This window comes from Megalobrama amblycephala, linkage group LG5, assembly GCF_018812025.1.
Source record: "Megalobrama amblycephala isolate DHTTF-2021 linkage group LG5, ASM1881202v1, whole genome shotgun sequence".
Lineage (NCBI taxonomy): Eukaryota > Metazoa > Chordata > Actinopteri > Cypriniformes > Xenocyprididae > Megalobrama > Megalobrama amblycephala.
The window spans coordinates 6,358,498-6,430,586 of record NC_063048.1 but is presented as its reverse complement, the minus strand read 5'-3'; the positions used below and the strand labels follow the sequence as shown (position 1 = coordinate 6,430,586).

The following is a 72,089-nucleotide window of genomic DNA, read 5'->3' as shown; positions in this document are numbered from 1 at the left end:
AAGCAGTGTTTTGAGATCACCCATCACTTGATATTGTTGAATAAAGTTGTTATTTAGTTTTTTTGGTGCACAAAAAGTATTCTCGTCGCTTCATAACATTAAGGTTGAACCACTGTAGTCACATGAACTGTTTTAAATATGTCTTTAGTAGCTTTCTGGGCATTGAAAGTGTTAATTGTCTTGCTGTCAATGCAGGCCTCTCTGAGCAATCAGATTTTATGAAAAATATCTTAATCTGTGTTCCGAAGATGAACAAAGGTTTCACGGGTGTGGAACGATATGAGGGTGAGTAATTAATGACAGAAATGTAACTTTTGGGTGAACCAACCCTTTAATCGCATTATTACCTCTCTGACCAGTGTGCACGTGCTCGGACGTACACGGATGCCGTAATTCTCTAAAAAAATACAGACCATTACCTATGAAATTGCATTTATTTTTAACAGTATAGAGGGTCGATTTCGAACACAGCCTTTAAGTGTTGCACAGCAGGTCTCTGACCCCGCCTCTTTCTTTTCCTAGACCAGAAAATGTCACAACATTATATTCCTTTTTATCCATAACAAGTCCATTAAATAATACTTTAAATCAGGGTTTCCCAAACTGTGGTTTGAGAAGGAACTGCAGGGGGTCCGTGAGCTGATAAAAGTCTAATACTTAAATCAGTTATAAAAATGTAAAATTAATGAAAAACAGAACTTAAAATTAAAACAATAACTCTTAAACACTAAAAAGGATGAAATATTCTATTTGCTTACCTGCATGTCAATATGACCATTAAAGGATTAGTCCACTTTCAAATAAAAATTTCCTGATAATTTACTTATCCCCATGACATCCAAGTTGTTCATGTCTTTCTTTCTTCAGTCGAAAAGAAATGAAGGCTTTTGATGAAAACCTTCCAGGATTATTCTCCTTATAGTGGACTTCAATGGACTCCAAACGGTTGAAGGTCAAAATTAGTTTCAGTGCAGCTTCAAAGGGCTTTAAACAATACCAGACGAGGAATAAGGGTCTTATCTAGAGAAACTATCGGTCATTTTCTTTAAAAAAATACAAATGTATATGCTTTATAAACACAAATGATTGCCTTGCAAGTGCTTCACCATTCCACCTTCCATATTCTTCAAAAAGTTTCGCTGTATGTCCTACGCCTTCCCTATTCAACTTATGGAACGAACGTAGCACCACTTTTTTGATGACGTGGCTAACGTAGCATAATCCAAAAGAGCTTATATAGTCCTTCACGTCTATTGTGATTTTAAAATTCCCAGGAGTTGATCATACCTAGAATATAAAAATCTGAATATTTGCGACACTAGTGTACGGCTTGTATGGGCTTCAGACAATCGTCACAACAAAGAGTGTTCCCATAGTGTCTGTTAATGATGTAGCATTGAGTGAATCCATGAAAGGGAGCCAATTTTCAATATTTGAAAAACTTGTGAGACTGAGATAGACTGAGACGTTAGATTAAAAATATCTTCCACCTCATGATTTATTTTTACCTCAGTCTTTCTTCATAGCAGTAATTTTTCAGTAATTCATGCAGTAGAGTACACTGACTCCTTACAACAGAAGACTTTCTGTAATTCTGTAAGATCCCTGTGAGACTGAGTGGGCTCAGTCTTTGTTCCTTTAAGGTGTATTGTTTGATTAGGTTACATAAAGGCTTTCCCATGGAAATCTATACTCACAGATATTCACATGACACAAAAGAGAGCTGAGCCTTTGTGTTTTTGCTGTCTAGACATAAAATCACGGAAACCTCCACAACCTCCAGATCATATAAAAGGGAAAGAACAGAACAGAAGTGATGGAAATTTACATGATATACAATGCACAGCATAAATGAGTACACCCCCTCTGAACAAATACAAAAGATGTATTTTCTTTATGATCACTAATACAATTCATGGGAAGATGGCAAAACTAAAATGTATTAAACATATACATAATAAAAAAATAAAAATTTTGTTTAAATTAAGGATTGCAGAAATGAGTACACCCTAGATTTAATTCAACAAATGTATAATATTCTAGTACTTAGTATGCCCTCCATAATTTTAAATACTGCTCTGACCCTTCTTGGCACAGAGTGTACAAGTTCATGATAAATTGTCACATCTGTCCTGTTTAACTCCTGGATGATGAGCTGCTTAAGTTAAACACCCTCGTGGACGTCTGCCAGCCACACAAACATAATAAAACATAAAATAAAGTCCAGGCCTGGTCCTCTCTCGTCCTTCACTGTCGTCGCTCCTCCTTTTATGCTTCCGGAGCTCCTCCGTGAGAGACTCAAGGCCAGTGCGCCTTGCAGGTGAAGCTCATTATCTCTCGCGTCACCGGCCTCACGCTGTTCCCTCACGGCTTTCGCCTGCCCTGCTTGCCACATACCCCCATCGCCCCTCGCAGGCCGGGGGGTACTCCCAAGACTGCGCTCTACTCCCCCCTGGGGCCTGTCTCGGCGGCCGCAGCACCTAGGGATAAGGACAGACGAGACGAGAGAAAGGAGACGGAAGCACAGGGAGAGACAGAACGAGAGAGGGAAGAGAGGAAAAAGAGAGGGAAAAAAACAATTCTTGGACACTGCCACTCAGTCCTCAGCCAGCCGAGAGGCTCTTCCTTGCGGTGCCATGCGATGGTACTGGACGCTCGGTGGACGGCCCGATCATCCTCTGCCCCCTGGTGGCCGGCGATGGCTCCTCCTGCTGAGGGCAGCCGGCAGCGAGTCCGCCGTCCCCTGCTCCTCCCCTTCATGGCGGACGGTAGCAGGCTCTGGCCCACGGCGGACAGCGGCGACTCCTCCGCTCCCTCCTGGATGACAAGCCACCCCACCTCGTCCCAGGAGCATGGCATCGAGCTCTCCGTCCCACCTGTCACTAGGCTCCAACACCACCGCCTCGGGTAGCCTCAGGCAGCCTCTCACGGTCTTCACTCTTCACTCCCACGCTGCCCAACCTCCGCAGCACCGCATATCCCTCCTTCCTCCTGGGTTTCGGCACCAATGTAACACAGTTCGTAGATACGGGAAGAAGGAGGCGGGAACCGGCGAATGTTCAACACAACTTTAATTCAAAATAAACAAATACAAAATGAAAGTAATGCCAGCAGACCCTCGCGGACGTCTGCCGGCCACACAAACATAAAACATAAAATAATATCCAGGCCTGGTCCTCTCTCGTCCTTCACTGTCGTTGCTCCTCCTTTTATGCTTCCGGAGCTCCTCCATGAGAGACTCAAGGCCCCTTCCCCTCACGGCTCTCGCCCGCCCTGCTCGTCACAAAGCGTTTCAAGGCCTTTAAGCACATGCGTAAAAAGACGTAATGGTTTTAATTAGCAAGCCTGTAACCATCTTGATCATAGATGGAAAAGACTACTTACAGCAAATACAGGCAATTTACCATAGGAAATATGTTGTTTTTAAAGCTTTTTAACAGTTATCGAGGTTGAGCCAAAAACCTAGGACTAGTTGTTTTTTTAAATAATCTCCAATATTTAATGAACGATTTGATGGACAGCAGCGGTCCTAGAGGCAAAGTTGCTCAGAATGAGGAGTTCTACCATGTGGTATGAAAGTCATGGGCGTGCTCGAAAAACTGCGCGATACACGATCCTTTACGCACATGAAAAATGTGAAGGCGCCCCCCGTTGGCTGATTTTTTTTTAATTTCTCACAGGGCCAAGAGTCAAACAGGCCCAGCAAGTTTTGTTCCAATTGGCCTCAACCTTGTCTGATAGCCGCTCAAAATTCAGTGGCCAACGGCGGACATGTTTTTCGAGATGCACCAACGTCTTCATAGACAGTTGTTGCCATACGAACGAAGACACTGCACGCCAATTTTTAAGTTGAACGGACTAACTGCAAAGTAGTTATAGCCGTTTTCATGTTTTTTTTTCCTGTTACAGCGCCACCAAATGGCCAGTCGCCACATCCACAGAATGAGCTCTTACATAGGTGTGCTTAGTTTGGTGAAAATGTCTCATTCTGTGTCTCATTCCATTCAAGAGTTATAACTATTTAAGTAAAAGTGGCCCCACCCACTTCGAACATTTTGGCACCCCTTGTCAACTGTGAATAAAAAATTAAACTTTTTTTTATAAATCCAGAGAATCTTTCTGCACTGGTTTGGTTCTGCTTGAACCCCCTAATAAATGATTTTGTGGGTTCATTTTAACACATTGTTTTAATCCTCATGTGGTTTTAAAGTTGTATGACTTATGAAAAATTTGTCAATGTTCTTTTTTCTTTATTGGTTCTACTGTTTTCCAATGTTATTCATAATATCTTCTTTTGTGCTCCACAGAGGAAAAAAGTCATACTGTCCTACTGATTTTGAATGGGTGGACTATACCTTTAATCTATTATGATATATTAGTACTTGGAGACTAGTGATTTTGATGTTGCTTTGTTAAAACTTAAAAAAAATAAAATATAAAAAAGGGATGGCACAGAATGCTCACACCAGACTAGCTTATATACATTTTTATATGGGAACAGATACATTTGTAGAGGTTTATTTCAAGCATTGTTGTCAACACAATGCAGTGCTGTAGTTACCAAATGACAGGTAGGCTACAAATCAAGCTATTCAAATACAATTTAAGCCTCACAAATGAAATAAAAAAGCTAAACACATCAAAGAGTAAAACGACTGTATTAACCTAGACTAGCAAAGATTATTCGCTCATAGTTTGTTCTGCTGTGTCCTTAACTACTTATGTGAATGCCTGTAATCAATCAGACAAAACAGCTCAAATGTGTTGTCATATCACACAAACTATGCATTGTTTCAAAAATGTAATGTAATGCTAAACATAGAAACTTCATTTTCTTTTTTAAAATAATCCATTGACCAAGTTGCAATTTTAAGAGAGTGCACTAATATTTTCAGTTCCATTTATTTGTGAATAGAGGAAATATCACACATATTTATGTATACTCCACCCACTAGAACAGTTTCTCACAGGAACTAAATATTTCACAACACCACTCTCAATGTTTTGATGGTGCCTGGGAGGCTCAATGTTTACACTTTTGGGGGAGATAAACCCATGAATAGCATACTCAGTGAACAATAAACTTCGATAAGGGAATGTATTTTAACATTAAAAAATAAAAATCTACATTAAGTGAGTGGTTAAAGTTTAAAAATAAATCCCTGATTTCACTGCAAAATATTTTGAAAATCCCATGGACATTTCATCATAACAGATGTCAAAAGCAGTATATGTGTCTGTAATTTGTTTTACTCTCCTGGAGTGTGTCTGCCTAAAAATCAAAAGTCAATATACATGTAAAGTAAAACTTTATGGTATGGCAGACAATAACATCAAATAGAGAGTGTAGTGAATGACCCCTGGTAGCCCCATAGGTGTGCATTAAGGTCACTGACACATAGTGCAGGCCCTTCAATTGTGTGTTGTGACATTTTGATCTTGTTATCTTTACTGTCTTAAACCACATTGTGTCATGCAAAGGTCATTTCCACCATACAAATGGGAAGGTGTAACACTTCCACCAATCAGAGGGTCCCTTTCATTTGCAAAACAAGTTTTCTAAGAAAATAGGAGTGTTCTGGCAGTACCTCTGAAATCCCATTCTTTTGTTATTCCACAACAGGTCTCTAAGAGTCAGATTTTATAAATCCAAAGGCCTAAACTTATGCTCACATAGGTGCATCCTGAGCTTTGTACTAAATTTATAATGAGAAAATTTGGTGTTAAATAAAAATTCTGTCATTAATTATTCCCCCTCATGTTGTTCCACACCCGTTAGACCTTCGTTCATCTTCTGAACACAAATTAAGAGCGGGTGTTCAAAGCAGCCTCCGCGTCTGTTTTCAGGCCTTCCCGCTTAGCTCTCTCCAGAGCTGAAAAGCTTTTCTAATATTAACGCAGGTCCTAAAGCGCTTGCCCAGTCATAAACCTTCATTCCAGTGATATTCTTTTGAGCTCTTTTGTATTGTGTCTCATCATTTCTCTTTCTGTGTTTTTTTCTTTTTCTTTCAAATCTCCCTCTTGCTGGTTCTCTTTCCTCAACCGTCATACGCCCCCTAATGCTGACTGGTTAGACGTTTGTTGTTGGTATCAGCCTGACTAACTTCTAAACAGTGTAGCTGAAAAAATGGATACCCCACCTTTAATATATTTTCCCTGTTTTGCTGGGAAATTAATTTATTTTTTATTTTGTTTTAAAGAGTTAAAATGGTCCTTATCAACCTTGATTGTCATGGCAATCAAATTCTATCAGAATATTTTGGCAGTTAATGTTTTGGGTGGATTTTTCTTGGATTGGGCGGGTTTTGTTGAGCTTTTGGCCTGGAAATTGTCGACCCAATCTGGCAACACTATCGCTCGGTTTGGCAGATGCAGCACCACAATCTGAAGCCTGTCTACCACTATCTTACACAAACCAAAAATTAAACATTTTCAGTTGTGAATGAAAAATGTCATAATGTCCATGTGCTCCTGTTTGGGTGTGCACCTGCTCCTCGGAGAGCTAACAGAGGGGAATAGTGGATGAGGTGAGTATATAAAAACCAGTGTTGCTTAGCCGAGTGAGAGAGATCCCTCTGTCACAAAGACATATGTTTGCAAACTATAATTCTGCATAAGGCATGCTCATTTGCACATCTAGACTGTGTGATTTTATGCGGAATTCTTGTAGGCTATGAAACTATTTTCCAAGACATGAACTGTTAATGGCAGTTAAGAGTGAAAGAGAGAATATGGGGAAGAACAGCAAAAGGCTTGTAGGGGCATTCATTCAATTAGAACACACACACACACACACACACACTGCCCTGAGGACTTGTGACATAAATTACAGGCTTAACAGACTCTCTGTGTTCTCAGACTCACTTGTTCTTTTTCTACCAGATGTAATTAGAGAACTGGTGTGCTGTGGAATGCCTAAATGGTTTAATTATTAATTAGCGAACTATTATGGTGGCCATATGACTTCTCCTGCACTCAAAAAACTAATTCAGGGGACCTTTAGTCATTACTTAAATATATATATATTGTTGTGAAATAAAAAATCAAGTTCTGAAATGCTGTTAGACTTTTTACTTGTAATTGTTATTTTATTGAGCTTGGATGACACACAAATTATGCCTATTGATTCGATATACTATCGTGACTTGTCATAGTTTAACATTTTTAGTTAATCAAAAATGTATTTAATTTTAAGTTCTGTTAATGTAAAATACAATCTGATGACGTGTAAACGTGTTTCATTGTTTTGAGTTGTATGAACACTTCTTTTAATTTAGACGTGACACTGGGCTGGGATTTATATTTCCCATCATGCTTTGCCCATGGCACTTGAAAGGGAGAGCAAATGCTAAAATTAAGTGTTATATAATGTTTTTTTGCTCAAGATTAATGGTAAGGGAGATTTAGCAGTAATTAGTGTGTTGTTATGCTAATTTAGAAGAGTTTCTGTTAATGTGGGTTTTTGGAGATTTACCATCATGGTGACAAGTGCTTGGTAAGTTCATGTTACTTAGAAATGCATTTTATTGTGTCCAAAATGTTTCTTAAAACATTATGTTGGATTATCTTAAATAGTTGCATTCGTGTTGCTTAGAAATGTGTTTTTATTGTGGCAAAAAAAAAAAAAACATCTTCACCTTACTTAAAACATTATGTTGGATCAACTTAAATAGTTACATTCATGTTGACAATTATTAAGTTCATGTTACTTAGAAATGTGTTTTTATTGTGGCTAAAAAACGTCTTCACTTTACTTAAAACATTATGTTGGATCAACTCAAAATATTGCTTTGAATTAATGCAATTCTCCCAATTGGCTTAAGTTTAAAATTCTAGTGGAAAACGTTAACATATTTTTATTTGTTGAACCAATGTTTTATTTTTTAGAGTGTGGTGGAAACTGATGTGAAACATGTATGATTTTATAAAGTATTCTAGATGTACAATCATTATGCTGTGCCAACAAATACATCAGCTGATTGGGTGTAAAGAGACAAGTTATTCCACATAATAAACCATGGTTGAATTTACTAATGAGAATTGAATAAAATTCTGGTTTGTATCTAATTTAACATGAATCATGTTTTGTTTGTACTGTTGGTCATTAGAAAGGCTCACATAGCAGATGACTAGAGTTTCACTGTGAGAAGCATACCATATGTTTGACCAAAAATGTTGTGAAGCTTTTTCCAGACTCTCATTGAAGAGTTACCATGGTGTGTTTGTTTTTCAAGAGGTCAATAGCAGGCTATGCATGTTTATCTTTTATTTACACACATTGCTCATGTTCTCCAAGCACTCATGTCACCCTCACAAGGCCAAAAAGAGAGAGAGAATTTCCTGACATGGCAAAAAAATAAAAAAAGCTACAAATGGCTACAAATGACCAATTGTCATTGGTGGTTGTTCACAAGTAGTGCACAAAGACAAATAGATCAAGGGAACAGACTTTAATTCAATAACTCACGAAACAGGCAGGAAAAACTCATTAACACACCTCAACATTGATGTAGATAAAACGAAGAACAGAACAGAACAGAACAGAACAGAACAGAACAGAACAGGGAGTATAAATACACAGGAACTAATAAGATAATTAAAGAGATAACAGCTGAAAGGAATAATTCTCAAACAAGCTGAGAAACTGGGTCAAACTAGCAGATATTAGGGCTTTTTACTCTGCGCTTAACCCTGGTTAAGTCGAGGCAATACGAGGATACGCAATGTAAACAGGCCGCATGCTGCGTTTGCGATATTTTCTAAATATCGATAAAAACTTTGCGAAATGACGGCGTTTCCATTAACCAATGTTGTGCGACTAAAACTCATCCTCTCGTGATAATTCATTCCAAAAAACAATGGCGACAGATATTGGTAGGTTTACATTTATCGCAGCCGCCGCACTACCCATTATTTATAATCAAAGGAGATGTATGCGTGTTATATAAGCGTTAATGGCAAGGCAAGCCCCCTCTACTTTGGAGCAGCCACGTATGCGGTTTTTCTGGGAAGTTATAGTGTGCGATTTCACGGAGGACCTGTGGATTCAGAATTTCGGGATGAACAGATCAGCTTTTTTTGAGTTGTGCAATGCAATAGGGCCTCTTGTAGCACCTGCTTCATCATGCCCAAGGGAGCTAGTTTCTACAAATAAACGCAAATAAAGCAATAGCTGTTAATAAACTGGCTACCTGTGCAGAGTACAGGGTAGTGGCTGAGACATTTGGGGTTAGCAAAACCACTGTCCACAGGTGTGTGTATGGTGTATGCCAGGTTGGCAGGCTATATGCACAAAACTTATGAAACAGTACATTGCTTTGCCAAATGTGCAGGAGGCACAACAGATTGTACAACGCAATTATGAGGCACACAGAATACCTCAAGTCTACGGTGCAATTGATGGGACTCATATCCCCATATGAGTACTAAGTGATGGGTATAGGGATTATGTAAACAGAAAAGGTTGGACATCCATTGTTATGCAGGCTGTTGTAGATGACCAGCTAATGATCAGAGTTATCTGTGTTGGGTCACCTGGCAGCGCAGTGTTTGCCATATCCAATCTGTTCAGGTATTTGAGTATGTAAACTTAAAAATATTCTAGATTTATTAGACATAAAGTAAAATATTTCCAGACTTTTTTGTTTTCATTTTGATGATTACAGTTTGCTGCTCATCAAAATAAAATAAAAAAATCAGTATCTCAAATTATTAGAATATTTAATTTCATGTTCTATTAAATTACCATTCTCAGGGTATAAATACTGGGTTTAGGTCAGTAATCCCAACAGCAGTCATGGGGAAGTCTGCTGACTTGACAGTTGTCCAGAAGACAATCATCAAAACCCTCTACAATGAGGGTAAGCCACAGAGGGTCATTGCTGAAAGAGCTGGCTGTTCGTAGAGTGCTGTGCCAAAGCATATTCATGAAGCTGGAGTCAGTGCATCAAGAGCCACCACACACAGACGTCTTTAGGAAATGGGCTACAACTGTCACATTCCACGTACCAAGCCACTTCTGAACCAAAGACAACGTCAGAAGCGTCTTACCTGGGCTAAGGAGAAAAAGAACTGGACTGTTGCTCAGTGGTCCAAAGTCCTCTTTTCAGATGAAAGAAAATGTTGCATTTCATTTGAAAATCAAGGTCCCAGAGTCTGGAGGAAGAGTGGAGAGGCACAGAAACCATGTTGCTTGAAGTCCAGTGTGAAGTTTCCACAGTCAGTGATAATTTGGGCTGCCATGTCATCTGCTGGTGCTGGTCCACTGTGTTTTCTGAAGTCCACAGTCAACGCAGCCATCTACCGGGAAATTTTAGAGCACTTTATGCTTCCTTCTGCAGACAAGCTTTATGGAGATGCTGATTTCATTTTCCAGCAGGACTTGGCACCTGCCCACACTGTCAAAGGTACCACAAGCTGGTTCAATGACCATGGTGTTACTGTGCTTGATTGGCCAGCAAACTCGCCTGATCTGAACCCATAGAGAATCTATGGGGAATTGTCAAGAGGAAGATAAGAGAAACAAGACCCAACAATGCAGATGATCTGAAGGCCGCTATCAAAGCAACCTGGGCTTTCATTACATCTCAGCAGTGCCACAGGCTGATCACCTCCATGCCATGCTGTATTGATGCAGTAATTCATGCAAAAGGAGGCCCAACCAAGTATTGAGTGCATAGAAATGAACATACTTTTCAGAAGCCTGACAAGATAGTGAATTGGTGGGATTTTCTTAAATGTGAGCCAAAATCATCACAATTAAGTCCTAAGGCCTAAGGCCTAAGTATTAACACAACTCTGACTTCCTTACCTATTTATTTTTATTACCTCACACTCACGGAATTGTTTCATACTCCACAGATTTGTCTTCTTTAGTATTCACTAGGTTTATCACAAGAGCAGGCAACAGCAAAGGAAACTATGCCACAATGTGCATGTTTTCTACTACTATTTTCAAGTAGCTATATATTTAGAATAAATGACTGCACCAAGAAGAGGGACATCGTTTCACAATAATTTGTTTATTTTGCACAAATCAATAAATCTTTTGGTGTTATTGGAATACTTCTTTCATGTAGTTGCCAGTGTAGTTTTTGTTTCCTAGTCTTGTGCGTGCACACGGGAATGAATAGCGTGTCGCGGAGGGAGGGCATCTGAACTCGACAAAGCTGACCTGATATATAGTATTTTTTATTCAGTAAATATATTTGTTTGACAGGGAAGCTGTGCGCAAACAGGATTATATATTCATTTATTTAACAACAACAAAAAAAAACACCCCAGAAAAAGGGCACATTCTCGAGGAAGAAAAAGAGCAGGTGCTCAAGGTGCTCTTATATTTCTGTAATTTGTTTGTCTTTAATTAGTTTAAAAACTAGCGAGCGCAAAAACTGTTTTGCGATAAATGGAAGTTTTTACTAAATTTGATGTGTTTCCATTGAGCGTATTTTCAATTCGCGCAATTTAAAGGGTAATGGAAACGCAACTACTGACACCACAAATATGCAAATAAGAACGTTAACCCAGGGTTGAGGAATGTACAGTGTGAAACTTCATCTTATGATTACCCAGGATTAGTTGTTAACCCCGGGTAAATTATGAGCTGTGTGAAACGTGAAGACAGGACCAAAACACAAAGAAACATGGCCGAAACAAAATCTGATACCTATGTCTAAATGCTAAAATTACTCTAGCAAATTAGCAAAAAAAAAAAAAAAAAAAAAAAAAATCATTCAGTTCCATTTAATCTGCTATTCCTGTAGCGTCTACCCAGCATTTTGGACCAAGAAGGGAAACACCATGAACAGGTCATCACAGGGCGACTCTCACTCACACCCACACCTAAAAGCAGACTGCCAGCTTTTTGTCAGATTTTTTGCATATCCAGATTTTATCCAGATGGGTTTTTGAAAGTACAGACAGCAAAACAAACAAACAAACAAATAAAAACCACACATTACATTTTTTACCAAATCTGATTCAAACCACATTTGGAGGTGGTTTGATATGCGATTCCAATCAGATTTTTACAGCTGTGTCTTAGTCTGGACATTCTGGCTGCTCAAATCGGATTTCAAATGGTCTTTTGTGTCACTCTTAAGCCAAAACACAATGATAAAGTCAAAACCGGTGAAGGAAATGCCGGAAATATTCACATGGTATTTAAATGTGCAAAGATTTTAGCCGTGACTACAGCATGGAACATCACAATACTGTATATACCATTCTCCGACGGAGGAGTTCTGTACTTATTTCTTATTTGCATCTGTTTTGAAAGGCTCGTCACAAATGTAAGTACACCTACTGTATGTCATTACCAAAGCAACCCATGCAGATAGGTTGGTTATGTCTGGACCAGAGGTTGCGTTAACCGAAAATTATCCGTCATTGATGGAATTTTTTTATCAATGACGGAAAAATCTGAAAGCCGTCCGTCACGTTGACAGATTACACTGAGGGTGATCTAATGTAAATTGTAACTTTAATTCTGTTCAGTTGGTGGCGAGTGAGCTCCAATGTAGCAGCAGAGCACTGGATCCAGAACAAAAATTAAACTAACGCAGGTGAGTGCCCAGAAGCTAACGATCTACCACGCCACATTAAAGAGCGCCAAAACGGTATTTATTGCTTGAATTTCTTAATGAAAAGGACAGAATTTGGACTTTGTTCCATATCAAAAGCAACACAAATCTTTAAGCCTGTTGCGATTTATTGGATGCGAGGCGCACTATGTAGGCCTTCTGTTTATTCATCAACTGTAAACAGCATATAGCCAAAAGATCGACTGGGATCAGGGGCGCACTGGCCATCGGGAGCACCGGGACATTTCCCGGTGGCCTGATGGTCATTCTGGCCTGCCGGCTGTCGCTGTGCTGTCGATCAGACTGACGTGCAATAGGCTGTATGCAACTGCGAATTAATTGACGCACTTATGAATCTACGAATCAGGCGATCGCGGAGTGAAAATGACACCACCACATGACCCAACATCAGCGAAGCACTGCCTAATTGGCTATATAGAGGCAGGCTTTATCTTGAAAAATAGTGCAAAAAATGGAGCGTAAACGCAAAGGAGGAGCAGAGAGGGAACGCATAAAAAGGAGAAAAGCCCTGGCCACAGACGCAGCAAGTTGCTGCAAAATCCCAGCCATGTTCGCCGGTAAGGGAACAGGTCGGTCAGAATTACATTTACATAATATTTACCAGGGGTGGGGAAAAAAATCGATCCGTTCGGTTCTCCACACTCGGTTCGGCACGCGCTCGGACCGCTGTTCAACTTAAATCTGATGAAGCATCTGTAATATGGTTTAATATAAATAACACGTAAAACAATCAGGGTTCAACGAAGAAATCACTCACTGCTCTTGATTAAAAAGCTTTTGTAACTTTAATAAAGAATAATCTTTAATGTATAGTCCAAAATGCAATGCTGTTTTACATTGTTACTTTATTCAATTTCTGTACCTAAAAACTAATGCTAGACCTCCCTAAAAAAAAAAAAAAAACTGAAGTCAGTTTATTTTATTTGTATCTTTTATCTATTATATTTAATTGTGCTGTTTTTTTTAATTAGAATATTCTAAATAATATGAGAAAATATATATATTTTTGAAAGTATAGTTTTTCCATAAATATAGCATATACAACGCCGTTGTAACAACGGTACCGAAACCGTGACTCTAAAACTATGAAACAAACCGAACCGTAAAAAAGTTGAACTGTTCCACCCCTAATATTTACTTAATCATTTGGCAGATGGACGCTTTCATCATTATTGAGTAAACATTGTTATCTGTTACATACATTGTCCTAGCTTTTGTTAAGTTTATTTTTGTTTGTGTTTCTGATACGTTTGATATACTTGAGTTGAGCGTTGGAAATATATAAAATATAAATATTTTAACATGTGAATATGTATCTTTTATTATCCCTTCTTAAAATGTGTAAGCCAATTTTATATTTGTCTTTGGTGTGGTAGTATAGATGGTCTATTCCTAGTGAGTTTTTGAGGGTTTATTTATTTATCCATTCATATTATGAATGGTAGTCTACCTGTTACATCAACTAACAGGGTTACCCTATAAGTTTAGCAGGCTGGTGGACACATGAATTTGGTGGTGGTGACTGCAGCAGCAGAGGTGGCCTGGGGTGGAGTCAAATTCCCGGCCTGATTTACTGTCCCAGTCCGCCACTGACTGGGATTTACGAATCGACATTGGTCTTATGAATGTGACCAAAACAGCAAGGAGGCATTTTCATTGTTTATTAATAAAGTAATGTTTTCTGAATCATTGTCGGCTGCAAAGATGAAGCTGACATACTGACTCTCATCATCTGCTCATAGTGCACGCGCTTAAGCCGAGTTCAGACTGCACGATTTTAGCCCCGATTTTGGCTCGCCGACGGGTTTTGAGAAATCGCCGACAAATGCCCGAAATCACAGGCAAACCGCTGCTCGTTCACGTGAGTGACAATCACGCAGTGTGAATGAGCAAAGACGCGATCTGAGAGAATCTTAGCTCCAACTCTCGTTGCAGAACACACAATCCACAGTCTCCCCAACCATTTCTTCCTCCATATTCTTTTCTTTTTGTTGTTTTCGCTGCAAATCAGCGCACAGGCAATTCGTATTTCAAGCTTCTTGCGGGCTACTATTTTTAATAATAATGCCACCGTGTGTCTCAATCAGCTCTCTAGTTCAGTAGTCAGGGCACTGATCAGAGTATCAGCCACATTCACTTTCATTATATACTGATTCACGACCTAGGGAGCTAGGGAGCTGATTGAGACGCAGGGCCAGTCTCACGTGAGAACTCCGGTCTTGAACGCGTGATATCGCGTTGTTTCCTTGTCATGTCTCGCGTGTGTTTGGTTGTGAAACGTAGTTTGCGTGCCAGACAGTGTTGTCGGCGATTCTTCCTATTGTAAAGTCATGCAGTGTGAAACCTTCTGTCGCCGATCCATCGTGCAGTTTGAACACAGCAGTGACTGAATTCTGGCCAAGATAGTCATGCAGTGTGAAAAGAACAGTGACCCGACTACTTTGACAAGCCTTTAGTGTCTCCAATTCGCCTAATATTGTGTTGTGGGGGAAACTGGTGCAAACTCAGTCAGAGATTCAAACAGTCAAATCCCTCGGCATAACTGTAGTCCTCCATCCTTTCGGCTCCATTGGGGTCCCTCATCCTCCAGACTCTTGGTCTCTTGATCCCCTGGCTCCACCTTGGACTGTCAATCTCTCAGCTTCGCCTTGGCCCTCTGGTTCCCCCAGCTCAACCTTAGTTTTTCCTGTACTGAAAGTATGCTATTGCCTCCTCCTCCAACCAGTATCTTTTTTCTTTTGGCTTCTAGTTGTTGCCTATTGAGGGGTATGTCTTTTTGGTTTTCCAATGTAAATATAGCCTCCCCCCCCCCCCCCCCCGAGTTCTTTGTCATTCCTTTCTTTAACATGCTTATGTTAGACTGTTACAATTTGCTTTCCACATGCATGCTTTGGTTTCCAGCAGCAGAGCCCCTGCAGCAAGGCAAATGAGTAACAACTTGGAAGAAGCCTGTTGAAATGGTAATTGGAGATTCTATCATATGGAACATTAAATTGAGACACCTGCTGCCATAGTCAAATGTTTGCCAGGAGCATTGACATGATGTGCTTTGTTTAACAGAAACCTGGCTTAAATCAGACAAACATTACTTAATTACATAGGCCTTGCTTAAAAGGTTGTGGAGGTGATGTTGTTATACAGCTAGATTAGGAAGCAAGATAGAAAAGGTTTTTGAAGAGTGACTTTGTATCTCATTATAAAGGAACAACAATTGCTCATTGACTGTAGCTTAAGGGATACATCCCATACTGCATTTTTTTTTTCTGGCCAAAATATATTTTAAATATATGCTACACATAGTGCTCGGGCCCGGATTAACACAGTGTAGTGCAACAAATACACTTGGGAATGTAGTTTGTAGCCCATTTTTTCATAGAATCGACAGCAAATAATCTGGTGAACGATTTTTCTCTTCCCGCACGAAATTCTTGAACTGCAGAAGTTCATCTCCAAAGTCTTTGTCCAGGTCATCTGGATATGTGGATGAGAGCGCATCAGCACGTTTATGCACACAATCACAGTCTGTATCGGTATCAAACAAAACCCCAAATAGTCCATTCAAGTCCCTGTATGCATCAATGCGTTTAGCAAGACAGGACAGCAACCTGTCAATGATCACATTATATGTTTCCACCTGAAATCGCTGACTTCCATTTAGGATCTCGTCATTCTCAGTCGACTCATCTGCAAATATTTTTCTTTTTCTTACCCGGTGTGTCTCGTGTTTATAGAACTGACTCACATACTTAATGTCCCGAGATGACTTTTCAAACTGAGAAAATTGACCTCTGAGTGATGCCACAAACAAATGCAGAGATTCCAGCAATCGCTGTGCAGTATCTAAGTTTATGTCACGTTGCTGTAACGTGTCACTTGTGGCTTTGAACCTACTCAGCACAGTATCCCATAGATTCGCCATTATTGCAGTCTCTAGTTTATCAAGTTTATGACAGAGCACAGCAGCCTAGCGCTTCGCGTCATTCTTCTCCTCTGCATCTGTTGCGAACCTTCCCAAGGCCTCTCTTATTGCACTGTAGTTTTCTCGCAAAGCTTTGGTGGAGTCAGCTCTACAACTCCATCTAGTATTTGACAGTGGTTTAAGAGTACAGCTGATCTTCACATCCTTGTTGTTAAATATCCGACTCCAACGGTGAGGGGATGCGGCACAAAACGCATACAGTGACTGAAGCAGATCAAAGAAATCACTCACATCTTTACAGCTGTTGTCAATGCTGTTTACACCAACAAGATTAAGCGAATGTCCCACACAAGGCACATAATGAATCAGAGGGTTTCTTTTTTTTTTAGATGTGCCTGAAAACGTTATATTTACCAGCCATGTTACTGGCGTTGTCGTAACTTTGTCCCAGCAATTTTCTAACCCCAGATCATGAACCATTTTTATTACGCATTCAGCAAGACTTACTCCAGTGTGGCTGTGAATAGGCTCAAAACCAATGAATCTCTCCACCACTTTCCCTTCTTCGCTGACAAATCTAAAAATGAATGTCAACTGGTCAACGTGCGACATATCAGGGGTTGAGTCTACGATGACTGAGAAATACTTAGCATGCTGTAGTTCGTCTGCAATTGTTTTCTTTACTTTCTCACCCATTAAGCAAATTAACTCATCACACACAGTAGATGACAGGTATGATGTTGTCCCTTGTCCCTTCTGACCATACTTTTCTATGTGTTTAAAAGCATTACATTGTGAGGACAGCAGTTTACAGGCAAAGCAGTAAACCGTTCCTGCTGATGGTGAGTAAATTAACCACTCTCTAGACACTACCTCATTGTTTGGGAGGCAACAATGCAATAAATCATTGGTAAGTGATCGCGTTTTACCTCCAATACCGATGTCCCACACAGATGCTGGGTATTTAGGTGCCCTATTCTGAAAGGCCGCAGGACCTTGAGAAATAGCAACTTCCCTGACGTGGTCCGTAATAGCTCCCCATAGGTCAGGGTCTGTTGAGATGGGAAAATCCTCTGGCGGCTGCTGCAACTGAACTTCCGAGTCCAGCCTACATGTGTTATTTCCATCAACCTCCTGAGCCCCATCACTCTCTCGGTCGCCTCCACTCTCCTGAACCTGGTTACTGCCTTTGCTCACAGTAGCTGCTGCTTGAGTCGTATCGGAGGCATTAGTTTCGCTGCTAGTGCCTTCTACTGGTGTTGCCGATGTCTCTGTCTTTTCTTCATTTTGAAGAAAACAATTTGATATCGCTGGAACTTTTTGAAGGGTGGCTAAGTGTCGTGTTATTTTGTATTTTTTTAATTTACGTTTCGCACAACCGCTAAGCTGATGTCTATCCATTTTGTATTTTTATATTATAAATTGGTGGGCACAACTCTGACTGGGGGAGGGAGCAAATCGTGACCTGACCCAATCGCAATTTTTTATGCATATATTTTATATTATTTCTGTATTGTACTATTAACTGTTCATTTTGTGTATCTCTTCCAGCAAATATATATATATATATATATATATATATATATATATATATATATATATATATATATATATATATATATAAAACATGAAATATATTTTCAAGTATAGTCATTTCTAGTCATTTCTAGTCATTATCTTAATCACTTGGTGCCCCCCTATTGGCTGGTGCCCCAGGGCACTCGCCCAATCCCGTCTATGGATAATCCGGCCCTGATAGTGCTCAGTGTAAATGAGTACACCCCCTTTTAAAAGTAACATTTTAAACAATATCTCAGTGAAAACAAAAACAATTTCCAAAATGTTGACAAGACTAAGTCTGTCTATCTGTTTAACTTATAACATGAAAGTAAGGTTAAAAATATAACTTAGATTACACATTTTTCAGTTTTACTCAAATTAGGATGATGCAAAAAATGAGTACACCCCACAACTAGACATGTGCCGATATTCGGTAATGCGATATATCACGCGCTGAATGAAAGTGCACGTTCACTCTCTGACAGCAGAGGGCACTGGAACAGCAGAATGCAGTGGTTACCCCGGAAACCCCGCAAACAAAGCAACTGCGCTAGTGAAGTTAAAATGCTCCGGTCCGCTCAGAGTTGTTCATCACAGCACCACATACTTAATACTTAAAGACTTAAAAGGCTATTTATTTTCAAACTTAAACATTTTTATATTTTAATCTGGACTACAACATGCCCTAATGATTAGAAATGTTCTGATTATTTGTTATTGTTCAGTAAAACTTATGGCTTATGGCTAAGACATATGGCTTCATTAGTTAACATGTTAAAGGGTTAGTTCACCCAAAAATGAAAATTATGTCATTAATGACTCACCCTCATGTCGTTCCAAACCTTTAAGACCTCCGTTCATCTTTGGAACACAGTTTAAGATATTTTAGATTTAGTCTGAGAGCTTTCTGTCCCTCCATTGAAAGTGTAGGTACGGTGCACTGTCCATGTCCAGAAAGGTAATAAAAACATCATCAAAGTAGTCCATGTGACATCAGTGGGTTAGTTAGAAGTTTTTGAAGCATCTAAAATACATTTTGGTCCAAAAATAACAAAAATACGACTTTATTCAGCAATGTCTTCTCTTCCGGGTCTGTGTATATCCACAGTGACGCTTCTTCTTCTTCTATGGCGGTTGGCATCCAGCTTATTGGTGCATTACCGCCCCCTTCTGCTCCGGACTGTGACACTGATGACGTGTTATGTAGTGCGCCCGAGCTTCGTTTACAGTCTGAGGGAGACGCACGCTGTATTCAAGCTATTCTACATTGTTTGTATTTTGGTATTGCTATATTTTTTAAAATGGTGCGTAGGTGTGCATATCGCGGATGTCCTAATCGTGTCACAGTCCGGAGCAGAAGGGGGTGGTAATGCACCAATAAGCTGGATGCCAACCGCCGTAGAAGAAGAAGAAGCAGCGTCACTGTGGATTAATGCCGCGTTCCAGGCAAATCGTAACCCGTGTTTTTCCAACCTTCTACCCGTGAAAGTGCACTGGAACAGCAGTCAAAGCCGTGACTTCCCACCCGTGAACTCGTACTAGATTGATGTACTCCCAGTTACGGGTTCTGACGTCACATACCCGCGAAACAACAATGGCAGCCCCTACGGATGTGGTGTTTATGCAAGTGCGCGGTAAAATAAAAGGTATAACAGCTTCTCTTGCCTTATGCCTTATGTAATCTTAGTTCAAATGGAACATTGTGTATTATTACAACTGTATACATTAGTTAAATAAGCATATACATATTTGTCTAATGCCCAGGTGGCATGAGCAAAAGCAGGCTGTGTAGTTGACATGGAGATAATATTTTGCAAAAGAAAAGTAACCTGTTCTTGATGCTAAATATTATCCCCGAACCTGCAGCTCCTGTCAAAAAACAACCAGACCGTTATTTCCGGCATGACGATCGAGTCTGTCCCAAAAATACCTCTCAATGCGCCCTCGTGGACTCGCACCAAGGGCCCTATAGGTCTGCACTACATGACGTCACCAAAGTGTGGACTCTGAGGAAGTCCACAAGTCCGGAGTGTGCCATTTGGGACAGGACCATACACAGACCCGGAAGAGAAGACAATGCTGAATAAAGTCGTAGTTTTTGTTATTTTTGGACCAAAATGTATTTTAGATGCTTCAAAATCTTCTAACTAACCCACTGATGTCACATGGACTACTTTGATGATGTTTTTATTACCTTTCTGGACATGGACAGTGCACCGTACCTACACTTTCAATGGAGGGACAGAAAGCTGTCGGACTAAATCTAAAATATCTTAAACTGTGTTCCGAAGATGAACGGAGGTCTTACGGGTGTGGAACGACATGAGGGTGAGTCATTAATGACATAATTTTCATTTTTGCGTGAACTAACCCTTTAATTCCTTATTACCAAACTGACAATGAAAAATACTTATTAAGCATTAATTATTCTTAGTTAATGTTAATTTCTTAGTTTCTGTTTAATACCATTACTAAAATCAAAATAACTTATTTAATGGACCTGAGATAAAACTAACAATAAGTCGTATTTCTTAACTAACATTAACAAAAAATAATACTTTCTGTAACAAATGTAGCTATTGCTCAATCTTAGTTAATGCATTAAATAATGAGACCTTGTTGTAAAGTGTTATCTGTTGTTCTTTATAGCTTAATTCTTTTGCACTTTTATCTGTTTGAAAATTTTGCTTTATATATATTTTTGTGTATTGTATTATTGTATTTAAACATTCAGAGTTCTTTTAGTTCTTAAACCTGTTATGTCATCAAAAGTCATACCTGTCATCAAAGATTACTCCAAGAGTTTTGGCCGATCTTGATGGGGTAATTGATGATGCACCTAGCTGGATGGTGAAATCGTGCTGTAGAGTCAAGATTGGCAGGGAAGACGAGAAGCTCAGTCTTTGCCAGGTTGAGCTGCAGGTGATGTTCTTTCATCCATGGCGAGATGTCCGTCAGACAGCTTGAGATTTGTGGGATCAGCTACTGTGGGATCATCTGGTTGAAATGAAAGGTAGAGCTGCGTGTCATCAGCATAGCAATGGTAGGAGAAACTATGTGCCTGTATGATGGGACCCAGTGATGTAGTGTATATGGAGAAGAGGAGGGGTCCAAGAACTGAACCCTGAGGAACCCCCATGATCAGTTGATGAGCTTTGGATACCTCCCCTCTCCAGTGAAGTGGAGTTCCTGTGATACCCAGTGATGACAGGGTGGACAGAAAGATCTGATGATTCACAGTGTCGAAGGCAGCAGACAGATCCAAGAGAATGAGAACTGATGATTTGGAATCAGCTTTCGCAATTCACAGGGCTTCAGTGACCGACAGTAAAGCAGTCTCGGTTAAATGGCCGCTCTTGTGACAACTTCATTGCATGAAATTTTAAAGATTGACTTTGTCACATAAATAAAAGACAACTTAACATCTGTATTTTAAAACCTAAATTACATCATATTTACTTTATTTCAACAGAACTCTTGTGACAACTCAATATTCATTGCATGAAATTTTAAATATTGACTTTGTCAATAAAATCTGCATCTGTATTTTAAAACCAACTCAGCCTTGATCTTTTGTAGAAGCAGGGAGGCTGCACATTCAAGCAACTCTTTCTGAATTTCTGCACTCATTAGTTGGGCGTTTTTGGGTAACTCCTGGAGACGATTTTGTACCTTTGGGTCATGTTTTGGGCCATGCAATTAAGCTAAACAGTTCCAAAAAACTGCCCTTATTTAAGGCCTCTTCATTCACCCTGTGGCCACGTAAAGTGATGCCTTGTTTTGCACAGAACATAACAATGTCAATGACCACTTTCATGTGTTCACGGTTTTTCTCCACAAATGTTTGGTCACCCCGAAAGAGCTGGTTTAAAACAGTTCCTTGGGTACAGGCTGCTTTACATGCCTCATATTTACATAGAGAAAGGGAATGTGATTTGCTGGCTTGGTGTCTGATACATGACCTGCGGAGGTGTTTCCAGTCTTTGAACCCATCGTAGATGAATGATTTGTCTGCACACGGGTCGGGAAAATGGCGACATGCTTTGCAAAACACAGCATTATTTGTTGAACTATATTCAAGCCGTGTGAATTCATTGTACCATTTTTGGGAAAAGCAACGATTCTTTACGGCAAACTTAGTGTAAGGAAATGCGGTCACCTCATGTTGTGAGGGTGGTTCATCAATTGCAGACAAGTCTTTTGGCATTGTGCTGATTTGTGTTGTGGAAGTCTTACCACTACACTCCTGTGGTGAAATGTTTGTGTCGGTGTCCTGGAAAAGGGAAGCCTCTTGAAGTGAAGTTGCCACTTCACTCGCTGTCTCCTTGTGGAAAGCTGAAGCAGGCTCAGATGTAGCTGCTTGGGGCAAAGATGTGATGCTGGGGCAGAATGTTTTTGTTGTTTGGTATATTGTACTGCACAGTACATTAAGGAATAAAAATGTGCAAATGTATACACGTGTTCATCATGTGAAAAGTTCCTTGAGGGGGAGAACCACAACACAACTTATTACTGGTTTTGGTTTTGTAGTAATATTTTGAATTTATCTCACTAGTGTGTAAGACTATGTTGTAGTGTGTGTGTTTTTGAGGGCTTGTGTGTGATGTCTGAGGGCAAAGTTTGGTTTTTCAGCAAGAGTGAATGGTTTTGAGTGGAGAGCTTCATTTTGACCTGAAAATAGGATGTCTGGGGTATTGGGTGAGACGTTATTTGTGTTTATGTGGCATAGTTTCAAGAAATGTGTTTAAGCAATCGAGAAAAACTGTAATCTCTTATTTGCCTGTTTAGCTTGAGCCATGGAACAAAGAAAACACACCCTGATAAAAGAACACATATTACACTTAATATTTAATCTTATTAGATGTTTAGTTAATTGTATTTGATAGATTTTACTTTCAATAAAACTTTTGCAATAGATTTGTAAAAGATATTTTATGCATGTTTGGCCTGAGTTTTGTCGCATTTACACTGTTCTGGCCACTAGGGGTCACCGTGGAGACAGGGGTCAGATTGTTTCAAAGCCTCGACACATTACGGCACATTTGCTTTAACTCCTTCAGTGTTCAGCGAAGCCTCGATCTGTCCATCACTAACAAAACATAGGAATATTGAGTTTGTGATAGGATTCTCTCCCTGTCCTCCAGCCGCATTTCACGCTGCAGCAGTGACGCCATGTGTTTCTGCTCATTCTCTTATTTTGGTGATTCTCCTCGGTAACAGCAGGTGTCATCTCTAATGCTCAACCATCACTTAATTATCTAATTAACTGCAACACTGTGTTAATTCACACTTTGTAGAGGACTCATAAACACAGAGCGGTGGTGTTAGTTCAGCAGAGAATTTTGTTTTGAAGGTAAGTTTTTTGCTTTGATTTTACATTTGCACTTTGTAAACTAATTCAACAATTGTTTTTATTGATTTCTCTGAGTAATCCATTATTATCATCTTAATAAGCTTATCTAAATGTGTTGAATGTGTTGAAATATGTAAACCTTTATAGCCTGCAGTGTCCAGTCCTGATGATGCAGTTCCTATGTGTTTTATAATGTTTTAAATGATCCATGATAAGGATGACCTTTTGTGTGGAATTGCCCAGGGCTACTCGCCTTGCAGTTGTTGTCCATTGAGCCTTACAGCGTTTTTATTGCCCATGCAATTAGGCACAAAGTGAATGCGATCATTTCATTTAAAATTTCTAAATTCATGTAGGCCTAGTCTATAGAAAATCAATGATGTCTCATAGTGGGTCAGGAACTGGGTAAAGACAAGAACTGATGGCTCTAGTATATTCTCCATAAAACAATTAGTAAGTTCATTGCATTAAATAACAGAATATCAATCCAATCCTACAATCAGTTTGTTTTAAACAGTACAACTCTACGATGCTGGTGAAACGGAGAAACTGGATCACTTGTAAGTACCTCCAACCCCAACGTCACATGCAATTCAGTATTTTCAATTCAATGATTTCATTTTCTTTGTTTCTTTCTTTTTTTTTTTTTTTTTTTTTTTTTTTTACAGTACTGCTGTTGCTGTGTCAACATGGTAATTTGTGCCATTATAAAAGTACAATGTCACTTTAAAAAAAAAAAAAAAAAAAAAATTGAAGTAGCCTACAGGTCAAAGTCATTTCAAATATTTTTTTTTTCTGTATCTTCTCACCTACACAGCATGCGTCATCTCTGCAAGTGCAGTAACAACAGTGACCTGTGAAGGAGGATCTGCAGACCTCAGCTGTGGTGAGTACTCTAGATTCATTCACGGTGTGTTTAAACTTTAGTGTTACTCAATCTCTTTCCTTTGTCAGACTGGGGATACATAACTGTCATTGAAGCCAACTATGGATGGACTGATGGCACAACATGCTCTACAGGAAGACCAGCTAATCAGCTCTCAAATGTTCAATGCTCCCAAGAAACCACTCTCTCTACTATGTCTGCTCGGTAGGATTAACAGAACTTGTTTGTGTGGTTGTTTTGTTTTTGTTTTTGTGCATTTCTGTCAAACTGCTTTTTGTAAGTTTCGTTCTTAAGCACTTGTCTCTTTCTATGTATCAGGTGTGATGGAAGAAAAAGCTGTTCTGTTCCTGCAACTAATGCCTAAACTAATGGACTTTCAAATACCTGGCTGTGTCTTATTATTGTAGCCCATTGAGTAAGTCTGTGATTTGATGTGCACCATTTACACCTTAAATTTGATCACAACATTCTTGGTAAATCCTGTTAAAATTGACTCATTCCTATTCTGCAACATGACTGTAGCGAGAACCATAACCTGTCAAGTCAATGAATGTGTCATTGACTGTGGTAAGAATCCCCTTTTTTATTATTATTTTTTTATTTTATTTATTTTTTTTCCCCTGGCTAACCATCACTTATGAAATGATCATGAATGCCTGTTTGTTTCAGAGGATGGTATTATTGCTGTTCAACATGCAAGTTATGGACGGCAGGATCGTATCTGCCTTGATTAACTCGGCAGCCACACCAGACTGTTACTTCCTTCAGACTAGTGGCCTGCGTTCCAGGTATAGCACAAATCTATATAGAATAGTGTCATTTTAAGAATCATTATGTATGATATAATGTGAGGGGTGTTTTTTTTTTTTTTTTTTTTTTTTTTTTTTTTTTTTTTTTTAAGGTGTAATGGAAAATCATCTTGTCATATAAATGCTTCGTATTTGTCCTTCACTGATCATCATCACATCGACAATAAGTACATAGAAGTGACATTCTCCTGTGTATGAGTTGAGTATGAGTTATAATAATATTATTATTATTATTATTATTATTATTATATATATATATATATATATATATATATATATATATATATATATATATATATATATATATATATATATATATATATATATATATATATATATATATATATATATATATATATATATATATATATATTTTTTTTTTTTTTTTCTCCCTTTAATTACAAATGAGAGAAATGGGAATTGTAAAATGGATTTAGTGTTCTCTCGGATCTCGATGGAAAACTTTATAATGCAATTGATTCTGTCCTCATGTCAGAGCACACGTTGTCAATTGGTGAGGAAACGTCTTTTGTAGAAGACCTAAAAACGGCCTGGAAGAGCAGAAGCGGCGCATCTTTAGCATTTCTATTTTCTTGTGTTTATTGTAAAAATGCACTACACAAATAAATTGCAGTTGACTTAATCTGCCTCCCTTTCAATCACTGACAGCAAACTTATTACTACATAATCTGCAGAATGTTCTTAATTTGATTAGACAAATGGATATCTGGTTTAGGCTAAAGAACTATATAAAACACTGGCAGAAGCTTAAACTTAATTGCAATTTGGGCAGTTCATCAACCTTAGATGCAACAGGAATGTTTTGTGGAATGAAAGCATTAATAATGCTGAAGCATTCTAATAAAAATTGTGGGCTTGGTTTGAGTAGGTGGTGGTTATAATCCTGCTCAAACAGTCTACTGTATGATCAAAACATGCAGCTAATTATGCTCTTAAGAATAATGTAAAGGACATAACTTTTAGGTTTCCTTGATGGTTGTGATTTGTCAAAACTGAAATGTCCTATCTACGGATAACATTTTAAATAGTAATTATAGTAATAGGGTAATGAGTTTCAACCATAATGTTTTAACTTATCTGGTTGTCTTAATCGAGTTAATTGAAATTCCAAATTTGAGTTAATACATTGAAGTACTACTAAATGTGGTTCAGGTAGTAGTATTAAGTTTATTTGACTAAAGAGAATTTGAGTGGGGTTTTTTTTTTTTTTTTTTTTTTTTTTTTTTTTTAAATATATTTGCTTAAAGGTGACCTATTATGACCCTTTTTACAAGATGTAATGGAAGTCTTGGGTGTCTCCAGACTGTTTAAGTTTCAGCTCAAAATGCTTGTGCTCCCCATCAGTGTAAAACAAGGTTATTCCCTCATGTGTGTTGTCTCAAGGACAGGCCCACAGTAGGAGGATATCATGTAGCCACTTTTCCAACGTCGGGCTGAGCCGAACAGTTGTCATTGAAGTGTCACCCATTGGAACAATATTTCAGGATTTTCACATGCTTGCAAAGAAAGGCTAAACAAAGTTACCGGGTTGTCATCAAGACTGTACTGAAGGCCTGATTTCCCCTTACCTATGGGAATGACTGCAAATAAAGTCTTTGATATAATCCCTTTAAACGGGGAACCCGTGAAACCTTTCACAACAGCGACCCCAGATTTGCCATTATAAAATTCTATTGTTGCCATGGATACATTTGTTAATACAGATAGGGTATGCTACATATGTAATTTGATCAATGAGTAAACGCTTAAATTAAAATGTTTATCATATAAAGTGGCCAATCATGTCACGTTAGACCTGGGGCCTGTATCATGAAGACGGATTCGCTGGCTAGCCAGGTAAGTTTCAGATTAGTTTGCGCCAATCCTGGGTTTTAGGTACCATGACAGTGACTTGGCTTTTAGCAGTGTTCATCGCCATAGTAACTTACGCTCCACAGCTAACCTGCTCCGGGGCAGGATTATGTTCTGGATAAGAGCTCTCAAACCGAAATTAGACCAAAGTGATAGTAACACATCCAACGCAGTAAAGTCACTCTCCCAGTTTCACTTCCTCCAAATTAAAGGTCACTATATAGTAAAAACAAATATTTAAAGATGAAATTGTCTGGCTTTAATGATAATTAGAAGTATTTTAAGATTTATATAATTAGGATGTGATCTATATTATTATTATTATTATTATTATTATTATTATTAATCCATTACACACAAGCAATTTTAGTTTAACAGTTTAAATTAATATATACAAATAATATGTAATATAAATCAGCTGTATATAAACTTTAAATATGACTACATGTGACTTTACATGTCTCTATCACTATATATTATCGACTAAAACTTCACAAGTTTCACTTGCACTGATAGAGCAAGATCATTTATTTTATTTTCTTCAGTGTAAATTATTTTAAATTCTTCATTTTCTTTAATCTCTTAATCTTCAGCAAAAGAGTTTTGAATCACGCTGGCTCTTTCGCGAGAAGTGAATCATTGTTTATCTCTGTTGCAAGGCATGTGATTGGCTGTTTGCCACTGATGTCATGCAATAACGTGCACGCGCTCCACAAACTCAGGATCAAAGCCTGAGTTGACAGAGAAAGTTGATGATCAGCATCATGGTACCAACAAAGCTGGATTGGAGTGGTTTGGTTTTGTCAAATTGAAACTAATCCTATAACCCTGAGTTTGTTCAACTACCATCATGGTACAGGCCCCTGCTCTCTCCGTGTAACAATAAAGGTGAAGTTTTCCAAAACATGTTATAGCCTACTAATGAAAATTACACTTAAAGGGTTAGTTCACCCAAAAATGAAAATAATGTATTTTATTACTCACCCTCATGTCGTTCTACACCCCTAAGGCCTTCCTTCATCTCAGATATTTTTTATTAAATCCGATGACTCAGTGAGGCCTGCATTCACAGCAATGGCACTTCCTCTCTCAAGATCCATTAATGTACTAAAAACATATTTAAAACAGTTCATGTGACTACAGTGGTTCTACCTTAATATTATAAAGTGACAAGAATACTTTTTTGTGTGCAAAAAAACAAAATAATGACTTTTCAACAATATAGTTATGGGCCGATTTCAAAACACTGCTTCAGAGCTTTAAAGGCTAGAACACACCAAGCCAACACCGACGAACTAGTGGTGACAAAAGCAGACTGCGGGGTTGGCTCACGTCGGCAGCGTCTGTGTCCAAAGTTGGTCTGACACACCAAACCAATGCTAAACAGCCAACGGCCAAGTAGCACGTCCATTCTGCGCCTGCGTGAGATGAAATGCCTTTCCGAACCAGCAGGTGGCAGTATCTGAACAGCCAATCAGAATGATCAGATGGCCCGATGGACCGACGAGCTCCGACGCCGATTCGAATCGGCCAAAAAAAAAAAACGACGAGGACCACCTTCAGCCGACAGTTTGGAACACACTGAGAAAACAGTCGGCCGACGAACAAAAACTGCCCGACAGCTGACCGTCGGCTTGGTGTGTTCCTGCCTTAAGAATCGAATCAGTGATACTATATTGTTCAACAGTCACTATACTGTTGAAAAGTCGTTATTTTTTTTTTTTTTGGCGCACAAAAAGCATTCGTCACTTTATAATATTAAGGTGCAACCACTGAACTCACATGAACTGTTTTAATTATGTTTTTAGTACCTTTATGGATCTTGAGAGAGGAATTGTCATTGCTGTGAATGCAGGCCTCACTGAGCCATCGGATTCAATCAAAAATATCTTAATTTGTATTCTGAAGATGACTGAAGGTCTTACGGGTGTAGAAAGACATGAGTCTGAGTAATTAATGACAATTTTCATTTTCGGGTGAACTAACCCAGTGGTTCTCAACTCCAGTCCTCGTGACCCACTGCTCTGCACATTTTGTATGTCTCTCTTACCTGACACACTCAGTTCAGGTCATGGAGTCTCTCCTAATGAGCTGATGATCTGAATCAGGTGCGTTAAATAAGAGATACATACAAAATGTGCAGAGCAGTGGGTCCCGAGGACTGGAGTTGAGAAACACTGAACTAACCCTTTAAGGTGCTTTATGCAACTGGGCACTGACATCCTTCTACTCCAGAAAACAAATGAAAGCATACAAAACTATGGAGGCATACAGCTTTTTGTTAGTGGTTGCATATGCAAGTTGTATTAACTTTTGACAAAGTGGTCACTGCACACACAAGCATTATCCAACTCGACTCCTCCCGACCGCAGACGCGGTCCTGCGTTTTTCAGTCAATTTCTTGAATTCCCCCTCTCCCGATTAACAACAACTTTTGGCAAACAATGAAAGTTTCAATGAAAATCAAGTAATTAAAGGCAGGAACACACCAAGCCGACGGTCAGCCGTCGGGCAGTTTTTGTTCGTAGTATGTTCCGCACCATCGGCCGAAGTTGGTCCTCGTCGCCTTTAATTCGGCCGATTCGAAATGTTGAATCAGCGTCGGAGCTCGTCGGGCCATCTGATCATTCTGGGGTGCGTTTCCCAAAGCGAACTATGGTCGCAAGTTCCGTCGTTACCAATAGAGTTCAATGGGACTTACGACCATGGTTCACCAACGATGCTTTCGGGAAACTCACCCCTGATTGGCTGTTTACTGCCACCGGCTGGTACGGAAAGGCATTTCATCTTATGCAGGTGCAGAACGTACTTGGCCGTCGGCTGTTGAGCGTTGGTTTGTTGTGTCAGGCCAACTCTGGACCCAGACGCTGTCGACGTGAGCCAACCCTCAGTCTGCTTTCATCACCACTAGTTCGTCGGCGTCGGCGTGAACGCTTTGTTCTCATCATTTTATGGTCTTTTTATATGGTATTCAGGTGTGTCTTCCCATTGGTTCATTGTATTGATTACTTTCAGGTAGGGTGACCAGACGTCCCGAAAAATTCGGGACAGTCCCGAAATCTAAACTGTTGTCCCGAATCTGGCCCTAATTGTCCCGAAAATTATACTAAAGCAAAATCTTGAGTAGTTATTGTCTGATAAACATTAAAAACTGTCTGCGGAGGTTGAGTCGTCCTGCAACCGGCCCCCGCCGGCTGCTCATTGGGTGCAGCATATTTTTTCTAAGTTCTAAAAAAATACCGTAGGCGGCTAGGCGCAAATTTAGATATGCATGCCCTTTTTGTTTTAAGCCTTGATGAAGAGAGCGCAAGTTGCTGCAGCCGCGAGGAGGACAGTGATGCACGCGTAAAGGAGTGATTGATTGTTCGCTGCACTGTGTACAAAAAATACTTCGCTGCCCAATTATTTCGTTATTTTCGTTTAAGCTTATTAGCGTTAGGCTATACAGAAAGGTCTGATTTACGCACTGTTACTTACAACATTCATTGTTTTTGTTCTTTTCACAATGACATTTGAGTTCATGATTTTAATGTTGTTTTTTTGTGGCAGACTAAAGACTAATGACAGACTGTTGATCTTTGAATAAAAATATGTTTGGTTCAGGTTTTAAATTCATTATCTTTTATTACAGGCTACGCAGTCTAATATCATAGAAGCCCCCCATCCCGTCACCCCAGACCGCAGACACCCAGACAATATTTTCCATGTTATATTCTGCATAATTGGGTGTTTTTAAATAAACAACACTGACAAAAACTAAAACTATATATGTTTTAAGGCTGGACAATATGACGATATAACATTGATATAAGTGATTACGTGGATTTAAACCTACCTATATAGTTAGGCCTATATAAAATATTCACAGGCAGATTTGCTTTATGTATTTACCCGGCGTTGAAATCAGGCACATATAAATGTCAGGAAACACGACTCCTGGCTGCATGTCAGTATCCATGGATTAGGTTTATTTGACAAGATGTAAGGAACACATTTAATTCCAACTTTAGTGTAATTTGTTAGTTTTACTCGCGTTTTTGCAGTTTCCTCTATTAAATCAAGTCACGCAGGAGGTTCTTTTGCCACTCAATCCAGCTGAGGGAGCACGCTTTCGGCGGGAAAGTGACGTCAATGCATATAGTCTTTAATCATGCTTTGTTCTCTGTATTTGCTGTTTGGTGAGTCTCATGTTCCTGCCACTCAGGTTACAGTCATAATCAAATCTATGTCTTTTGTTTATTTTCAGTAAATTGTCCTTGGGTTTAACTGTGTTAATCTTTAGTGGGCTAAATGCTATAATATGTAATGCAGTTGTTCAGTGATAATTTGAGAGGGATAAAATGTGTTGTTTTGCAATCTAGTTTGACTCGGAACTTCTTAATTCCCATTTCTGCATTTGTGAGTCTGTGCTTGTAAATACCATGTGCACATGTGCCTCATTAATAATGTTACTGCTCTGCCTGCACTGACACCTTTGTATGAGTACTGAACTGAGCTGGACGATGACATCACTGTTTTCCCCAGAGCTGCTGTACAGCCAAAACAAACTTTGCTGCATTATTTCCCTGTTATCACTGTAAATCAGCTTTGAAACACTGTATTGTAAAACGTGCTATATAAATAAAGGTGACTTAACTGGGTTTGATATTTCAAGGTCAAATGAGTGTGACATCCAGAACAGTATATTCATCTCACCACAAGAGGACTCTCTCACCCACTTATCGTATTGTCTGAAATTCTGTACATTGTGATATGTGATGTGTCTTCTCCTGTTCTTTGTCATTAGTGTCTCCTTAACCTTAATATCAGTTGTTACATCTGTGCATTTCCGAATGTATCTGCATTTTATAGGCCGAGTTTCTTTTTGAAAGTGTTTTGTGGAGTTATTTGGAGGTAGAATCTGGATAATGTTGCAGTGAGTACTGTTTTTTTTTTTCATATAATATTACTGAACTAAACATAATAGAAATTCATTTAAATTTTCTTCATCATAGCTAGACACTCAAACAGATATAATACTTGATTAAATATATAATAATTCATTCATATTCTTCAGAATTTGTGTCTGGCTGATGTTTGACCCGCTTTCACAAGCAGTGATGATAAAGGAGGAGGTTCCTGCGCTCATGTTGGAGGATGAAAACAGGAGGCTCAGTTTGTGCTCCAGCAGCTCAGGAGAGAGATGTGACGACACGTGCTGTGATTTCAGGTGAGAATGAGCACTGAATGCATGACACAGATACAATACATCAGCCAGATCACTAAACTAGTGTCCTGTTAGCAATTATTGCATGCCGGCTTTTATACCAGGTATTATATTTTAGTTGAATTGGTGCAATGGTGCAATGTTAAGGAAACTGACCTGTTCAAAACTTCTTTTTTTCCATTAGTTGTTTCAAAATCTATTTGATTCAGAAATGTCCATGGCAGATATCTAGGATGATGTGCATTTGTATAGTTCTGAATATCTGTATCAGAACTAATCTACAAAGCTTCAGGATATACTTTCACTTGATTGAATGATTGAATCACTCTCGACAAAGTGACATTCCAGTTCATCTGTGAGCGTGAGCTGCTGTTCATAGTGCTGAACGCAGTACACACTCAATTCACTGACTTTAATCTACTGGCATGAATTATAAAAGAACAAACCATGACAGTTTATTTCATCTGTATGATGCTGCTAAAATATGATATGAAGTGATTCATTCTCATCTTTTTTTTCTGCAGGGAAGCTGTTTTTGGATGATCATGGCTGGACTGGAATGCAACAAATATCTGTGTCTCTTACCAGGAAGATGGAGCTGATTTGAAGTGAAGACATCTGACACCATGAGGATGATGCTGAGAATAAATATCATCATTATTTTGTGTCTTTCAGTCTTATTGTTTTGTACCCGTCCCAACTCATCAGCTGATGTTCATCAGAGGTCAGTGATACCCAGGGCAGTATCCCGCTCTGTGGCAAGGATGGATGGCGATATCATCATCGGCGCTCTGTTTTCTGTCCATCATCAACCGTCGGCAGAGAAGGTCTCGGAGAGAAAGTGCGGCGAGATCAGGGAACAGTACGGGATCCAAAGAGTGGAAGCGATGTTCCACACACTGGATAGAATTAACGCTGATCCCAACCTTCTTCCCAACATCACTCTGGGTTGCGAAATCAGGGACTCCTGCTGGCACTCATCAGTGGCTTTGGAACAGAGCATTGAGTTCATAAGAGATTCTCTCATTTCCATCCGTGATGAAAGAGACGGGCTGAAGTGGTGCGTTGAGGGAAATCCTTCCGCTCAGCCACCGGCCACCAAAAAGCCCATCGCTGGTGTGATTGGACCTGGATCCAGCTCAGTGGCCATTCAAGTTCAGAACCTGCTGCAACTGTTCAACATCCCTCAGATTGCGTACTCGGCAACAAGCATTGATCTGAGTGATAAAACCCTCTTTAAGTACTTCCTTAGGGTCGTGCCCTCTGACACTCTTCAGGCCAGAGCTCTCTTGGACATTGTTAAACGCTACAACTGGACGTATGTGTCAGCAGTTCACACTGAGGGTGAGTTATAGCTCTTCTGTAGCTCAGGATGCTGTATGTACTGGAGTTCTGAAGTATCAAGATGCTTCTCCTGAGAAACACAAATTTGGATGTTTGGGTGTACAACAAGAGTTTAGAACTAAAATGAATGTTGTAAAGTAGCTTAAATCATTTGATTTTGGAGGAATTTCATAAGAAATCTTTGAATTTGATTGCAGAATCAGAGCATGGTATAACACTTTAAGATCTATTATGAAACTTTCTGAGAAGAAATGGAATTTTCTATTTGCTTTCCATTTAGTATCATTGGTGTCCAGGAGAAACATCTAAATTGCATGAAATGAAAGAATCTTCAACCATGCAGGGTCAAAACTGTCAATGTACGAGACATTTTTAATCACCATATCATTATCAAGAGATTGATATTGGTCTCATGTCAAGCACAACACATTATTCCAAATACGACCCAATCTGTGATTAAAAAGTAACCGTAATCTTCTTAACAGCATTTGAAAGCACAATCAGGGTCACAAGCTGAGCTCTCAAATCATTCAATGAAATACATTTTTGTGTCATCATCTGTAGTCTTCAGTTCATTTGCTTATTTCTTTGTCAATATTTTGTTACTTTGTTCATTCATTCATTTTTGTTGTTTTTTTCCTTTTCTTTCAGTTGTTCATTCTTCATTCATTCACTCAAGTCAGTTGTTCATTATTTTGTTCACTATTTGTGTTGTGTGTGTTGGTTCATTTATTAATTTATTTGTTTATTCTTTCATTCTTTTAATCATTCATTAATTCTTTTCACTCACCCAGTTGACATGAAATTGTACATTTTAAGTAACAGTAATGCTTTTTCAATTGAATTGTGAATTGTGAATATGGATGTTGTGTTGTACTAAATTGCTAATCAGAAAATAAACATATTTTGTCTAGAGATGATGCACTGATATATTGGCCAATAATCTGTATCGGCTGATAAAAGATTAATTGCGATAGTTTAAAAACAGGGCCGATATATCCTGTCAATCAAAAGAGGGCAGGAAAACAAATTGAATTTATGCTTTGTGTAAAGAAAGTGCTAAGAAACCAGTTTGATTTTCAAAATTAATAGTAATTATATGAATTAATGACATTTCAGAAAGTTAAATATTAATTTAATCTTCAGAATTAAGTTAATGTGTGTTAATATTAATTTGAGAAATGTATTTGTTTAAAACTGATACGGTTACTCTCAAACAAATTGTTGAAATGGAGAGAATAAAGTTTTTTAACAAAAATGAAACTCTAGATGCGCAGGCTTATAGGTCCTTAACTCAAACTGCTCGTAATCACATCATTATCTATAGGACACATGATTAATTCCTGCTTTAACAGTAGCCAATGAGCTCACATGCTCAATCTTTAAATACATGAGTAGCATTTGCCTTAGCAGTGCAGTGCGTTTTCAGAAACCCTCCACCTTCCCCAGCTCCACCTGTATAGATCTGCTTCGGGTAATTCATGTACACTATATTGTACAGCAGCAGCATGTCTTACTTGCTCACAGCAGCGTGTCGTGTATGTATTGGCAGCAGCAAATCCCATATTTGCTCTGCAGCAGCATAAAAGATCTATTCCACCAAGACCAAACATATCAACATTGTCTTACTCATTATCATGCCAAACACGAGAGTTATGACAGAACTGCATTTCTTTCAAAATATAATAAATAAAAATATGATTAGTCATTAATTATATGAAATTAATGAAATTATCATTAATTTAAAAGAAGGTATAAAAGGCAAAACCCCCAAACTATTGGTATGAATAATCCTCTACTGGTATCAGTGGAGAAATTTAGTATTGGTGCATCTCTAATTTTGTCATTCCCAGTTCAATATCCTGAACTGAAAGAGCCAATTCTTGCATTTTGAAAACTAATAGACAACTCTGCCTATTTAGCTAATAAAATGTGCTAAAATCTCAACAGGTCTGTTTTTGTGTGTAATATTATTAAGGAAGGACATGACACTTTTAATGTAAGTCAGGTTAAAGTCAGTTTGCAGTGTTCATCTGCTTTGAAGACCTTAGAAGAAGCTGTTAAGCTATCCATCTAATTGCATTTGCACTGCAGTCTCAGGTGAGCTGGATCGAGGTAATGCGAATGCTCTTGTGTTTTAATGTCGTTCCTCAGGGAACTATGGCGAGAGTGGGATGGAGGCCTTCAAGGAACTGGCATCTCAAGAGGGTCTGTGTATCGCACACTCTGACAAGATCTACAGCAATGCTGGGGAGAAACACTTCGACCGGCTGCTGAGGAAACTGCGAGAACGTCTGCCCAAAGCTCGCGTGGTGGTCTGTTTCTGCGAGGGTATGACTGTTCGCGGTCTCCTCATGGCCATGAGACGCCTTGGTGTAGCTGGAGAATTCCTCCTCATTGGCAGGTGACTATAAGTTCAGTTTTCAATTTAATGAAATGTGGCACTTCAGGGACACTGAGGGAAATTTAGAGGAATTAAAGCATAATCCTTGATAGTTTCATAAAGCACCAGATCTATCAGAGAGATTTTGCTTAGAAATTATCATGATATCCTGATGCTGCAGGTTTCTATTAATGAGATATTAAAATGATAGATGACTGTCCCTTGGGGATTTTTTTTTTTTTTTTACTCAGCACAACCCTCTCTTGTTGGTGTAAAGTATTTCAAACCTCTAGCTTAATGCCAGTGCAGTCTCTATGGAGTGAAAAGAGGAACATCAGTTGGCCAAGGCTTCTTTATTCTAGGTCAAGGAGACAGTTTAAAGGAGGCTAATTCAAAGCCATATACTTCAGTAATTAACTGAAAGATATACTAGTCGCACCAGGCTGATTTGACCAGTTAAAATGTTTACACAGAATAAGTTAAAGCTATTCTCTTTTAATGTTATGTATTTGAGATGAATGATGGATTTGAGACACTTATTACAAAAACATTTAAATTTAGTAAATTATAATTTAAGACATATGGCATATAACAAACTAGGTCAAAGGTCAAGCCTCTGCATTCCACAGGAAAAAGTAGTGGTTTTCAGAATAGTTGAACTGAGCATCATTTGGCTCTGCAGTGAGCACCACCTGAACCACTTTGGTATCTTTATTTTAATCAGAACATTTTTATTTTGGGAAAACCTTTTTTTACCTCTTTACATTCCAAAGAGAGAGAAATTATTTTTTTTATTCCACTAGATTTCATTAAAACATGTTTTTTCGAACTGAAGAAATAGATACACACGTCGACACAATAGCAATGTCTGATTCGTGAGCAAATGATTCTTTTGAACTGATTCTTACGAAGAACTTATTGAATCGGTTCACAAGTCACACGAACGACTCGCATCATTAACACTTATTTGTTTAACTTTATCATGAACACTTCTTACTTTTTTAACTTGGTTATTTATAAGTAATAAATTATGAATGTAATTTTTTACTATTTTAATGTTGTCTCCATAATGTTCCCTCCAAAATTGTTGGTGGTCATTTGTCCTACATGCATTTGGGCTTATTGTTTGTTCATTCTGCCACGGTGAATGTTTGAAGGATAAAGGCTCTTATATGCATGTAGGACAAATAAATGGACCACCAATTCTAATTTAGTAAATTTACAAGGCAGCGAGAACAAGCTTCTCTCCCAATGTTGCCCTGTACGATCATAATGAAAGTTCATTACGACAGCCCTTTTCAAGACTCAAGTCAACAGCTAACTGATTCAGTGAACCACTTAGAGCGAGTCTCAATAACAATTTGGTCATGTCTGATTCAAATGAGCCAAGAAGTGGGCTAGAGCTTGGGTGCACAGATGATCTGACTGCGGCACATGCATTAAGTTACTAATGATGAATTTTAGTGTTGTTTATTGGAAATGAATATGCTTGAATGTGGACATGTGTTTATCACCTGTGTGGTTTAGACTACTTTAGATAATTTAAACTTAAAGGGTTAGTTCACCCAAAAATGAAAATTCTGTCATTAATCACTCACCCTTATGTCGTTCCAAACCCGTAAGACTTTCATTCATCTTCAGAACACAAATGAAGATCTTTTTGATGAAATCTGAGAGCTTTCTGTCCCTCCATAGACAGCTATTGAACTACCACTTTGATGCTTCAAAAAGTTCACAAAGACGCTAATTATTTTACTCTATAACGTGTTAAATATGGATATTTTTCTTACACAAAACACATCTCTTCACTTCAGAAGGCCTTTATTAACCCCCCCGGAGCCGTGTGGAGTACGTTTATGACGGATGGATGCACTTATTTGAGCGCCAAACTCGTGAACCCTGTTCACTGCCATTATAAAGCTTGGATGTGTCAGGGTGTTTATTAATATAATTCCGATTGTATTCGCCTGAAAGAAGAAAGTTGTATACACCTAGGATGGCTTGAGGGTGAGTAAATCATAGGGTAATTTTCATTTTAAAGTGAACTAATCCTTTATTTTTGGGTGAACTATCCCTTTTAAGGTACACTATGTAACTTTTGGTAACTTTTAGTGGTTAAAAAAAACTGCATGCATTTTGCAGAAGTACATTGTTTTGGTTGTGCTTTGGCTCTGCTTGACTGTGCTGATGAATATGATTTCCCTGCTGCTCATAAAATATTCACTTCTACTAGGCTTAAGAGATATAATCAGTTTAGATAGAAAGAATCTTAAGCTGACTAGCTGAAGACTTTACTGTTGCTATACCCATTAATAGACACGGTATATCCTTGAAAATAAATTACACAATGCTACAACAACCATAATGAAATAACCTTTTACAATAGAAAGCTTTACAGTGAACACTGTTAGAGAGCTACATATGGCATTTTATCACCCTGGAGGTCGAGGGCAGGTACTGGCAGGTTAGGAGGCCTCCAGGGTGGTACCGGCTGTGTAGATGACCGGGCGGAGCTGGCCGTTCAGGGCACCATGGCGGATCAGGGAGTTCAGGGGACCATGGAGGAACAGGCAGTTCGGGAACTAAGAAATGCTTAAGCGATAAATGAAACAAAGTGCAATTTCAACACACACCTCATCAATGAGCTCAACGCCATAGTCTCGTTTTAGTTTGGGGCGCCATGGCGGTGTGACCTCCAGACCTCCAGACCCCAGGTTCGGCCACTATGGCCACGGGTATATAACCCCCCACAATTTCCTTGGGAGGAGCTACGGGTTTCTGGGCTGGAGCGAACTCTGGAGTGGGCTTGTGGGCTGGAACTGACTCTTGAGGGGGCTCAGGGACTGCAGCAGACTCAGGGACTGGAGCGGAGTCTGGAGCTGACTCAAAGACTAGAGTGCGCTCAGGGACTGGAGCCATCTCTGGGCTCTCGACGAGGCAGGGAGTCGCCTCGGGACGAGGAAGGGAGTCGCCTCTGGACTTGGGATGAGAAAGGGAGTTGCCTCTGGGGCCATCATTGGACACTGGTCAGAGGCTGAAGCCATCACTGGACGATGGTCACGGGCTGAAGCCATTATTGGACTCTGGTCACGGGCTGAGGCACACACTGGAGCAGGTTCAGGGGCTGGCGAAGACACTGGAGCGAACTCAGGGGCTGGAGAAGGTACTGGAGTGAACTCAGGCGCTGGAGAAGACACTGGAGCAGACTCAGGGGCTGGAACCATCTCTGGGCTCCAGGACATTCCCTCATACTCCACTAAAAGACCTAAAGGCACAAGTGAGGTGGCCAACTTGACTGAGGGTTCAGGCATGGCAGCGGCCATCTTGACTGAGGGCTAAGGCGTGGCGGCGGCCATCTTGATTGAGGGCCCAGGTGTGGCGGTGGCCATCTTAGGACAAAGCTTGGGAGTGGCGGCCATCTTAGGACAAAGCTTGGGAGTGGCGGCATCTTGCGACGAGGCTCTGGAGTGGCAGCCATCTTGCGACAAGGCTCTGGAATGGACTCTGGGGCTGTAGTGAACTCTGGAGTGGCCATAATGGTCCCAATGTTAAGGAACGTGGAGGATTTGAATGCAGGATTGGGATGAGTTGGAGTGGCTAAACTCTTTCGGGATAGGACTGGATAAGTGCTATTGTCCTCTTTAACTTAAACCATGAAATCAGACTTATATAGCCAAAGGACGAAATTAATGAAATCGACTAGAGGCAAATTATAATAACCAGGAGACAAGAACTGATATAATTTACTATCCAGTCTTATCCAAAATTAGGCCTTGAGTGAGGACTCGCTCCAACTCACCAGATGGAAATAATCCAAAAATTCCTCCACGTACCACTCCAGAGGATGTCCATTCTGCCATAGGGAGGCCAGGTAATCCTCAGCTGGGATCATCCTTTTGTGGTCGGTTCATCTGTAACGTTGCATGGTGTAGGAACACTCACGATGAGGAGATTTGCAGGAATGCAGACTTTAATGATGAAATACACAGAAACCAGGAGTTAAACAGGAGACAACCACATTCACAATGAGACAGAGGGAGAACACAGGGAATATATACAAGGCAAACAAAAGGAGCTTAATAGATATGAGAGATTTGACTGCACACTCACTTGCAGAGAGTTTTTATTGACCAACGTTTCAGCACAAAGCCTTTGTCAAGGTATACCTTGAAGCAAAATAATGGTGGGAAAAATGGAACAAAGGAGGACATGTGACAAAAGACAAAACAAACAGAGTCCAAAACAGATGCAACCCTGATACCTCTCCTCTGTTCGGCGTTCATTCAAAACAAATGATTCCCAGTTCGAGGTTCGAGATTTAGCTGCTCCATTTCAACCTTTCTCAGTCGTTGTGACAACTAATATAAACTGTAAAAAGTGGCTACCTGAAATTGTCACCATAAAGAGTTGTTTTTTACTTGATTTAAAACCATACAATGACTTTTGTTGGTATAAACTAATGAATTTAGGTTGATTTCAGCAATATTAAGTCTTATTTTCGACTTGAATAAAATCAGTTAATTTAAATGTTATTATTTTAGGTTACCTTTTTTTTTCAGTGTATGCCACTGCCACACCACGAGACACGCATGGGCGGGTGACGTATGCAATTTCCCACGAAAACCATCCCGACAGATCTAAAATATAAACACGTATCATAGTGAATCAGGGTCAAAATTTTGTTAATTTTGAACAAAAAAGTTACATAGTGTACCCTTAAAATAACACAAATGAGTGTCTAATCCATCTTTCATGTCATTTCAAATGGTATATAAAATTTAGTTTTTCACACATGGCAAAAACTTTCCAAGACGGATTTAATTTGACCTAAAAAAAAAAATCTGAAATCTTTTGGTTTTAATTAAAATCAACCCCTGGGAAATAAAAGTGCCTGAAGTTGAAGAACATTTGATAATGGCATTTCTTTGGTAATACAAAGTTGTAATCGCAATGAGAAGACACAACGCTTGTCAGCTGCTCATGGTAAATTGTTGTCATCTGTGAAATATGAAGTGTCAACTAATAATAGTCAGTTTTTGGCGTGCTGCCAGGAAGATGCTGAGAGGCAGATGGTGCTGATGATGCCATGACCACATAAAGATACCTTCATTATGAGCTCAAGGAATGGACTGGGACTAATAAAACCTGGGACCAGTGCTGGCCTAATATAGACTACTGCTTCTATAATATAGTTCATATAAATGTTTTCATGCTATTTTGATATGCCAGCAGTTTATGCATTGCAGAGACAGCCAGTTGCACACTGTTTAACTTTGGATGTTGCAGCAAAAGAATTGTTTCAGAGAAGAATATATCAATTGGCTGGCAGTCATAATCTCATCACTTATGCTCTAATGATGAAACTTGTAACACAGAGTAAGTATTGTGCATGCTGAGTCTGTGCTAAAGTAGGTCAGTGTTTTTTAGGCATTGCAGGTGAGAGATTGATAAGGAAGCTGGTGGTAATTAGGTGACTAATTAGACACTTTGTGACCCGTTTCCTTCAGTGATGGCTGGGCAGACAGGGATGAGGTCGTGGAGGGCTACGAACAGGAAGCTGCTGGTGGCATCACTATGAAGCTACAGTCGGAGGAGGTCACGTCCTTCGATGAGTACTATCTGAAGTTACGGCTCAACACCAACAATAGAAACCCCTGGTTTGCTGAATTCTGGCAGCATCGTTTCCAATGTCGCCTCCCGGGACACCCACAAGAAAACACGAATTATAAGAAGAACTGCTCAGGTACGAGGAGAGAGAGAGAGGCTGTATATGGGTCATTCCTAGTATGCAGTACATTTTCATGTCCCCATCATAGATGACCTAATATATTAGATAAAATATTAATTAATTAATATGAGTAAGTTTTATTTTATTAAAGTATCACAATTAAAGAATTTTTAAGGAATTCACTACTTTGTTTGGGTGAATGTTATGCACTAAAACCCTGCAATTTATATACAAATACTTGAGGTATTTCTTTATATTTTCCTTTCTCTAATTGAACTGTCAAGCTTCTTGGGATTGTTTTAATTTTTATTCAATTAGTGTGTTTTTTCAATATTATTCTTTATCCTTTATGGACAGAAAATACTATCTCTGGATTTTCAGGCTGAATGGTGATAAACGATATATATCTCTGGATTTTCTACTTTTTTCTATTTGAATAAAAAAAGTCCTCTTTTTCTGTACTTATTTAAAAAAAAAATTATTTCACATCCTGCCCAGTGTTGTTGTACGAACAATGTTCATATTGAAAGCTATGAAAACAATAATGTGCAAAAAATGTTGTCATTGTACTAACATTGTAACAACATAATCTAAAAACAAAAATAATGATTTTTTTTTAAGCCAAGAACGCAAATAAACAGGGCAAATTAGCATGAGAGTGCAAGTTTTGCTGACGCGCAAATTAAAGAACACAGTAATTTACATTAATTTACATAATGTCAATAATGACCAATCTACGATATGTTCGGATAACGTCTTCCTCTGGCATTCCAAAGAAATTAATACGAGTGGAAAATATTGTCTCCTCCTAGCAGCAACAATTTCAGCCATGTCGCCCCAAATTTGTTAAGACATGCTTTTTTGGGCTTTAAATAATGGCACAAACACCAGTAAATTGACTAGCGCAAACATTAGTAAATCGCGTTGCGCGATTCATTTAAATACTGTCCTCCCATAAATTTTGCATCTGAAAGGGAAACTCCTACAAATGCATATGCAATAAGGTCAGCCACAAAAACAACTCAGTCCACATCTTTTTAGTGCTAATTTTGCACAGCGTGTCGGTAAATCCCGACAGTAGTTTTTTAACACCAAAAGAAGGTTTGTGCTGACGCAAGCTGTTAGTAAATCTGGCCCTACATGTTAACTGCGCTGTAAACCCTAATGCTCAAAATAATTAATTGGTTTGAGTAGGACAAACTAAAATTGAACAAATTAGTTCAGATAAATTAACTGTTATAAGTATTTAGAACTTTCTTTTTCTTTTGTGTTCACAGCACTGACATATTTCAAGTAAACTGAACTATTTCATTGTATTTAGTTGTATGAACTCATTTCTTTTAATTTCGACGCACTTAAGTTTAACTTGTTGAAAGTGGGCTGGGATTTCTATTTCCCAGCATGCTTTGCCCATGGCACTCGAAAGGGAGAGTAAATGCTAAAATAAACTGTTATATAATGTTTTTTGCACAAGATTAATGTTAAGTGGGAGATTTAGTAGTGATTAATGTTTTGTTATGCTAATTTAGAAGAGTTTAAGGGTTTTTTGAGAGTTACCATCATGGTGACAAGTAGCGCATGCAGCTTGGTATGAGAGCAGGTAAGTTACATGTTTTAAGTTGTTGTTGTCATTCAGTAAGTGCTACACCATGCTATTGTTTACATGTTAGCAAATTAGCAAGTTGGCATTTTTTTGTATTTTCTTAGGGTTTACAGTGAAGTAAATATCTCATTTGATTTGCAAGAACTCAAAATAAAAAAGTTAATGAACTAAATATTTTATCTTAATTGCTATCAAAATGTATGAGTTAGCTAATGCAGTACTTCAGGTTAGGAACAATTAACATGCTTGAGTACTACAAACTCAAAACTTGATAGTTCTGCTTACTTAAAATTGTAAATGATTACATTCACTCATATGAGCTTAGTAATTATATTAGCCTACATATTTGATTACCCCCATAGTCACTTTGCAGTTACTTCTATAATGAAAATACACTTACTTGTAGGTTTAAAAATCTACATGCGGCACATTTGCCCTAAACAGGGTAAATTAGCACGAGAGCACAATTCCAAAAAAGCACCAATGGGAGTGGAAAGTTCTGCGCATGATCTACTGACGACGCGCACAAACACCAGTAAATTGACGAGTGCAAACATTAGTAAATCACCTTGCGTGATTCATTTAAATACTCTCCTCCCATAAATTTGGCATCTGAAAGGAAACTCTTACAAACTGTGCGTGTCTCTAGTAATTCCTGACAGCTTTTTTTTTAAAGCCAAAAGTGGATTTGCGCTGGCGCAAGCTGTTAGTAAATCTGGCCCTTAATGTCCAACAACAAATATTTATCAAAATGTATCTTTTACTCAGAATTATTGTGCTATTCTATTGCACTCCGTCTGTTTGGCGTGCATTTGTGTGGCTGTGCTCGTTCTCTGAAGTCTGTGAAGTTTAGTGCAGTGCTGTCAGGAGTGGATGTGAGGATTCATCCACTCCTGAATTCATCCACAAAACTGAAATGTTTGCATGACTTTCTAACATTAATAGGGAGAATATACGTACCTGTAAAATGTAAGTTATGCACAAGGAAAACACTGCATTAAACAGCGCAGATATCTGTCAGAGCATCTGACAGGGACAGGGCATGTCACGTTAAATAGGCTACAAATTAACTATTTTCTTACCAGTTATTTTAAAGCTCTTAAGAATTTAGCATGTCTCATGTTTAGGACAAATTGGACTATGCACTTTCCCTGCAGCAGCTCACTCTGTGTCCTCCGCTAGGCTATTTACTATTTTTAAGATGCGCTCATAATATCAAACTACTGTATATCGATATCAAAGGTATTGCCTTATTCTATAGTCTATCATTTATTAAAATGTATCGATATATATCGCACAAACTCAATATACCACCCAGACCTAACCCTCTTAAACAGCCTTACTCTTTGTACCCATATTTCTTCAATATCACTTTTTTTCTTTTGTAAAATCCTTTTTACTACCAAAAGCCATTGAAATCATCCTCCAGGATGGGACATCATTTTAGAGGGAGGAAAACAGACACACATATGTAAGTGTGAGCAATGGATTTGATTAATTTTGTTGATGTTTTGTGGTGATAGTTGGTTGTCTTGTAAAAACATTTCATCCCGTTTGATGAAATTACAGTAATTACTGTATATAAATAAGTTGACATGCTTACTCATCAATCCCTCACTGATCATTAAAGATCTGTTAACATCATCTTAGCCATGCTGCTAATATTTTAGTTATTGAAGTGTCTGAGCAGAGTATGTTTTAGAGTTCATATAAACATATAAGAGTACTAGAGTACATATCTTCTTATATCTTACAATTGCAACATAAGCATATAGATTGTAAAGAAAAGTTACAGTGTTACAGTGGTACTGCAGAACAGGAATGACCCATTTTGCATGCTATAGCTGTTATTTTCCAAAACAGAAGAAAATGCTGTAAAATGCTTTATTATTAGGTTTATACTAATTTAAAGGCATATTTTTGTGTTGTGTTTTTTGCTCTTTTTGTATCTTTGTAACATTCTCTGCTGACTGAAAAAGGTGATCTAGGTAAATTAACTCTTTTTATGCCACATTTCTATCTGGCTGGGTTGATATTTAACATCAGCTGAAGCACTATTTTGAGACAACACTCAATAATCATGCTGTCAAAATAACACCTGACTTTCTTTTCTGCATTTGCAGTGCTACATCTTGTTTCACAGTGCAATATATTTTTATGTTTTAGTGTGATAGATATTTAATTGTTTTAACCTTTATACAATAGACTTATTTAAGTGCTAGTATAAATACAGGGAAGCATGCCACTCACTTTATTATCTGATCTGATTTTATGCAATTTTCTTGTTAGTTGTCCATATATATATATATATATTAATTTACAGCATTGCTTTGCAACATCATTCATTTTTTTATTTATTTATTTGTTTTCTTTTTTAGTTGTTTTAGATAAGAGGTGAACTTTCATTCATATAGGTCAAATGATTTTGATGCTAAATGCTAATTTTAACTCTATATGCAACATGAACATAAAGGCAAAATGAAAACTGTTACAAATAATCAAACAGAGAAATAGTCATAGTGTGCTGTTCTGTTATTATTTCTTTGTCTAGAACTCCAAGATGGTAAGTGAATATTTTCCTGAAGAGCTAACGTGGAGACACTTCACTTCAGAAATATAGATAGAGGTCGACTGATATTGTACAACCATATGAATTTAAAGGAAATTATGTTCTATGATTCTGTGTCTGTATAAAACACGAGTCTTTTTTCTACATTTTTGGTAAAGGTTAAGTAGAAAAGACAGTCCTTGACAATAAGGTCACAAAGCAGCACTGTATATCGGTTGACCTCTAATATATGAAGTTATTGGGATGTTTTATCCCCAAAATATTGGCATCTGTAAGGGCACTTTGGTTTGAACTGTTATATCCCAATAACATTAACTAGATCTATCATGCCAGTTGGCTATGCTGCATGTTCCTTTGGGGAACTTTTTTAAGCTCCAAACATTTTTAGTTGCTTGTGCTAATATGAATTTAGAGCCTTCAGAGAGAAGAAATAAAGAGGTCACGCTTCTTATTTCTATAGATTTGGCTCCACTTATAACACGCATTTGCTAAACATGCACAACTAAAAAAAAATAAAATAAAAAAAAACACTGTATTGATGTCATACTGTGACTGTGGTGGAAAATGTTTTAGTGCATGGTGTTTTGTTTTGACACATTATCATCCAGGAAAATTTACACAGAAACATGGTAAATGGGGCCATATATGCTGACTTCTTATTTATTTACTTAATTTAAAAATTAGTTAGAAAGTCAAAATTTTTTCCTCCCCTTTTTTTGTTCTTAAAAAAAAACTTAATTTGATTTTCGGAATCATTTTGATATGATTTTTGTTAAGATTTAATGATAAATCTTCTGTAATGAGATGATATTTAGGTTAAAATATCATAGCACAGTATCATATCTTTACTGAGGCCTTCTGTCGTAAATATTTCTCTTTGCATGTAAACAAACTTTTGACATACCATAGAAAATATGTTGTTTCTGAACATAAATGATCTAATAGAGAGCCAGGGCGTAAGAAACACTGAGAAATCCTTCTCGCAATCTGCCTCTATCATTAATAAAACATGGATTTAATGTTTCAGTTTGTCCTCAAAGTGTCACTGCTTTATTATGGTTTGTGCCCATTAAAAAATGAGGGATCAACCAAGACAGCAAAGCATGCCTAGGTTTTAGCTTTGCCCGTTGCTTGCTGCAATGCCCTTTAATTTACAGATATGTAATGTGAGAGCCATGTTATGATGAGAGTTTTCTTTGAAAATGTGTTCTTAATCTTCGAATTCATCATATTTATAAGCTACGGTGCCTGTTACTGCTTCCTGCTGGCTTGTTACAGATCACCAGATAATGATCCGATAGGGTGTCCTTTGACATTGCCAGGTCCTTTGAATTAATACAGCGAACATTTTTATTTTTTTATTTTTTTATTTATTTTTTTGTCTTCAATTGTCAGCCACATTTATCTGATTCACGAGGGAGACGGGCAAGAATGAGAACACGGATGAATAATTAATTTCCCGGCTCAATTAATAATAATGTCACCATCATGTCCATTAATAATTCAATTCTGAGTTGGGTTACATAAATGTTTGCTTTGCCATGGCGACAACAAGCATTTCCTTTGATCTTCTGTTTTAACGCCGCTGTCTTTTGATTCACTGTCCAATGGAAATAGAAAGAACTTACTGTCATGTCGCCTGTGGCTTTGGAATAATAATGTCTTTGGACACCCTATCGTTCCCTTTCAAGTGCTCAAAAATTACATTTCTATAAAATGGGGTCTGAAAATATGGCTCAACTGTTACAGTGGTTTTTTTTTTTTTTGTAACAGTGGTTTCCATTTTGATAAAAGTGGAATAATTATTTTGCAGAATTTGCAGGTATTTATAATTGATTTACTGTAGTCAATATGAAATCAAAATCGACCCTATTTACTTTCTTAATGCACGTTTTTGGTTTTACTGTGCACGTTATTCCAAAGAAAAAGCATTTGTCTTCATTATCTGTATAAAAAGTCTTTTCTTTTCAGCTAACATCACTTAGGCAATGTAGGCTGTTGGATAATGTTAACCAGTAGTCAAATAGCTGTTTAGATAAGGAAGTAAATTGGGTTGCAGATGTTGTTTCATGTTGACTAAGACACTCAAGTTGTCGCAGTGGTACTCTAATAATTGCTGTTTGGTTTGCTGATTCTTGCAGGTTATGAAAGCCTTGAGGACAACTATGTCCAGGACAGTAAGATGGGGTTCGTCATTAATGCCATCTATGCCATGGCTCACGGCCTTCATGATATGCATGAGTACTTGTGCCCGGGTCACGTGGGAATTTGTGAGGCGATGGACCCCATTGATGGCAGCAAACTGCTGGACTTTCTCCTCAAGACCTCCTTTACTGGCGTGTCTGGAGAAGATGTGTGGTTTGATGAAAACGGGGACTCGCCAGGCAGGTCAGTCTTACTTACTGGCCTAAATAAAGCTACATTTTATGCACTAAATGAATAACACCACAAAAATAGCTATTAATTAATTTTTAAACCACTGTGGAGTATGCATCCAATGAGTCCAATGGCAAACACTCACAGCAGCTTGAGATATACAATGTCTGTGCCAAAAATGCATTACAAACGTTCTGTTATCGGATGTACCAACGAACATAAGAGTCTCCATAGACTCTCTGCATCCGAGCCACTGAGGACACTGTGGTTGAATTTCAATTATGAAAGAAATGTGCTGAAGAAAGTCGGTAAAGTGTTATATATTTGCGCAAATCATTTTACGCTGGACTGTTGACAGTTCAACTCTGAATTTGCACAAAAGATTAACATGACGGCACATGCTAGTCGATGAGTTGAATCAACTCCACAACAACTACATAAATTTATCCACTAACCATTCAGAAACGTCCAGATGCATCCTAAAAGTTGTATGAGTTTCTCCATCAGTGTCCAACTCCAGTTTGAACAATGTAAGGCTGAACACCGTTAACTGACAATCCTCATTTTGGAATTTGTTGTTGTTGAGCAACCGAAGTGTGAGCTGTTAAAACTCCGCCCTCTTCTGGAAAGGGGGCCGGGAGCAGCAGCTCATTTGCATTTAAAGGGACACACACAAAAACGGTGTGTTTTTGCTCACACACAAATAGGGGCAAATGTGACAAGGTATAATAAATGATCTGTGGGGTATTTTGAGCTGAAACTTCACAGACACATTCTGGGGACAGCAGAGACTTATATTACATCTTGTGAGAAGGGGTTTAATTGGTCCCCTTTAATGTTAAAGGAACACTCCACTTTTTTTGAAAATAGGCTCATTTTCCAACTCCCCTAGAGTTAAACAGTTGAGTTTTACCGTTTTCGAATCCATTCAGCCGATCTCCAGGTCTGGCGGTACCACTTTTAGCATAGCTTAGCATAGTTAATTGAATCTGATTAGACCGTTAGCATCTCGCTTAAAAATGACCAAAGAGTTTCAATATTTTTCCTATTTAAAACTTGACTCTTCTGTAGTTACATCGTGTACTAATGCTGTGTTCACACCAAACGCGAATAGAGCGTCTGGCGCGAATGATTTCAATGTTAAGTCAATGTAAAGACGCGTTTACGCGCGTCTGGAGGTCTTGCGGCGCGAATGAGGCGTTTAGCGCGGCGCGGAAGACGCGAATTCGCCTCATTCGCGCGTCTAGTTCGCGCGAATGACGCGAATTGAGCGTTTCGCGCGTTACGCGCGAATGGTGCTTTTTGTGCATTTAGCGTTTGACGCGAATTCGCGTCTGACGCCCGAGTTGAAAAATTTGAACTTTGCCGTAAATTCGCGCCGCGTTAACCAATCAGGAGCCTGCTTGCTGCTGTGGCGGCAGGCCCGCCCGGAGTCACTCATTCAAAATGGAGGAACGACTGATATCAGTGAGCAGTCACCCAGAGATTTATGACACAAGTTCATACTTCAGACAGGAATAAAAAGGACCTCGCTTGGAAGAGTGTCGGTGAGGAGATTGGGCTACCTGGTAAGTTGTAAATACACATTTTACTTTTGAGTCACGTACACGTTTATCGACCCGCGGCCTTCCCGCGACGCTGACCCCTACGCCGCTGTTCTGCTCTCCAGAGCAAATACAAAGCGGTAGTTCTCTCGATGAACGCACGATCAACATCAGCCATCTTGCAAACAGACAACCGCCTAGCACTTGCCCCTCCCACAAGAAGCGGATTTCGCCTCGGACGCGCGTCAATTTCGCTTCAAACGCTTGTTTTTTACGCGCGTCTATTTCGCTCTAGACGCGCGAATGCATTCAAAATGTTCAAGCGGCAAACTAGACGCGGTAGACGCGAATTTGACGCTCTATTCGCGTTTGGTGTGAACGCAGCATAAGACCGACAAAAAATGAAAAGTTGCGATTTTATAAGCTGATATGGCTAGGAACTATATTCTCATTTCAGCATTATAATCAAGTTCCATGGGTGCGGCAGGCACAATGATATTACGCAGCATCTCTCACAAATGTAGCTACAAAAGAGTCAAGTTTTAAATAGGAATAATATCAAAACTCTTTGGTCATTTTTGGTCTCATCAGATTCAATGAACTATGCTAAGCTCATTGAAGTTGGAAAATGAGCCTATTTTTTAAAAAAGTGGAGTGTTCCTTTAAACTTTCTTACTTTAACTTAATTTATATCTTAAATGCAGTGCAATTTCCATCGGTTGAGTGCATGAAATGCATAAATGTAACCATGAGCAACAATAATAATTATGCTTGCATTGACTGTAAAAGATCTTCTGTTTTTATCTCGCTTTCTTGAAGGTATGACATTATGAACCTGCAGTATGTAGAGCCTGGAGTCTACGACTATATAAACGTCGGCTCGTGGCATGAAGGCATTCTGAGTATTGATGATGATATGATCCAGATGAACCGCAGTGAGATGGTTCGATCTGTCTGCAGTGAGCCCTGCTCCAAAGGAGAGATCAAGGTAAGTTTGTATATTTATTAGCAAAAACTCTTATGCAAAAGGAATTTGCATTGTTGCCTTTATTTTATTTTGCATCCTCTTGTCCTTAAAACACAAATACAAAAAGACACTGTAGTGCACTGGTGTGAATTGTGCGGTTATGTGTCCTCACAGGTGATCAGGAAAGGGGAGGTGAGCTGTTGTTGGATCTGTACGGCCTGCAAGGACAATGAATATGTCCAGGATGAGTTCACCTGCAAAGCCTGTGAGCTGGGATGGTGGCCAGACGAAGAACTGCAAGGTACTTCCTTTGCAATAGTCGTCATTTTATTGCAATAGTCATTTTGTTGAATGTACTTCTCAGGAGAAGTAAAAAAAATAGAGACTATAGTTGACAAAGTAGAAGGGGTTTGAGGTTGTATTGAAGACTCAGATTGCAAGCTTAGGTATCTTGGTTTCTTGTTGAGGTTGAGATCTCTTTTTAAGATGTAGAAGAAACATATGAGATTACTGGGGTCTTTTTCTCTTAGAGACTCTCTTAGAGAAACAATGGAGATGCTAAATATTAAAATATACAGTATAAGCTAGTCTGCATCTTAAAACAAACCAATGTCTGTCGCCATTTGTTCTAGACAGGAAAAACTCCTATTATCAGGCTTGTTGAGGGGAGGTGTAATATTCTTTTTCTAAGCAATCAGACTTACTGTGGTGACTTTTGCATGGATAAGCACAATCTGTTTTCTTTAGAAAATGTCAAAATACAGTAATTAGTGATTTACCTATGGTGCTTTTGCCCAGAGTTTTGGTAATACACTTGAATTGTTTTTGAGCTTTGAAGTCAAAAGAAAAAGTATGTGTCTGAATCAAAGCATCACAAATGCGTCATCAAACATCCATGCAGAAGACCATTCTCCAAGTCTTGCATTATAACTGATTTGGCTCTTTAAAAGTCCTTCACTGTCCTATTTTCAAAAGGTTTCCCATGACACTTGAAGGCCATTTATCATTTTTACAGATTGCTTGCGCCGTACAACTTATCGCCTGTGACAGCCCTACTTCACTGCCTACTTCTCTGGCCTATTTTCATACACTATGATGGTCAATGTCAATGCAGCAGCTTAGAGTGTCCTAGTGATTTATTTTTCATTAGTTCACTCTATAGTTCCATTCTATGTTACTGCCGTAATGCACAGATTCACCATAGCTCAAGAAAAAACTTGTGCGCCAATGGTCAGGAATGCTAAAAAATATGAATTTTATTTATCTTTTAAGAGGTCATTCATATCCTGTTAGATGTAAATGGGTGTGTCCTTAAGCTCTCCTTGAGTTTTATCTTATGCAAAAGGGTGTTTCGTAAAACTGGTGTTGGTTATGAGGAAGCATTCATTTCCTCTCTCCTGCTGCAGTCTCTGAAGTCTCCTTTGGCTTGGTTCTTTCTTATGGCCGGTCCCTTAGTGGAGGTGCTGTTTATTTTTAGGTGAGCTGGAAACCTACTTTAGTACTTGGTGCATAAGCGAGCTGGTCACATTCAGATGGCCAGTCCTACAAAGACACGCAGCAATGCGAAGTGTAAGCTTTTGCCATTCTTATTTCATATTCAACAATGAATGCTTTGATCTCAAGCCCCTGTTGGCCTCTTAGAGTGTTTGCATATTGGTGGAAGTATAAATTCATAATGTGTCACATCCTATGAATAATAGACATTTGAGTCCACAGTAAAATGGGGAAAAAGCTCTGCAGGTGTGTTGTGAGTATGTTCTGCACTGTATATTGGCCCAAGTCAAAAGAACCCAGCCCCAAATTTTGCCAGGGTATTGCTATATGCTTAGAAAGGTGTTCAGAAGCATTTCAGTGTGTTATGCAGTTGCTAGGATTTTAAAAGTGGTTGCTAGGTGGTTACTTGCTGAACCAAATTAACAGAACCCATCCCAAATTTTGTTTCTGGTTGCCAATGCATTGCTTTGTGGATGCTTAAGTGTTCAGAGTATTTTTTGTGTTGCTATGTGGTTGCTAGGGTGTTCAGAATTGTTACTTGCTGTAAAATTTTTTTTGAGGTTTTGGTGCATTGCTATGCAGTTGCTAGGGTGTTTAAATTAGTTGCTAGGGCATTGTTATGTAGTTGCTTACTCGTCCAAATCAACAGAACTCATCTCAAAATTTGGTGGGCAATTGCCAGGATGTTGCTACTGTATGTGTTTGTGTTTTTTTGTGCACTGCTACGTGGTTTCTAGGGTGTTGCTAAGTGATTACTTACTGGCTCAAGTTTTAGGAAAAGCTCCAACTTTTGTGTTTTAGCAAATTAGCAGAACTGATCCCAGAATTCTGTGACTGAATGCCAAGACGTTGAGTATTTTTTTATGTGTTGTTATGCAGTTGTTAGGGTGTTTAAAGTGTTTACTTACTGTACTGTCCCATTATCTGTGTAGTTTTTGGTGTTGTGTTGTGATACAGTTGCTATGGTATTCTGAGTAGTTGCCTATGGCATTGCTAGGTGGTTACTAACTGGTTCAAATCAACAAAACCATTCCAAAAATTTGTGGCTGGTTGCCAAAATGTTGTTTTGATGTTGCTAATGTGTTCTGAGAATTTTTTGTGTGTTGCTATGGTGTTCAAAGTGGTTGCCAAAGTGGGTTTCCTATGATATTATGATCTGTATTTTTGGCTCGGCTCCGCCCTTTAGTGTAAATCTGTAGGATTTTTCTTTTTCTTTATTATACACCTGACAAAATGGAAAGTCTGATGCTTAAAAAAATAATTGCACACTGCTAATAACACAGTATAGTGTTGTAGTCAAGACCAAGACCAGATCAGCACTCCTCAAATTCATCTGAAAGATACACTATTACTGCCTGAGAAATGTCTTATATTTAATCAATAAATACAGTTAGAATAATAAGACACTATATAGAGCATGTTAACAAATAAATCAGACAATGCACAGGCAATTTAGTGATATTCCTGCTGTTGTGGTCTTGACTGGTCTTTAAATATAATCCCTAGTCTTCTTAGTCAGTGACCGAGACAAGACCGAGTGCAAATGCGGTCGATACCTCAACAAGACCAAGACCTTCAAAAATTGGTCTCGAGTACTACAACAGTACAGCAATAATAATAGTGATTCTTGCCTTAGCAAATGCTGTTAATAATAATTTCATGCATTGCGTTCATAGTCTCACATTGATATAATCATTTTGTCTCCTTTCTTCAGTCTGTGAGCCACTTCCCCTTCGCTATCTGGAGTGGAGTCATCCTGAATCCATTGCGGCTGTGGTCTTTTCATGTCTGGGCATCCTAGTGACCAGTTTTGTCACCTTCATCTTCATACTGTACCGAGACACGCCAGTCGTCAAGTCCTCCAGCCGTGAACTTTGCTACATCATCCTGGCTGGCATCTTCCTGGGTTACATTTGCCCTTTCACTCTCATCGCCCGTCCCACCCTAGCCTCATGTTACCTGCAGCGCCTCCTCGTTGGCCTCTCTGCCTCCATGTGCTACTCGGCTCTCGTGACCAAGACCAACCGCATTGCTCGCATTCTGGCCGGCAGCAAGAAGAAGATATGCACGCGCAAACCGCGCTTCATGAGCGCCTGGGCGCAAGTGGTAATCGCGTTCATCCTCATCAGTGTGCAACTGACTTTGGAGGTCACATTGATTATCTTGGAGCCTCCGGAGCCGATCAAGTCCTACCCCAGTATTCGAGAAGTGTTTCTAATATGCAATACCAGTAATTTGGGCATGGTGGCACCACTGGGCTACAATGGCCTGCTCATTCTCAGCTGCACCTATTATGCGTTTAAAACTCGCAACGTCCCTGCCAACTTCAACGAGGCCAAGTACATTGCCTTCACCATGTACACTACCTGTATTATCTGGTTGGCCTTTGTGCCGATTTACTTCGGCTCCAACTACAAGATCATCACCACATCCTTCTCCGTGAGTCTCAGTGTGACAGTGGCTCTCGGCTGCATGTTCACGCCAAAAATGTACATAATCATCGCCAAGCCCGAGAGGAACGTACGCAGCGCGTTCACTACCTCCGATGTGGTGCGTATGCACGTGGGCGATGGAAAAATTGCTTGCAGGAGCAACAGCCTGCTAAACATGTTCAAACGTAAGAAGAACACATCTGGAAATGCCAAGTAAGTAACTCAGCGACATTAGCGCAGTCTTTCTAAGTCCTGTTGCATTAGAGCCCATGGGTCCAGTCCTGTAATTCCGGCTTCTCTCCAGACCTGAGGATCATGCCATTTCCGGGAGCTTCCTCAATTAACGGCTCTCTCAGACTTCTTGTGATTTGCAGGTCAACTACAATTAAAACCTGCGCACCCAGGGGCGTCTAAGCAGCAGGGCTGAGAGAGACTGTGTGACTGTAGCTTTAGATGTAGTGCAAGAGTGCAAGATTTATTATTCTTCTACAACTAACTATTGAGTTGCTGGCGGTTTGATGGTGTATATCAGTTAATGGAAGGAGTGTTTCAGCCGGAAGAGATTTCACTATAATTTTTATTCCACAGTAGATATATTCATGGTATCTACACATGAAAGTAGTGAGTAAAAAAAAACAAAACATGAGTAATGAAAAATACTGAGCAGGACGTGTCCCAAACAAGGCAAGATGTGGATGACCTTTGCACCTAGTTGTTTACGGTTGCAAATTGTTGCATTTAATATAGATCATATTATGTATATCTGCTGTTTTGCAATAGATGTGGTCAGAATTTAGAGTTGCAACTAATTGTTTTACTGTTTTCAGTCTTTTTTTCAATTTAAATTTCCCATAATGCGAAGCTGTTTGTGCACTGATGCCAGGCTAATTAATTTGTTATGAATAATCAGGTCTTTTGTTCTGAGTCAAGTAATAATAAAATAAGCTGAAGTTCCTATTATTTGTAATGTATTTTGTGTTATAAAGTGGGGACCAAAAGTCTGAGAGCACTAGTAGAAATGCTGCTATTTAACTATTTTTAATGTAATATTTTCTATTTAAATATTTTATTATATTATATTATATTAAATATTTTATATTAAATATTAAAAGAATATATATATATATATATATATATATATATATATATATATATATATATACACACACACACACACACACACACACACACACCGCGTTCCAAATTATTATGCAAGTGACATATCAGTAACATTTCAGTACAATAAACATTCAGATTTTAGTTTTTCCTAAGAAAATGTTTGTTTGTTTATTTATCCAGGTCTATGGAAACCCTACTTAGAGGTTGTTCCACATTATTAAGCAAGTCACAGTTCTCATGCAATATGGGGAGGAAGAAAGATCTTTCTGAAGATGAAAAGCATGAAATGGTGCAATGTTGTGCAAAAGGCATGAAAACAACTAATATTGTGTGAAAACTGAATGGAGATTATTGAATTATCATAAGATATGTGAGTGATTTAGAGCACAGCAGAACTCGGTCAGATAAAGGCTTATTAATGAAAGTTCTTGTAAAAAAATTAATTGTATTAAAAGGGCAGCTATAAAAAAAAATTGAATCTTCTGGTGTCTCTGGAGTCTCAAGAAGCTCTCCATGCAGGCTGGCAGTTGTGCGTAAGGATGCATTTCAGCAACTCCAAACCAAACCTCACAAAGAGAAACATTTACAGTGGATGTAGACATACAAGAAGACTTACTTTTAAATAGTTTTATTCACTGACTAATGCTGACTACAATGGATGGTCTAAATGGATGGATTTCTGGATGGTTGGTGAATGGCCACCACGTTCCAACAAGGAGCTAGTGGGTGATGATTTGGGCTGGAATATTGGGAAGTGAGATGGAAGGTCCCTTTAGGGTCTCTGAAAGTATTAAAATGACTTTTGCAAGATATGTGAAGTTCATAACTGGCCATTTTCAGCTATGGTATAAAAAGGAGGATAGTACCTTCTGAAAAACAATGCACTATGCACTATCCCATGCTGCAAAAAAACACCACAGCAATAAAACTGTTTGAAAATGTATTTCTACACCCACTGTAAATGTTTCTCTTTGTGAGCTTGGGTTTGTAGTGGCTGAAATACATCTTTACGCACAACTGCCAGCCTGCATGGAGAGCTTCTTGAGACACCAGCAGCTTCAAATACCTGTTTGCTGCTCAACACTGGCTTTTTTATAGCTGCCCTTTTAATACAATTAATTTTTTGACAGGAACTTTCATTAATAAGCCTTTATCTGACCGAGTTCTGCTGTGCTCTAAATCACTCACAAATCTTATGATAATTCAATAATCTCCATTCAGTTTTCACACAATATTAGTTGTTTTCATGCCTTTTGCACAACATTGCACCATTTCATGATTTCCATCTTCAGAAAGATCTTTCTTCCTCCCCATATTGCATGAGAACTGTGACTTGCTTAATAATGTGGAACAACCTCTAAGTAGGGTTTCCATAGACCTGGCAAATTATTTTATCTGAGATTGATACCAGTTATCTAAAAAGACATGGATAAATAAACAAACAAACATTTTCTTAGAAAAACTAAAATCTGAATGTTTATTCTACTGAAATCTTACTGATATGTCAATTGCATAATAATTTGGAACGCAGTGTATTAGGACTGTCGCGTTTAACGTGTTAATTTAATTGTCAATGAAAATATTACCTATAAAGTCAGGGCAGAACTGTTGTTCTGTTTCGTTTTGAATTAATTCATGTTTTTTTTAAGTGAAAAAAAGAGTTAATAAATTAATAAAATCATTAATAAAAATAGCTATTTACATAATTCCTGAATTAATCAGCGTTCCCATTCAGTGGGTTCACTTGGTACAACACATGACTATGGGATATTGCGCTCTTGCGCCATTTGCTGAAGACACCTTTATTCACACCTGAAAGGCCAATAACACATGACAACGTGGGGGGGATGGGGTTACCTGCCCATAGCATTTAAATGCAGTCATATTCATTATCACCATGCTGCTAGAACACTATCACCCCAAGGAAAGGCCACGTGGTGGTTCTTGTCAAAACTAAGGCAGAAAAGAGAAACTTTTTAGCACAAGTTTAGCTTCGCTAACAAAGGGCTAATAAGCTTTTCTCACACAAAATGTCCAAACACAGCAAATCCTTTTAATTGAGCTGTATCAGTGAGCGTCAGGAAAGCTGTCGGTGGAGCGGCCTGCCCCTCCTCCGATTCAGAAAAGCTCGCGCTTCAGCCGGTTTCTATTTGTCTCCCGTGCAAACAGTGGTAAGAGCATGCCTAACGCTTTACCCAGAATGTGTGGTGGAGCTTACAACTTCATGGCCAAAACCCATGTCTCCCCCTCCTCCAGTGCCGGGGATGAATAAGTTCACCAAATTCGAAGGAGCGGGGGAACAGTTCAGCAGGATTTATAGTGATCAGGCCAGCACAGTTAGAGATTTGAGAACTATGCCCTTGCTGCAGACTTACCAGGCTATTTGCTTGGGGGAAATGAGGCCAAGTCAAGGGGGAGGCCATGTGACAAGCTCATTGGGGAAGTACGATCCACAGCCAACTACATACTGCATGCAACGCGGACGGGCGCATACAGGTGGGGGTGGGAAAGAAGGGTCCGCCCCCAAAGAAAGGGAGACATTTCTCTGCAGGAAAGAAGGGGTAGTCGGCTCCCTAGCTCGCAGATGGGGAAAGAATGTCGGCCCAGAGGCAGCTGCTTTCTTCTCTCAATGCAAAAAGGACCCTGCAAGAGAGCGGATTCACCTTTAAGTTCGTTATCAATAAAAAAACTTTTTGCCTTATGTGATGATTTGCCAAAACAATCAAAATGCACTGAAACCATTAACTTCACAATTGGGCCGTGTGCCAACAGAGAAGGAAAATGCAGTGATGTGCAATATCCAGCAACGTTCACAAAAAGACGGGGGTTCTCCAGGTAATGACTGTCTCGAGCAGTGCCGCGCATGTGTACTAACATCGTGGGTTCTTTGCACGATTCATTGGGGCTATCAGCTGCAGTTCCTTTCGCGCCCCCACCTGTTTCGGCAGAGTAATTATGACTACAGTGTCGGAAGAGGCTTCCCCAGTGTTGAGGGAAGAAATTTGTGTTCTCCTCAGCAAAGAGGCAATTCAGGTTGTTCCACAAGGGAAAATGGAGGAAGGGTTTTATAGTCGTTACTTCCTCCTCCCAATTTATGGCAGATGACCAAGCACATCGGACATTACGAGTTCGAAATGCTTACAGTACTTCAAATGCTATTCTCTCTGCATCCCCGGGAATGGTATACATTGGTGGATTTGCATATTTTGCATATCACAATCCACACAGGGCACAGAAAATTCCTGGGGTTCTCCTTCGAGGGGTCCTGCTGTTCAGGCTGTCCATTGCGACATACATATTCACGAAATACACAGAGGCAACATTGGCTCCGCTGCATCATCAGGGCATGAGAGTGTTTGTCTATTTAGATTATGGGCTTTGCGGGGTTTAAATATATGTCCCATATAGTCATGTGTTGTACCGAGTAAACTGACTGAATGGGAACGTTGAGTTATGTATATAACTACTGTTCCCAAAAGGAGGGAAACGAGGTACAAAAGAACCTGAAGAACAAAGGAAATGAGGCATGCGACTGCATTTATATGCTGTGGGCAGATAACACCGCCCACATCGTCATGTGGCATTGGCCTTTCAGGGGTGAATGTGTCTTTAGCAAATCAAGCAAGAGCGCGATATTCCATAGTCATACCTCGTTTCCCTCCTTCTGGGAACAGTAGTTATATACATAATTCAGATGATTCAATGATTCAATGGCCCATTTATATAGAGAGCCATTTACTTAATTCCTGAACGAATCAGCCGTTTGAATGAACTGAATGAATGACTCAATAACTCATTTAGACATTTACCACTACCTACTGAAAGTTTTAGTTTAGTTTTTTTTGTTGTTTGTTTTTGTTTTGTTTTGTTTTTTCATTTCATTATAATTTCATGTTTTGGGGATACTTTGCCAAAAAATGAAAATTCTGTTTATTTACATTTACTCTCCCTTGTGTCATTTCAAACCTCAATGAATTTTCTTTTGCGGAACATAAAAGAAGATATTTTGAAGCATGTTGGTAACCAAACTTTTGGTCTGTAAATATATCTAAATACCAATTCAGATGCAGCTTCTGAAAAAAAATTATGGCCGTTGTAACCTAAAAGTTTGTGTAAATTTATGTTGAATCAAATAAAATATTTCTTTCTAAAGCTACTTTTTGTAATGTCTATTTGATGCTTTTCTCATTTAACAAAATTAATAATGACTTTAAATGATCTTTTGGGGGTAATCTTTCAGCTAAATTTGATGTGCAGTTAATTAGATTAATTAATCTGTACATGTAATTATGTAATTAATTAGATTAAAAATTTTAATCGCTTGACAGCTCTATATATATATATATATATATATATATATATATATATATATATATATATATATATATATATATATATATTGAACTTATTCTTTTGAGTGAAAAGTTAATTGAATTTTACACAATTTTCAAAATCTTAGTATTTAGTTTTACTTTTACTTTATGACAATGGGATTAGAGCTGATGTGAACAAAACCTGATGATCATATTCTCCATGTTCCAATGAGCATTCACTGGAAAAAAAAAAAATCTGACTGTCTGTACAGAATCACATTATCCAGGTTTATGTGGGAAAATACCACATTTTAAGTTGGTTTTAGACTTTTGGACCCCACTGTAAACAGTTATGTGATTATATTTTGGTCATATAAGATTACCACCCACCTCTATTGACCTGTAAACATAAATGTTTTAAGGATACACTAGATGTCTGAATAACAATAATATTCAGCATATTTTTTTGCTTGTTCAAACAATTTTTTTACACGAACGAGAAATGTTGTTCTTGTGTTCACCTTTCTCGGTTCCTGTGAAATAACAGTCGTCTTTATTTTGTTCATAGTTCTAATGGAAAGTCTGTGTCATGGTCTGAACCAGGTTCAAGACATCCTCCGAAAGGGGATCACATGTGGCACAGACTGTCTGTACATGTGAAGAGGCAGGAAGCCGGATCCAATCAGACGGCTGTCATCAAACCCCTAACTAATACCTACAATAACCCAGGCATGGAGTTTTCCGATTTAAGCACCAAGACTCTGTACAATGTTGCTGAGGAGGATGAGGGCGACCCGATCAGATACAATCCCTCGGGCAGCCCTCCTCTGATGGCTCTCAGGCAGTCGCCTGTCAGCAAGCCTATGAAGGAGGTGGGCGCCGATCTGACCTTTTACACCCCTGAGCAGCACGTGCCACAAAAAAACAGTGTTCTCCCCCAACATGTTATCGCAGACCACCTTCAGCAAGAGGTGGTCAAGTTCAGTTCAAACATGCCCGATCTGGATGAGATCATAAGCCTGCCTGAGCCAGGCGACAGGGTGATGCTGCCGCTTCAACCCCAAATATTGCATCCACATCCAATTTTGCCATTGCAACTGGGTGCTTACCCAGACGAGCCCATCTCCCCTTTGGAGGAGGTTGAAAATGAGCAGTTTGGACTTCTCCATGGCTACATGTATGACAATGCACAGATCCATGATGAGGAGGAGTTGGTGCAGATCAAAATGGCAATGGAGGACTCTCTGGATCTGATGCCACCTTCTCCGTTTCGTGATTCTCTCGGCTCGGGCAGCCCCATTGCCAACTCCCCGGTGTCCGAGTCCATCTTATGCACGCCGCCGAGTTTGACGTACGCGTCCGTCATTCTCAGAGACTATAAGCAAAGCTCGTCGACCCTTTGAAACACATTTATTTTAGAAGATCATGTCAGCTAGCTTTGTGAGATAATAGCTACTAGTTTGTACAACGATGTGACTTTAAGTCGCCTGCACTGGAGAGCTTTAATATTGTATTTGTTTGATAGCAGAGCATTTAAAGAGACTGTATAGACTTCCATATATGGAAGTGGATGTATGTTGAGCAGGGTCCAAAATTAACAAGTGTTAAATGCCAATTTGCCAGTATGTATTTTAAAGTTTCACATAGACATGGAGAAGCTTGTGTACGATATATTTATTTTCAATGAGCCAGTGTTTGTTATTTTAGTATCATTTTAGTATGGTACACTATTATTGTTTTATTAATATTTTGAATAAGTTTTTATTTTTATTTTTAGTTTTAATTTTAGTTAAAGTTTTAGTAATTTTGTTCTGTGTTTTTGTCATTTCTCTATAGTTTTGGTAACACTTTATTTTAGTGCCCTAGTTACACGTTACTACATGTACTTACTATAGTAATAACAGTAAATTATGCATAATTACAAGTAACTAACCCTAAACCAAACCCAAAAAACCTAACTGTAACTCTATAGTAAGTGCATGTATTTAATTAATAGTAGTCAGTACTTATTTGAGTAATTACAATGTAACTACAGCATTGTAAAATAAAGTGTAACCCTAGTTTTTATTGCTTTTCATTTCTGTTTTAGTTATTTAATACTTCAGGTTGAACTAAATGAAAATGAGAAATGTTGCCTTGGCAGCCAGCTGAAATAAAGTTTACATTTTTTATATTTTCAGTTAATGTTTTTTTATGGTTTTAGATTTAGTTAACAATAATAACCCAGAAATTAAAGGAAAAAAAAAAAAAAAGCAAAATACTGTTTAATAGCAGGTTCATTTTTTCAATTCACCTACAATTGGCAGATGTGGCACAAAAACAACAAAAAAAAAGAGTTAATTTTGGACCTTAATGTCAGTGCTGGATTGAGTAAAAGCAGAAACCCAAACATGCAAAAGCCCTTTGATTTCTGTCACTATCACTTGCTTTAGTACGGCAGCAGTAGTTGACATGAAACCAACACCAGTCATTGTAATGCTGTATATTCTGCGCTGATTATGCTTTTAATTATAGATCAAATCATTTAAAGGACTAGAAGGAAATAACCATTATAGCAGAAACTGAAGATTTAGAAATGTGCAGCAACTCTTCTGAGTGTCAATTTAATGTGTTTTATACAATCAGTCTACATGACTTTTATAAACTACATTTTAAAACTGAGATTATATTAATTAAATAAACATGATCATCAAACAGGTCTAGTTAAAGCATCGTATCATGCAGCGTATGTATGCTGTAAACTAAGTGTAGATAACCAATGCCTACAAGTACAATGTAGCAATAAATGGATAATGTTTAAGTGCCAATGTCAATACCAACTGTATTTTTCCATGCTGTGTTATTTTTAATGTAATTTTTGTATAGTTGTGTTTGAAGTACAATAGAAAGTGTATATATTAATTTTCTTCCATTTATGTGATTTTTGTAATGTGATGAAGTAATTGTATGTATGTATATATATATAGCTTTGGATTTAAATGGTCATAACTTAAAGTCAGAGTTTGTATTATTACATAGACCTTTCCAATAGACATTATTGATTGTTGAGTTTCAATGCCTGTATGTAGTAACTGTTGGTCGAATGTTTTCATATCAGTTCCGAACACTTATATGCTTCTTACAGTCAATGTGTTAATGAAGATTCTAGAACCCTTGCTCAACAGGGCCACCGACGGCAGTTTCACCAGAATGTATCATGAGTCCTCATAGGTGTGGGGCATACCTGTAGAAAGTTATATCCTCCTATTGTTATGACCATTTAAGTCCTGTATGACATGATGGTTACTAAATTATTATAGAATTTGAACTTTTTAAGCAATTATAGAGAAATGTATTGTAACTTTTTTAGAAATGATCTAAAATGATTGTGCTGTAAGTTTTCTTTTTTCTATGTGTTTGTTTCCGAGTTTGTCAGATTGCATAGCCTTGAAAGAATACTTTAGCTTTAAGGGAACATTTGTGCTATTCTATTTTTGAAAAGAATCATCGCTGTCCTGTCGCATACCGTATATAGCCTAGATGTAGATAAACTACATGTTTCTACAGATTAATATAGTTCTGCTATGTTTGTCAGAAATTGCTTATACCGTATCATTTTATTGAGCATGTTTTATTGGGTTTATGATAAATATTGTACATATTGTAAATAAGCTCTCAGGGTTGTTGCTGAAGTAGGTGTTTAGTTAATAATTTCCCAAAATGTGACTAGTTATTGCTTTCATATGACAATGTTAAAGAACTGTTACAACACTCGTCTGTCTCACTGTCACTTTATGCATGCTTCTTGCATTTGAAATACTCAAAATGGCCTCTTATACCTTTTATGTAACTTCTTTGTTTTATCATTTTGATGCTGGAAACTGTCTGTGTTAGGTAGTTGGAAACAAAACAGGGATTTCAACGGCAGAATAAATCTGAACTAGGTCATTTGTTGCAGATGAGATATAACAAGAAAAATGTCAGGAGACTCAGAATTAAGATTCACTGAACATTTATTTAAAATTTTAGTGATTGGAGACCATAAAGTTGGGAAAACCAGCTTTGTTAGACGATATGTGAGAAATCAGTTCTACGAGGAGTTGAAAACGACTATAGGTGTGGATTTTTCTATGAAGGTGATGGATTGGGACAGTCACACACGGGTGAGATTGCAGCTTTGGGATATAGCAGGTAAGTCGTATTACCTTGTTTAAACATGAAATTACTTTTATACAATTATCTTACATTTGATTTGTCATAATAGATCATCAATGCACAAAACAGTATAACACTTTAATATGGTCTCATTTGTTAACATTGTATTAGCAATACATTTGTTACAGTGTTTATTAATCTTTGTTAATATTAGTTAATAAAGATAAAGTCACTCGTTGTTTGTTCATGATAGTTCACAGAGCATTAACTAGTTAACAAATACAATTTTTGATTTAATAATGTATGAGTAAATGTTGAAATAAACTAAGATTAATAAATGCTGTATGATGTTAATTCTTAATTCATGTTAACTAATTAAACCCTATTGTAAAGTGTTACCCATAAAACTAATCATGTTGATGTGCATCATGAGAAAAAATGGTATCAGGAGCAGGAGTTGTTTGTTAGTGCCATTGTTCCCAATCAAGGGTAATTCTTAACCATTTCATGGGACAGTTTCATTTTCATATTCATATTTATTGAATATAAAGCACCAGGCAAGAAATACATGTCATGACATGACATCCGAAATGCATTTTCTGTTTTTCTAAGAAACTGGAGAATTTGGATCATCATTTGCTTTTTTTTAAAATAAAAAATAGTTTTTTGCTGTTGTTCATTAGGTCAAGAGCGTGTGAGGGGACTGAACCGAGTGTACTTCAAGGGATCCAGCGGTGCATTTGTTGTGTATGACGTGACAAACGGGTCAACATTGGATGGAGCTCTGAACTGGAAACATGAACTTGATTGCCAAGTAATGCTGAAAAATGGCCGTCCAATTCCTGCTGTTCTACTGGCCAACAAATGTGATGAGACTAAAGTGTGCCAGAGGAATGCCTCTCTTCTGGAGAAAATCTGCCAGGAGAAGGGTTTTATTGGATGGTTTCAGACATCAGCGAAGGTGACTGGATTTTTTATCATACTAATTTTTATATTTAGGCTACATTTGGGATAAGAAGCTGGGTTTTTCAACATTCACCCAAGAGTCTCCTCACCCTACATAATTTACACTATTATACATGGTTTACATTGTTACAACTTTTTAAAAACAATTTTTTTTATTATATTTTATTTTATGGAATGCTAATTAAACTTAATTTGATATATATTTTCATTTTTTAACTTTTATAAAATAATAAAGTATAAAAGTACCCTATTTTTTATTTATTTTTTTATTTTTGTTATATCTTACTCCAATGGTTTTGATGGTATTACACAAAATTTATCATGGAATTCCACAAAAATATTAAGCATCAAAAACATTTTTTACATTGATAATAAGGAATGTTTCTTGAGCATCAGCAGAGTGATTTTGTCAGGGTACTGTCACTTCTGTCTTGGTTTTGTGACAGAGCTCTGACACTGCTATTGTCTCGTCTCATCTTGTCATGTTGGGCTTGCGGTTCTGAGTTGGCTCGGGCCAGGGGGGGAAGTTAGGATGATTCTAAGGGCCCACGCACTTTTGGGGCCCCCAGAGATCGGTTTTATTAGTAGTAACAGTCAGTGCTCGAAGTGGGCCGGTACGCAGTATATGCAGTATGCGATGCTGATGATAAAATGTGCAACCCATTTGGATTCTAAAACGCTACGGAGAAAGTCGAACATGATCTAAAACAGCCACTAAAATGACTGATGAAAAGAGGGGAAAACATCATCCTGCAAGCTTTTTAAACTTCTCATGATGGCCACATTTACTAGAATTTTATTGTATGTATTGTGGCAAATTTTGAGTTGTAGAATTTATAATATATTAAGGTAATAATTTTTCACTAAAGAACTGTGGCATGTTGTAGCTATAGTTTCTAACTGTGTTTTTCATGACAAATGCTATAAAAAGAAAGAAAGAAAAAATGGTCTTACCTGTAATTATATCCTTATTGTAACCAATGCTATAGTTAACTATTACAAGAACTATGTTACTTTTAAGGCCGAGTACAAGTTAGAAAGAGCTTTAAAATATGGACCTTTTGACTAAACAATTGGTTTTGTTTAAGAATGTATGAATATGAATATTTGATTACTGTACTGTATTTTTCTATTACATTTACATTTGCATAATAAATATAGTGCTAGCTACAGCCATGGGAGGTCTCTGACTAAATACTGATACCTAGTGTTCAAAAGCAATAGCAAACGTAATAGGTCATTATTATTAAACTTGCCCTAGATTCAAAAATTTAATTTACCTCGGCATAGTTGAATAACAAGAGTTCAGTATATGGAAATTGACATACAGTGAGTCTCAAACTCCTTTGTTTCCTCCTTATATAAATCTCATTTGTTTAAAAGACCTCTGAAGAACAGGCGAATTCAACATAACACCGACTGTTACGTAACAGTCGGGGTGTACGCCCCCAATATTTGCATATGCCAGCCCATGTTCCCAACATTATGAAAGGCATTAGATAAGGGCAGCCAGTATAACGTCTGGATGTGCACGGCTGAATCATCAGACTAGGTAAGCAAGCAAGGACAATAGCGAAAAATGGCAGATGGAGCAATAATAACTGACATGATCCATGATAACATGATATTTTTAGTGATATTTGTAAATTGTCTTTCTAAATGTTTCGTTAGCATGTTGCTAATGTACTGTTAAATGTGGTTAAAGTTACCGTCATTTCTTACTGTATTCACGGAGACAAGACTGTCTTTATTTTCATTTTTAAACACTTGCAGTCTGTATAATTCATAAACACAACTTCATTCTTTATAAATCTCTCCAACAGTGTAGCATTAGCAGTTAGCCACGGAGCACTATCAAACTCAAGCAGAATCAAATTTAAACATCCAATTAAATACTGTACTTACGCGATTAGACATGTTGCATGACGAACACTTTGTAAAGATCAATTTTGAGGGTTATATTAGCTGTGTGAACTTTGTTTATAGTTGTTTAAGGCAAGCACAAGCTCCGTGGGCGGAGAGCATGAGATTTAAAGGGGCCGCGCTGCATAAATCGGCACGTTTATAATGATGCCCTAAAAAATAGGCAGTTAAAAAAATTAATAATAAAAAAAAAAAAACTATGGGGTATTTTGAGCTGAAACTTCACAGACACATTCAGGGGACACCTAAGACTTATATTACATCTTTTGAAAACATGTTCTTGGGCACCTTTAAATTGCAGACAAAGTTTTTGGATAGCTAGGTCGACTTGTTTGTTTGGTGTGGAATGGGTGCAGTAGGGGCCCCAACCTCATATTCTTTCATAGGGCCCAAAATTGTTAGCGGGCTCGGGCAGTATGCTCTTCTGTCCTTGTGAGTTGTCCTGTGTGCGGGGCGTGGTGTTCGGATCCCGGCACTGTTTTGTTTTCATTGGCCATGTGTTTGTGTTTTTGTCATGTTTGGTGTGAGCACATGGCTTATCATGTTTCCTTGTGCCATGTGCTCTCATGTCTGTTGTCTTGACCCCACCTATCTTGACCCTGCCTGATTATTTGCCCCACCTGCCTTCCCTCATTACCTGCCTTATTTGCTCTCCTATTTATTCTCCTTGTTTGCAGTCCTGTGCTGGATCGTTGTTGAATGTCACCTCGTGTTTGCTTCCCTGTCAAGTCCAGTCCAGTCCAGTCCAAGTCTAAAGCCCGGGATACATCGCACGATTTTAGCAATCCTATAAGATCATTACTTTATCACACTGTGCAACATGGATCTACTAAACTTGGGCACGACATGCATGTAGACTGTACGATGACGACACCTGTTGACTCGTAGGCTACGATGCAAGTTTCTATAGAAGAATAAAACGTCATCAGAATGCGCTAGTGGTTAACAAAAAACCATGTTGAATCACACTTTGGCAGTTGTAGATTTTATGTGCACTGGGAAAAAACGAAGCGGCGAAAGAAGAAGGGGAAAGAGCTTGAGGTAAGCAGTTTTAAATTTTAGCACCATGTCGCGATGATTTCATGTCACATTTTTATTGGATGGTCAGTAGACCTAGGTTGTAGCAGCAAACACACTCTGCGTTGATCATGCTGAATTTCTGACGCTGTCTCAAGAACAGGAAAACAGCCATCTTTGAACCTCTCTCACTGTACGACATAGGACCACCGATTAAGAGCCACGATGGCAATCTTTCGTCTGGGACAGCCAAAAATCATGCAGTGTATCCCGGGCTTAAGTCAAGTCTTGTTTTCCCCCTTGGGGTAGTTTTTGTTTGTTTTTGTTTCATTTTATTATTAATAAAAGCCTATTTCTCGTGCAATTGAGTCCTCGTTCATCCTTCCCTTCAACATCAAACCTGACAGATTTCTGAAGGATCATGTGACACTGAAGACTGGAGTAATGATGCTTAAACTTTAGCTTTGACATCACAGGAATAAATGACATTGTATAAGAGATTTAAAAAAAAAGTTATTTTAAATTGTAATATTTCACAATATTACTGTTTTTACTGTATTTTTTTATCAAATAAATGCAGTACTGGTGAAAGAAATGTAATTGTTATTTGTATCAATATAATTTTAAAGTTTTATAAGAAATTATGTTTTATCTATATTATTTTTATAATATCGCCTATAAAATGAATAAAGAAAAATATAAAATGTGATCAAAAATGTACAGGAATGTCACTACTTGTCCAGCTTTAAAATAAGATTTAAGAGTTTTGTGTTTTATGTCTGCTGTGTTTGTTTCAGGAGAATATCAATTTGGATGAAGCTGCTAAATTTCTTGTGAAGCACATTCTCCAGACCAATGAGGAGTCAGTGAAAGAAGAAGAGCAGCACATGCAGATACACTTGAAACAGCAGACAAAGATCAATTCTGCCTGCTGCTGATTTTACAATCCAACTCTTGTATATCATTCTTTCTGTACAGTATATCTTTGAAATTTGTATGTTTTATGTATTTTATTTCATTGTCAATGATTAATACTTTTTAAACAATTTTGGGGCCATGACCAAGTACCATGGTGAGTATCTAATAAATACCCCTGTGGCAATGTGTCTCATTTCCACTGCTAATCCACTACATGCTCACTGGCTATTACATACATGAGCATGGAACTGAAATCCTCTGTACACACTTCAGAATAAAACATTTCATCAAGTGAACAGAAACACTGTCAAGATGCCAGAGTCATTATTTTTCTCTCTTCAGAAAAGACTGTGCACAGGGACATGGCCTATATTTTTCATATATAACTGTCAGTTTGTTTTCTTTGGAAAATAGCAATAAGAGAGAATAGGTTTGAGAGAATATATATATATATATATATATATATATATATATATATATATATATATATATATATATAGATGACAAATAAATGTAACTTTTTAACAGGGTAAAATTCAAATATTTCATCAGGGCTTAGAGCCTCTCTGCTACAAAATGAATTTCCCGTCAAGCGTAAATGCCTCCAAATATAGTCTGATGGCATTCTAATAAATCTCTCTGATCTTAAAGCTCTTTTTAAATTATTTGACAAATAAGTCAGAATTTACATTTCAGTGCATTATTTTCATACATTTCTGCAATCTTAATAGAGAAGTTATAAAACAGACTCTAATATAGCCCAATGCCCTGCCCTATTTTATTTCCAGTTTATTGAATTATCAAATATAAAATACGGAAGTGAAATATCCCTCATACAACGATTATCCAGGTCAAGAGAGCGCTCAAACACATCAGCATGATGCACAGCTTCCATACACAATGGCTGACACCACAGAAATAGGAAACCGTTCCGAGCATGACCCATTTTTGCTGTGCATTTTTGAGGGAATGTTAAGAACTCTGGCGTTCTGATACTCCCCCCAGAGATCTGTACTATATTGAGCAAACAATACTGTGTTCAAGCCTCCATTCCAGCCTGAACTGACTGTATGCATCAGCTGCCAGCAGATTCTATATTCTGTGGATGGAGGAGTAGGTTTCAACGCATTTATTTGCTCGTACGCAGCCGTGGATCTAGTAGTACAGGTCTGATGGTGCACTGTGTGTGCATTGTGTTCCCCCAGAGGCACGAGAAGTGTTCCCGTCTAGGCCATAAGCGCTTCCCATCTGTTAGCTTTGCCAGACAGGTTGCACAGGTGTAGCGCTTTTTATATTTTCTGGCAGATTTCCATGTGAGTATTGTGAGCAAACTAGAAGGCACTGTTGTGTTCCGTGTTTTGATGAAGATGAGCTGTGACTCATTGAAAAATTTAGTACAAAGTGGATTGTTTATTAATTAGCTCGATAATGAGAGCAGGGAAATTATAAATAACTTGTGTCATTGTATTTTCCCAGAGTTTTAGTTAACGAATGTGCAAATTCTGAAAATAAACATACACTTTTAATTAAATGGTCAAATATGGTTAAATGTGTTAATTTATGGTTAAAAATGAAAAATGCTGTGGTTGCCAGAAGTTTATAAATACATGGCAATGTTTCAGGCATTGTAGGACTGTGTATTTATAGACATTTCCAGGCTTGGAAATCACAGTTTTCAATTTACTGCACATAGATTTTCTTCTAAAATTACCAATTTCCATCCTCTGTCATTCATTTGTGTCTCATTCATTACTGTGCTGGTCTCATTCTGGTCTCACTTATTACTGTGCTGGTTTCATTCGTGTCTCACTCATTACTGTGCTGGTCTCATTCGTGTCTCATTCATTAAGGCCCGGGTAAACTTCACTTTCCGCACCCGGATGCATGTCGCGCACAGTCGTGTCCACGCACCTTTCAAAGTATACTCAACTGCTGATGAGCATGGATGACCGAGATCGACACATGCGCAGTAAAAAAATTTTCTATACTCTACCAGACATCAGAGGGCAGCACTGAGTTGGGACATTTGCTGGGCAGGATCGGAGCTGTTGTTTTTGAATCGCTCTTTTCACACTCTTCTTAGACGACTGCACACTGTGCTCAGTACTATGCGCATTGCAACCTAGTGGACTCTTCTGTCCTGCTTGCGCATGCGCTGTTGTACGCGCACCATCCACGCGGTCTCGAAAATTGGGCTGCACGTGGACGGGGTGTGCGGACATAATGCAGACGGTGAAGGAACGCGGACGGCCAAAGTATAATTTGGGCTTTACTGTGATGGTCTCATTCGTGTCTCACTCATTACTGTGCTGGTCTCATTCTGGTCTCAAACATTACTGTGCAGGTCTCATTCAGGTCTCACTCATTACTGTGCTGGTCTCATTCTGGTCTCAAACATTACTGTGCTGGTCTCATTCAGGTCTCACTCATTACTGTGCTGGTCTCATTCAGGTCTTACTCATTACTGTGGTGGTCTCATTCTGGTCTCACTCATTACTGTGCTGGTCTCATTCTGATCTCACACATTACTGTGCTGGTCTCATTCAGGTCTCAGTCATTACTGTGGTGGTCTCAATCTGGTCTCACTCATTACTGTGCTGGTCTCATTCTGATCTCACACATTACTGTGCTGGTCTCATTCAGGTCTCACTCATTACTGTGGTGGTCTCATTCTGATCTCACACATTACTGTGCTGGTCTCATTCTGGTCTCACTCATTACTGTGCTGGTCTCATTCAGGTCTCACTCATTGCTGTGCTGGTCTCATGTAGGTCTCACTCATTACTGTGCTGGTCTCATTCAGGTCTCACTCATTACTGTGCTGGTCTCATTCATGTCTCACTCATTACTGTGCTGGTCTCATTCTGATCTCACACATTACTGTGCTGGTCTCATTCTGGTCTCACTCATTACTGTGCTGGTCTCATTCTGGTCCCACTCATTACTGTGCTGGTCTCATTCTGATCTCACTTATTACTGTGCTGGTCTCATTCGTGTCTCACTCACTGTGCTGGTCTCATTCTGGTCTCACTCATTACTGTGGTGGTCTCAT

General features: G+C 38.5%; 2 protein-coding genes and 1 long non-coding RNA gene across 5 annotated transcripts; all 3 read left to right on the top strand.

Moving 5' to 3' along the window:
• The first annotated feature begins 24,842 nt into the window (after positions 1 to 24,842).
• LOC125268362 lies at positions 24,843 to 25,770 on the top strand. Its single transcript, XR_007184871.1, has 4 exons — positions 24,843 to 24,887; positions 24,990 to 25,108; positions 25,222 to 25,327; positions 25,626 to 25,770. It is a non-coding gene; the product is annotated as an uncharacterized LOC125268362 (long non-coding RNA).
• Positions 25,771 to 30,921: 5,151 nt separating this feature from the next.
• grm1b (glutamate receptor, metabotropic 1b) lies at positions 30,922 to 61,874 on the top strand. Of its 3 annotated transcripts, none has more exons than XM_048190495.1 (11): positions 30,922 to 31,916; positions 32,058 to 32,210; positions 32,732 to 33,551; positions 35,706 to 35,955; positions 41,442 to 41,677; positions 45,245 to 45,253; positions 47,976 to 48,222; positions 50,574 to 50,742; positions 50,896 to 51,022; positions 53,930 to 54,860; positions 60,648 to 61,874. In XM_048190495.1, the coding sequence occupies exons 3-11, from the start codon at positions 32,834 to 32,836 to the stop codon at positions 61,480 to 61,482; spliced, it is 3,522 nt and encodes a 1,173-aa protein (XP_048046452.1). In that variant the 5' UTR covers positions 30,922 to 31,916; positions 32,058 to 32,210; positions 32,732 to 32,833; the 3' UTR covers positions 61,483 to 61,874. The 3 variants fall into 3 exon arrangements, with proteins under 3 accessions (XP_048046452.1, XP_048046454.1, XP_048046453.1); XM_048190497.1 differs by having other exon boundaries at positions 60,683 to 60,921; XM_048190496.1 differs by lacking the exon at positions 45,245 to 45,253.
• Positions 61,875 to 62,017: 143 nt separating this feature from the next.
• Positions 62,018 to 69,309, top strand: rab32b (RAB32b, member RAS oncogene family). The gene is made up of 3 exons (XM_048190494.1): positions 62,018 to 64,249; positions 64,897 to 65,174; positions 68,917 to 69,309. Exons 1-3 carry the CDS (start codon positions 64,036 to 64,038, stop codon positions 69,055 to 69,057), a joined length of 633 nt encoding a protein of 210 aa, XP_048046451.1. The 5' UTR covers positions 62,018 to 64,035; the 3' UTR covers positions 69,058 to 69,309.
• The last annotated feature ends 2,780 nt before the right edge of the window (positions 69,310 to 72,089 follow it).

Excerpts from the sequence above, each read along its gene's own strand:
- grm1b (XM_048190495.1), top strand. The coding sequence starts at position 32,834 with ATGAGGATGATGCTGAGAATAAATATCATCATTATTTTGTGTCTTTCA. Across the intron at positions 35,956-41,441 it reads GAATTCCTCCTCATTGGCAG|TGATGGCTGGGCAGACAGGG; the intron begins GTGACTATAAGT and ends CGTTTCCTTCAG. Across the intron at positions 48,223-50,573 it reads AACGGGGACTCGCCAGGCAG|GTATGACATTATGAACCTGC; the intron begins GTCAGTCTTACT and ends GCTTTCTTGAAG.
- rab32b (XM_048190494.1), top strand. The coding sequence starts at position 64,036 with ATGTCAGGAGACTCAGAATTAAGATTCACTGAACATTTATTTAAAATT. Across the intron at positions 64,250-64,896 it reads GCAGCTTTGGGATATAGCAG|GTCAAGAGCGTGTGAGGGGA; the intron begins GTAAGTCGTATT and ends GTTGTTCATTAG. Across the intron at positions 65,175-68,916 it reads GGTTTCAGACATCAGCGAAG|GAGAATATCAATTTGGATGA; the intron begins GTGACTGGATTT and ends TGTTTGTTTCAG.